Genomic DNA, 70,108 nt, shown 5'->3' with positions numbered 1-70,108 from the left:
GGGTATTCGACAAAATGTGTGAGATAAATCTGAGCGTTCGGACTACGATCATGTGTGACTATGCCCAAAGTAGTTCCGCCGAGAAAGCGAACTACACGTTGTTCCACACCATGGTTTTGGAAGGATTTGAACCTGAGGGAGTTGTTCTAGCATCAATTTTGTCGATGTTTGCACATACAATGTGCTGGTCATTGAGGGAATAGATTCATGCGTACATAGAAGTCATGTTGATTTTTTGAGTACATTTTTAATTATAGGGATTTTCTTTTATTTTTTATTTCACGTGTATTGACAATGTGACTATTCACAAAAACAAGTTAATTATTAGTTGGCTAATTATTTTTATGAAACAAAAATAAAAATAATAGATATTAATTATTTTGTAATTGACCTTAGAATTGACCTTAGAGAGAGACATTTTTAAAAAATGGCTCAAACAATGGCCAAAAAATATATTTATCCAAAGATATTCTTTCTCATATTTAATTATTAACCGATTTTGAAGTGGTTAGATGGTTTTATTGTTTAATAGAAAAAGAAGAATGTGTCTAGTTGTTAAAGGGTTACAAAGTTTGATCGGACAAGTTAATTCGTTTTATAAATTAATATTGTAAAGTTAACATTAATATTTAATTTATAGCAAAAATATGCACTGTTAAATTTTTACTATTATTATCCGATAAAAGATGATATAGCATGATTTTTTTCTCATTAGGTTGAAAATGTTGCTTATATGAGGCTGCATTGGGCCCTAGCCCGGTGCAAGCTTCAATTTTCTTTTTTATACTTATGTATTAAGCCTAAATTGAATTAGTCTACCTTGAAACGATGAAAAAAAAATTATTGTGCTTATAAAGTGTGCAATGTGAGTGAAAAATTAAACTAAATATTTCTTACAATTATCCTACACTTTTTATACCTGGCTCCTTCAATCATTATTGTGGCATCCCTAACATCGTCCATCCAAGTATTTATTCTTCAATTTACTTCACTCTTAAATTTTGAATCCGCTCTTGATTGCATGCCACTTAGGGATCGACATCGTATAAACATCAAGATTTAAATAACATTATTAAAATATATTGAGCATGTAAAGTTATGTTTGGTAAACTTTTACATATTGGTTTGTGTTTTTTAAGACTTTGAGACGAATTTCACTTGAAATGAGTCTAATTATTATTTGGTATTGATTATGACTTTATTTTAGTGAAATTACGTTTTTAGAATGATTATTATCATTGTCTGCCTTTTTTACTAGGTTACCTTTAAATTATGGCATTGCGTCGCCGACAACTCCCTTCGAAAAAAAAAGTGAGGCTGGCAACTGATAAATTTATATTTTTTACTATTTATATTGAGTCAGATTTCTTTGTAAAATTTATAATAATAGTATCATATTTCCTAGAAAAGACATTTATTATATCGAATAGATTTCTCAATTGTCATTATAATTATCAAATAAAATTTGAATTGATTATTATATTAATATTTTTACTATTTATATTGTATTTATAATTGGCCATGACTTGGTCCATTATTAGAAGTGTATTATTAGTTCTCTCTCTAAAAAAAAAAGTGTTTAGTAGCTTCAACTTTGTGAGTAATCAACGTATTCTGCCTGTAAGTTGACGACATAAATTCGCTTAAAAATAATCAAAAAGAAGGAATTCCCAACTCCACATTAATCTTGAATATGGCTGCAACACAATACACAGAAACAGAAAAACAATCTGCACTTGTCTATTCACATAAACAAAAAGTTTGGAGCTTTTTTTCTATGGGATTTCTTGAGCCTTGCTGGCGAGCCGGAGCATGGTGTTGGCCTTCCTCCGTCCCCTCTCCGTTCCGTTTCTGGAAACATCAACCACATATTCATACACACCAAACTGCAAAGCAGCAAGAATCATGTTACTATTATTGGATCCCAGCTCCAGCAGCACCGCCAGCGCGCACTTCCTTATTCTTGGGCGTCCCATCTCGGAGCAGGTTCACTAGAGTCTCTATAAACGGCAGCTGCCCGAGCTCCCGCCGCCCCTCCGTGCTCGACGCCAGCACCAACAGCATCGACAGCGTCTCGTTCATCATCTCCAGCTTCTTGTCCTCGAGTATTCTCAGCAGCGGCGGCACAATGCCGGCTTCCACGGCCATGGCCCTGTTTGCAGGGTTGAGGCAGAGGTTGAACAGCGCCGTCACCGCGTCTTTTTTACCTCTGATTGTCCCCACTCTTAGAAGCTTCACCAATGGCGGAATCCCATTTAGTGACCCTATCTTGGCCTTGTTCTCGTCGAGCATCGAGAGGCTGAAGAGCGCAGCAGCCGAGTTTTCTTTAGCTCCGATTGTTCCTTTATCCAGTATCTCAACTATGGCCGGGATGGCTTCCTCGGCGGAGATGAGCTGCTTGTTAGACTCGTCGATGGAGAGGTTGAAGAGGGCCGTCACGGCGTGTTCTTGGATTCTTGAATCTGGATAGGATAGGAGCTGCACGAGGCGCTGTATCCCTCCGGCGTTGGCGATCAAGGTTCTGGTTTCCGAGCACTCTTTGGACAGGAAACGGATCTGCTCCACCGCGTCTCTCTGCTCCTCCAGCTTGCTCGAGGAGAGGCTCTTCACGAGGGACAGGATCTTGGCATCATTTGTGGCGTGTGCGGCCGCCTCTGCGCTCTTGGAGGCCTCCTTCGGGAGCTGGTAGTTGTTCTTCTCGCACCATTGCAGGATCAAGTTCTTGAGGGCGAAGTTTGGCGCCAGCAGTAGGTGCTCCAGCGTCTGCCCCGTCTTGGGGCAAGTCCGGTGGTTCGAGTCCAGCCATTTCTGGATGCTGCTCCTCTCGTACGTCTGCAGCGTCATCGATCAAAACCAGCAACAAGCTATGCAAATGCAATGAAATAGTATGTATCAATGTACCTGCCCTGTTGCAACAATGACAGGATCTGTCATGATCTCGAGTGTGATCGGGCACAAGAACTCGTTAGGGATGGAAAACGAGGGGGCTATGGTGAGGCTTTTTGCATCTGCTGCTGCTTCATCCACCTCCTCCACTTGATTCTCCTCGAAGCCTGCGAATCTCTTCAGCTTGTCTAGGAGTTTGAGGAGTTGCTGCTGGCACTCGGTGCTTAAGCCCCATCTCCCCTTCAAGAGTTTCTGAATGCTTTGGGTCTCTTCTTCGAGTTCCTCAGCCGTGAACAAGGAGAGCTTGACCGCGAGCCTCTCTATGCTCGCGATCTCAGCGTTTCTGTCGTTTGTGGATAGCGCCACCATCAGGTCCATCGTCAGCTCCATGTCTTGCGTGTCTGTTCTCTTCTTCGCTCGTCTCAATTGCACGCGCTGCAACTCGATCTGCAATTGTTTTTACACCAAATTAACCTCATATTCAACCATGAAATTTCCTAATTTGGAAGGAGTTTGAATGTGACACATTCGATTAATCAATTCTGTGCAGCGAAATTTGCCTAATTTGAGTTAAACGACTACGAAATTTTCTGAAAATTTGGATGAAAAATGTGTGTCGGCTACCTGCTCTTTATCTTCTTCAGATATCCCAAGCTCCTCATATGGCATTCCTTCGACTGCTGCGCTTATAGTCTCGTACACATTATGAAATCGCGCCATCATACTCTCACTTTCCAACGCCTGAGATTCGAGAATTTATAAGCATACATTCATATTTGGGGGAAACCAAAAAACAGAGGCAACAGGAAATTAGGGATTGCAGAATGGGAGAATGACGGACCAGGTAAATCTTGCTGCCATCGTGGCAAAATTTCAAGAGCTTCTTAGCAGATCGGAACGCCTTGTTGAGCTTCTTCAAGCACGCGATCCCGGCCAAGGGGATGTCTGCGTGTTCGGCGTCTCTGATCTCTTCGAGAAGCGGCAGGAACAGCTTCAGCCGCCGCACCAGATTCGTGCCCTCCTTCCTCTGAGTCCGCCGGAACTCGCCGATTTTCTTCACGGATTCGACGATGGCGATCGAATCCTCCACCAAATTCTCGTCCGACGCCGACCTCCCTCTCTCCATGCCCTCCACGCCTCTCCGTCTCCTAATTCATCACCTTTCCAACGCAGAAATCGGGGTTTAACCAAAAATTGTATCCGTCTGGATTTCTTCTTCGATTTTTTCAAAAAACTTCTTAAATTTAAAACTTTTTTTGGTTTTGGCGATTTGAGACGATGAATTTTGGGGATGATTGAGGATTGGGAGGCGAGGAGAAACCCTTATTACAGAATGTTATGAAATTTTATGTGTAATTCTCCGGGATTGAAGGAGTGATGAAGGAGATGGTATCACAAATTTTTCGCGGTGGAAATGGATATTTGAAACTTTACAGTTTATTTTCGGTAAAGTTTCAAATTTATTTTTATAATCATAAATTTTAGGTAATATAGTTGGGATATTAATTTGCTCAATTTATCCGTTCAATTTCTATACTACTCCCTCCGTCCACGAAAGAACTTCCTATATTTCCTTTTTGGGATGTCCACAAAAGAACTTTCTACCTATTTTTGGAATATACCTCATCACTTATAATAACTCTTACTTTCACTTTTTCACAACTCTCAATATTAATTATACTCCCTCGAAATGAGTACCCATATTTCCTTTTTCGTCCGTCCACGAAATGAGTACCTATTTTCCTTTTTGGCTAGTGTACCCCACAAAACTCTTTAATTAATACTCCCTCCGTCCCGACTTTTGGTATCCAGTTGAGAACGGCACGAGTTTTAATAAAGTGATTGATGTGTTGTGAGTGGAATAAGGGTCTCACATTTTATGTGAGAGTTAAAATAATTAAAATGGAGTAAGGGCCCCACCTACTTTTACTAAAAAATAGAAGTGGATACCAAAATGTGGGACGGCCAAAAAAGGAAAGTTGGATACTAAAAGCTGAAACGGGGGGAGTACACTCGAAAAGGTGGGACCCTTATTCTATTCACACTACACTCAATACATTTCTTAAAACCCGTGCCGTCCACAAATGAGTACTCTTTTCGTGGACGGAGGGAGTACTACTTTTTCATCACTCCCAATACACTCAACAACTTTTTCTCCACTTTTAATACACTCAATAATATTTTTCTTAAAATGCGTGCCACTACCTCCTAGGAAGTTCTTTCGTGGAAGAAGTGAGTATTTAATAATAAGTCGCCACCACTCGATGAAAGAGAAGATAAAAATTAGTACTATTTTTTTGACGAAAAGAATATAAAAATATAAATACCAATCAAATGCTTGAACTAAATTTTAAGTTTTAAATATATACTATGAAATATCAATTAAATATCTCTAGCCTGAAGTATGTCTTAAACTATTAATAATACTAATATCAAAAGGCTTGTTTTTGTTTTTTTTTTTTTGTTTTTCTTTTCAAGAGGGGCTAATCGAAGGCTTTAACAATTAAGTTTGGAGGTGACTAAAATAATCGAAATCAAATAATTGAACCGATCTAAACCAAAATATTAAAATATGGTTCGAGTTTTCGACTTGGTTCGATTTTATTATTTTTTAAAAGAATTTGGTTTTTCAGGTCGGTAAAAACCGAACAAAATCAAAATCGAATTATATTTATATAGTAATATATAATTCTAATATTTATTTATTTATTTATATATGCATATGATATATAATTTTGATATTAAAATATGTATATATATATTTTTGATATTAAATACTCCCTCTGTTCCAATATTCAAGTCTCGTATTTCTTTTTAAGTCGTCCCATGTAACTAGTCTCCTTTTCCTTTTTAGCATTAATTAGGATACAATTAATGTATTTAATTAAGTTTTACATTTAAATCTAATACAAACCCTAAAACCTACCCACCACCCACCGATCTGCCACTCTCTCCCCCTTCTCTTCACTCTCAAATTTGCGTCGCCTTCCTCAAGGGAAAAACCCTATCTGCGAATTCTTCACTTCGTCGTCCTTCTCCAATTTTCACTCCACCGTGATGAAGCCTTCCTTCAGTTGGAAGGAGTACCTGAGCGACGAGATTATTCTCGACACCGAAGATGATTGCTCGTTGTGGGGTGATCCGCCGCCGGTGTACTTTCCTTTCTCCAAGTCGGAGACGTTGCTGGCGTCGCCCGAGGAGTATGGTCTAGGCGCGTCAGAGAGCGAAGAGCTCGGAGAGTACGTGGCAGATCGGAGTCCAGCCACTCCATTCCGACCTCCGATCTACCGACGCCTTTGCGCCGCAAGGATGAAAACATACGTTTGTTCTCATTTACCTCTGTGTTTAACTAAATCCTCTGAAATCGAGAGAGATATTGACCTTCTTTGTTAAGAATCTTGGGGAAATCAAAGGAACCAAACGAGTGGTGGCACACTGCATCCGAAGCCCACTTTCACCTGCTCGCCATTTTGTGTCCAATTATGTTTCGGGTGAGATCTTCCATGTTTTACTATGTTGTTTAAATTGAACTGACTAATGGTGTAATTGAGGATTTAGTGGCTGCATGCAAGAGTACTAGGGTTTGATGGTTAATTTTTTTATCTGAAATCATATAAACATGCTCATCATGCCTAATCTGATTTTATGTCTATGATTGTTATGAGGCGGAGATGTATGCAATTTTGCTGTTTGTGATTTGTGTGTTAGTGTGCTTACATTGTGATGTGTAGTTGGCTGCCATCTTCATTAATGTGGGATGTGTAGTTGGTTGTCATCTTGGTGTTTTATGGTTGTGTGCTGCCATTTTTGTTAAGCTTGTTGCTCAGTGTTATCCATTTGGGGTGTGTAGTTGGCTGTCATCTTGGTGTTTCATGGTTGTGTGCTGCCTTTTTTGTTAAGCTTGTTGCTCAGTTTGCTTGATTTGGGGTGTGTAGTTGGCTGCCATCTCCATTTGGGGTGTGTAGTTGGCTTTAATCAAGCAACATCATGGCATTGAAAAGTTCTTCAATGCCATCCACATTTGCCTCATTAATGCCTAATCTGTCCATTATGTCTTCAAGTCCTTCAACTGCACCTTTCTCTTTCAAATATCTTATGCATTCTGTGACAAGTTCAAGGGGGACTTCCAAACTTAATGGAAGTAAATCTTGTCTCATCAATGATCATTTCTTCACATGTGGTAGCTTGTAACAATTCTGCCCTTTAACCTTCATGATCTCCAGCATGCAACCTTGTAAGCTTAAAAAAACACAATTTAAAGTCATTGGAGATAGTTCTTTATAAGCTTTATGCACTGTATTTACTAAATCATCAACATCACTGCATGCAATTTCTGTTTGTAAGCTTTGGATGGCCCTAAAAAATCCAAGGTCATTGATATTGGTGCTGGGTGTGTTTGGAGGTTGATTCACAATGTTGATATTGAAACCATCACGTGTGGCAGCCTCTCTAAACTCCAAGTCATCATTGTTAATGTGTGGTCTTGCATTATCTTGTTGAATAAATACATCTTTGCTTGCAAAAGAGGGTCACTTGGTTATGATGGTAGGGACAATATGCCACATTACAATGCATACGCATGAATTTTTTTGGAAAAAACAATAAAATCACTACAATGCATACATAAATCTGCCTCAACAATACCTTATTGATGAAAAGGTCTCTAATCACTGGTTTGCTAACACTTTCTATGGACTTTTGCTCTAGAGTCCCAGCCACCCTCTTTTTACTTGATCTTTTTGCTGCCACCATCTTTCTATGGGCTTTTACTTGATATTTTTACTTGATCAGACCTTGATCTATCCACCGACCTACGGTGCTCTTGCTGCAATTTATGCCACTAGCTAGTCTTCTTATGGTGGACCTCTTTTGTTAACTCTAAACTTGCAATTAGCTCAAGGTCTATTTGAACTCTTTTTCTCCTTGGTCTTGATATCTTCTTACTTGTTGAGTTTATACCCTGACCTTCTCTTTGTTGTTGTTTTGCCTCAGCCCAAATTCGCGAAACACACATCCGGACTTCTCCTCCATAGCTTTCATTTTCCCTCTTGGTGGCTTCCCATTTTTGCTTTCAAGAAGAAGGAATTGAAGCATAGAAGACCTCTCATCTGTAGTTAAATATTTTCTTCTCATGTTTTTTTTTTAATTCTCTTTTGGTCACTGACTATGTAAGAATTGTGAGCAAACAATAGCTCCCTTTAAATAGTTGTAGTATGTACGAATTCTGATGTGTTTTTAAAAATTTTGGAATGGAAACAAAATTTTGGAGCCATTTTAACTATCTGCCGCCCTTTTTTTATGAGGCACTCTTCCGTGCAACCGGTTTCTGAATGACACTACTTCAACATACAAATGACACTTCTTCAAGTGTCATTTGTATGTTGAAATAGTGTCATTCTGAAATCAGTTGCACGGTCATTTTCCGAATGAAGTATTGTAATTCTGGAAACCAGTTGCACAGTGCAATCGGTTACACAGAAGTATTTGTGTATATTTATTTCATGTTCTGTTGTCCAAAAAATTTGGGCTAAGTGTAATTATTTGGGTGAGATCTGCCGCCCAATATCATTTTGGAGGAATTAAAGCGTTAGGCAGATTCTATTTTTATGTTAGAATGTATTGTATTAGTTAATTTAATTAGTTAATAAAATAACATTAAATAAAGCACTAATTATGTGGTCCCTATTACTTTTACATCTATTTTAACTCTCCTAAATACTCGTGCCCAAAAACAATGAGACTTGATTATTGGGACGGAAGGAGTACAAGTTAATTTTGCTTTTTCTTATTTTTCAATTTTTTTTTGTTATCTTGATTTTTTCGAATTATTTCAGTTTGGCTCATTTTAATTCTAAAAATTTGGTTAATTTGATTTGGTTTACTCGGTTAATTCAATTCAATTTGGTTTCTTTTTTAAAATCAAATATAAATTTAATTTGGTTTGATTTTAATAAAAAATCGATGAATGCTCACCCCACGAGTACTCGATGGTGTACTCGATGGTGTACACGATGGTGTCATCGAGTACTCGATGGTATACTCGATGGTGCCATCGAGTACACCATCGAGTACAAAAAAGTCAAAGGGTGTTATAGTCTTTTAAACTTAAAATGGCTATATAACTTATCTATTATAAACTAGGGCTATAAAACTTATGTTTTTATGAAAGAGGGCTATAATAAGATTTCCCTCTTCTCCCAATATGACTTGGATGATTTTATGTATTTTTTTTTTGGGCTTAAACTGATAGTAAAAAAATTATAAATTGTCTTAATTATAATTACAGGATAAATGAGAAGCTCGTAGAAGAAACCAATATTGGAACTCAGGTTGATCAAACTGAAAAATCATTACGAAAGAAGGCAAAGTCAGACATAAAGAAGACAAAGATCAAACTTGAGAGACACCTAAATAAACTTGAAGGCTCATATTCAAATCTGACCATCAAGATTGTAATTTAGACTAAGTACTATTTTTCTTACAAGGCATTTTTTTCCATTAAGTTTTTGCCTATAGATTTTAACAAGACTTGAGTTAAGTTATCTTGTTAATGAGCCTTGGTGCTAGGTTTAGTTTGTAGCCTATAAATAGGAGTTTTATATTCAAATCTTGAAAATGTTGATTATTCCTTACTTAAAATAGAAACTATTTTTCCCTTTATTCACTTAAATTCAAATTCTCTCCTGAATTTTATCCATTTTACAAATTCAATATTATGGTTAAAACTGATTACAACACCATGAATTCTCAATCCCAAATGTAAGAAAGCTTTTGAGCAAGTTTCGACGTGGAAGTGTTTTTTTTTTTTTTTAAGTAAAATAAAATCTAAACAAAATAATGAGGGGTTGGATCTAAAAGTTAACAGTGATGAGCCGAAAAATAAACACTTGGATAAACGATAATATCAATGCTACGATGGTGATTGAATGAACTGCGAAGACGAAGGGTAGGAGAATTGTGCTTAGGTATTTAATTTGATCTTTTTGCCCGTGGCACACATACACTTCATAGATAACATCATAACACATCTTTAATTTAATTTTCTAATCATTTTGAGTTGGGCTAGTTTTAAATTGAACTTATTATAATAATACATAAATGTAAGAAAAAATATGGGTTTACAATGGGCTGGAGCCTAATAAAGCTATAATATAGACCCACCCCTCAAAATGACATAATTTGATCGATTAGCATTAAACAAAACAAACAAAAAATACATGTCACCATTCAATGATGGCGTAAATTATATTATGTCTTTTCTTTTTGTTACAAACTTAATAGTTTAATTAGGTTTTTGATTGATATTATTGATAATTTAATTAAACATATTTTGAAACACAGATTATAGTTAAGCCAAAAAATATAATCTATGTTTGAATATTTATAATAATGTGATATATTATCTAGCTTTGAAATAAATTAAACAAAGATAATTAAGTAATTAGTATAGATTTTTGAGATACACATTGATACTCAAAGATATTTTGTCTTCAAATTTAGAATACCTCAAAATTTTCAGACATTAAAAAGCTATAGCATGGTTTTATATGTCAGTATATATATGGTGTGGAAAAAAAAGCCCCTGTCATTATTTATATACGAGGCCACTAATTCAATTGTTCCATAAAGAGAAAATCAATTCAGTCTAATTTGGAAAACATAATACATTACTTATGTACCAATGTGTTAGAATTGAAAATACTCATATTCTAAATTGAAAATTGACTGAAATTCGACTCTTTGACCCTAATAAAAAAAAAATTGACTGAAATTTTAGGTTTGATGTAATTTCCCAATATTATATTTTAAGATTTATGATACGTGATTTGAGTTTTACGAGTTCGAACTTCAATTTTTTGTCGTACAGTTTATTTTGAGATGAAACACTGCTTTAATTATATTATATACAGCCTCCAAAATTACTATATATGCTATAAATGTTTACCTATTAACTTATACACTTTTAAACAACTTGTTTTAGATTTAGGAGACTTAAATCGCACTTCACATTCAAATTATTGCGCGTATGGGATGAAAATCTCATATCAACGCTAAACAAAGTGTTGACTCATTACAAAAAACTTTAAGTAACTATTCGTTGAAGATAAAAAAAAAAAAAAAAGGTTAAAAAGGACAAGAGAGAATAAAGTCAATCTCATGTCGACCAGGCCACTTCTTTTCTCATTTCATCTTCTTCTTCTTTTATTTTTTACGTTTTCTTTTAAAATAAAAAATCTGGCTTCCAAAGTATAAAATTATACCAAAAAATAATTTTGTAAGATGAAAAAGGATCTCTCTCTCTCTATATATATATATAGTATTATATTCGATAAAATACACGATTCTTTTTCTTAATATTCATATAACATTACTTTGTAATCCACTAGCCACACCACACACTTGGAAAAAAACATATATGTAAAAATTTGAGTTGATTGCAATTATCAACGAACACTAATCACTCATTTAATCGTATTTTATTGGTTAGAAAAACTCATTCTAAAATCATGTACTAGTTCTGACGTGTAAAAACTATTATATATATAGCATCTTTCCAAAAAATCATGTATAATTAATTACTTGAATAATGTAGTTGCAGGATTGCATAAATTAATTGCATAATGAAGGCCAGATAGCCTTAAGTTTATGGGTTGAAAGATAGAGACACTATTAGGAACTAAATTAATAACGTGAAATTGTAATTTTAATACTTAAAACCATAAATTCATAGAATAACAAATACTATTAAATTACCTTAATAAGTGCAAACTAAATAACTAAAAAATCCAATGTCCAACTAATTTTTAAACCATTTCAAATACGATTTATTATAGTCAAATACTTGTAATTCTAAAAAAATTATAGTCAAATACTTTTCCACATATATAGGGAGTATTTAATTTAAATTTTCTATCCATATACAACATCCGTAACTACAATTACAAGAAATAACGAAGAAGGAAAGTGGACTGATCAATCAAAATGCAAGTAAGTTAATTATTGACTGTGGAATTATTGAGAAAAATAGAGTATTTAATGAGGAAATTTTGAAAAAAATCACATGCCATAATTGGTTGAATCGAAGTAACAAAACAAAGTATGAAAATAACCGTTAGCCCAAACACGGAACAACTTTCATCGTACAACCAATTTCGTTCACTAGCCGTTGTTTTCAAATATATTCTAGAGAGAGAGAGGGAAGAGAGGAGAGAGAAAACAGACACGCACCCGCTGTTTACGTTCTCTTCAAAACCCTCTTCTGGAATTCAATCGAAACAACATTCAAGAAAGCAAAGATTCTCTCTCTGTGTCAGAGAGAGGGAGATTTAAGTGGTGCGTAATAATACTCCATTAATTGATTTTTGAGATGGGATTTTCTTTTTAGCCTCTCACTCTTTTTCTTTCTCTGGGATTTCTTGTGTTGAATTTTGTTCTTGGATTTTCTTGACCAAATCAAACCTCTTCTTTTTATTCTTCTATTTTTTCTGATTTTGTGATCTGGGATTTATCCCTCCCTTGCTCTTGAATGTGATTATCTTTTCACTCCCATTTTTTTTCGGTTGATTCATTTCTTTTTTTAAACAAAAAAAAAATAGTTTGAAGAAGACACAAGATGGGCGGACCAAGTGAGAATTTTCATGGCGTGATCAGACATTCAAACATTCATGGTGAGTTGAAATTAGAAAAAAGATTTCATTTTTTCACTTCCTGAACACTCGGCCTTGTTTTGATTCTTTCTTGGTTTTCTCTCGATAAGAATCCTGTGACATTTCTTGAAATTCTAATTGATTCGATTGTTTAATTATTCTACAATATCTAACTAAGAACTTGCCTCTCTCTTTATCTCAGGGCAAAATAGGAAGGCGTTGAGCACAATCGACAGCAATGTTATAGGAATTCACAGAAGGGGCGTTTTGACAGAGTACAGAACCCATAAAGCCTTGATTTTTATTTATAAATATTTTACTTGAATGGTTACTTTTAGTCTTCATGTTAATATGTGAAGTCCCATTTTGCTTGCTTGTTCATATTCTTGATCTTGTTTAGGAAAAATGCTGCCTTTCAGAAGAATCCCATGGCTCCACTTCATCGTCCAGTTACTAGGTTTGCATATCCCATCTCTAGATTCCTTGTGAAAATTCTAAGCTCTTTTCTTGATTTTGGAAAGTCACATTGCATTACTACATTTTCTTACTAATATTTATGATGATTTCTTGATGCACTTGTAGGAAGTTTGCTGCACAGTTGGCTGTCAAAGAGAAGCAGGTATATATCTTATAGGAGAAGATCATCACATTTTAGACATAAATTTGTGTTGATTTTACCTAAGAAATGGCTATCTCGATGCAGGAACAAAGAGCCGCGTCTCAATCATCAGACTGCGTTATCATGGATGCAGAAGACCATGATGTGCCTATGTTTGTGCAACATACAGAAGCTATGCTGGTGGAAATTGATCGCATGGTATTCAATTCTTGCTGTTTTGCTACTTGCCAAATATTTTGCCATATCTGTATCTGTTGAATGCAAATTTGTGCTGTGAATTTGCCTAGGATGCCGAAGTTGAGATGGAAGACCTTGACTCCGATGAGCCAATCGTGGATATAGACGCGTGTGATGAGAAGAATCCACTTGCAGTTACTGAGTATATTGATGATATATATGCACATTACAAAAAGACAGAGGTTAAAACCTTTCTCTAATAGCTTCAGATGATATGAGTCTTAGTTTTTAGATGCCTTTTAGTTCAACTTTTATATCTTACTTGTTTTGGGAATATTTATGAGAATGCTGAATTAATTACTACTTACATTGTGAAGCAATACCTTACTTTTGTTTGATAATAGATTAAGTGCAAAAGAGGGTCTGCCTAATTCACCTTGAGAGTCGATTTTTTCGTGTTCATATCAGTTTGTTTGAACTTCATATATCTTGCTGCAGAGCTCAAGCTGTGTGCCATCAAACTACATGGCTGGGCAGCTTGATATCAACGATAGAATGAGGGGCATTCTCATTGACTGGCTGATTGAGGTAACCGCACCAGAATGTCCTCATTGTGAGCTGAAAATCGAGCAGCTTCTGACATTGTATGTGTTGTTGCACAGGTGCATTACAAGTTCGAGCTGATGGATGAGACGTTGTACCTAACTGTCAATCTCATCGACAGATTCTTGGCAGTCCAGCGTGTTGAGAGGAAGAGATTGCAGCTTGTCGGAGTCACTGCCATGCTCCTAGCCTGCAAGTACGAGGAAGTGTCTGTTCCCGTTGTGGAAGACCTTGTCTTGATCTCGGACAAGGCTTACTCGAGAAAGGAAGTGCTTGACATGGTAACCTACGGAACATTTCTAACTCGATGTGACTGATGAGAATGACTATAGAAAGAAATCTTTGTTAATTTCAATTGGTTTGTTTGTTTCTGCAGGAGAAGTTGATGATCAACACCTTACAGTTCAATCTGTCGCTTCCAACACCTTACGTGTTCATGAGGCGGTTCCTGAAAGCTGCTCAATCCGACAAGAAGGTTTGCAGAGATATCTAGATTTTCTTGCAAACAAAACACTTACAACAAATGATGATGAAATTGTTTGTTTCATTTCCCTAGTTGGAGCTGGTATCCTTGTTCATACTCGAGCTCTCCCTCGTTCAATATGAGATGCTCCGTTTCCCACCATCCCTGCTCGCGGCTGCTGCAGTCTTCACGGCCCAATGCACCCTTACACGATGTGAGATGTGGAGTAGGACTTGTGGGAGGCATACTAGCTACAACAAAGATGAGCTCATGTTAGTAGGCATACGTATATATGAGTTGAAATTGAGCAAAGAGATCAATCAAACACATCCCATTCATTCACTGATTTTTTTGGAAACTTTGCAGGGAATGTGCAAGGTTGATGGTGAGTCTCCATGAGAATGCAGGGAACGGGAAGCTTACCGGTGTGTTCAAGAAGTACTCGACTTCCAAATACGGCCACACTGCTAAAATGGCTCCTGCTGTCTTTCTCAAAGATGCAGCAGAATCATGATACAGAAAGGGGAATATATATACAGAAGAATAAGATGATGATGATGATGGTTCACAAATAAGCCTTCTCGGCTACAAGATTTGATTTTAGTTGTTTTTTTCTTCCATCAGGTTCTTTGTGATGGTAGACATTTCAATTCATGATTTGCAGCAACTTTAGTGGCTGATTCATTGTGTTTCCTACTATTGGCTGGATATATTTCATTGAATGAATATGATTGTTGATTCATTATGTGTTTGTTAATATGTTCCTTCATTAATCGCCTCTAAAGAAACATTTTCACCCAATGCTGAATAATGAAGAAGGTGTACTTGGCTTTAATTTATAAGCTCTTGTGAAGTGCTTGACAAAATAAAAAGGGTTAATTGCATGTAAATACATTAATTTGGGCCAAAATTCATTTTTGAGGCATATTTAGAAAAGTTCAGTAAAATATACAAACTTTATTGATTGCTCAATTTTTACTCCGATTTTATTTTCCCTAAGTTAAGAAATGACGTGGCATCTACGTGGTTCATCGAAAATGATGTGGCGTCTACGTGACATCTACATAGCATCTATATGACATCTTCGTGGTCCATCGGAGTCAAAATTGGACAACTGTAAAGTCAAAAATGGATTTTGGCCAAAGTTAGTGTAGATGGATTTTGGCTCATCGGAGTCAAAATTGGACAACTAATTTATATGCAATTATCCCAAATAAAATTAAAATTAAAATTTATAGATCAATTATAAAAAGCTTCGACAACTTATAAGCTCATCTAACTCAAAAATAAACTTATAAATTAACAATAATTAATTTACGAAAATAAAACATATTACTCCATCCGTCTCACAAAAACATGAACAAAGAGAAATGCACGGATTTTAAGAAATGTTAGTTGAGAGTTAAAGTAAGTGAAAAATGGGTCCCACTTTAAAAGATGTTGTGAGAGTAATGAATTAATTAAGGAAAAGTAGTGGTGGGCCATGATGTACTAAAATGGAAATGTTCATGTTTTTGTGAGACACCCCAAAATGGAAAAACGTTCATGTTTTTGTGAGACGAAGGGAGTATGTGTTTGGATTAAATTTAACTACTTATTTATTCTATTTGATTATGAATGTGCTTATATGATTTATATAATATTATTATTAATAAAAAAATTTAAAAAATATATACTCCCTCCGTACATGAAAGAACTTTCTAGGAGGGAGTAACACAGGTTTTAAGAAAAAATATTATTGACTGTATTGAGAGTGGTGAAAATGTGTTATAATTAATATTGAGAGTTGTGAAAAGTGAAAAGTAAGAGTAATTGTAAATGATGGGGTATAGTCCAAAAATAGGTAGGAAATTTTTTGTGAACGTCCCAAAAAGGAAAGATAGGAAATTCTTTTATGGACAGAGGGAGTATATTTTTAACGTTTTTATATTTTGATTTTTTCAAAATGGATGTATTTTCGTCCCTGTATCATATCATATTCGTATTTGTGCTTCTTTGCTTTTATACTTCAATCTTACAAATTTCCTTCATTTATCAAAAAAATCACTATGGTTCACGTTCAATTCAATCAATGATCATTTTTACATGGTGGGACCTTTTATCTACTACTAGTAAACACATATTAAAACGGTGACGTCTTATAAGAAAATTGCTTCGTAAAGCGACAAATTTAGTTTAATTGCGTAGCTTTATATTAAATGATTGAATAATTCCAAAATCGAAGGGCTTGAGATATGAGACAGGCACACTTCAAACTGATGTGGCGGATTGCGATGTCCAAATATTATCATAACTACACAACAACCCATCAAAATCATCATTTTTGTTTGCTCGAAAAGAAAAACCAATTTTGTTGAATTAGTCCATTTTTATTTCTATAAAAATGTAATTGACATAAGAGTAGACTCCTTTTTCTGTTATGTAAGTCTTCAAAAGGATATTATGTTGGATTCTGGGCCCTCGCATCAAAAATACATATATTCTGTTTGCCTTTTTATATTTTATTTCGTGTATTTATTTTTCGTTTGATCTTTCTTTTAATAGGAATTCTTTCGTTTTAACTTTTAAAAACTACGTTGCAAAAATAAAATAAAAAATAAAATAAAAATAAAAACTAAAAGAATTACAAATGTTTCGGTGGATTCTACTTATACGGACAACCGCAATTAGTATTAACAAATAATTAAATTAATCAACAATTATCATATTTTAATATATTAATTGATTAATAAAATAAAAGAATCTTATCGTACTTACATACGCACGAGAGCGAGGGCTACAAAACCTCATATAGTACTCACTTTATAGAACTATTTTGTTGAAAAAAATTAAACATTTTCACCCATTATTATACTAATATAGAACTCACTTTATAGAACTATTTTGTTGAATAATTGCATATAAATAACACAATTTTTTTTTTTATCAAAATATGATTTTCTATATAAATAAAAAATTATATTGTTAAATACACGAATTATTAATTGTTTTAATTTTCGCTTAATTGTCAAGTACTACCAAATTAATAATAAAAGTGGATGTCTTGAATTGTCTACATAACTTCAATATTCAATGTACGAATTATTAATTGTTAATTTTCGCATAATTGTCAATTACTACCAAATTAATAATAAAAGTGGATGTCTTGAATTGTCTACATAACTTCAACTTCAATATCTAATGTACCGTGACAGTCCAAAACCAAACTATATATTCAATTGTTTATTTTTAAATTATATTTTCTAAAGTTCATATTTTGTGAAGAATTTAAATTTCAAATTTTGTGAAGTTCATATTTTTAGTCGCGCCCCTAGTTAGATTTATGACTTTGAATTATAAGTTATACCTTAGAATCAAAAATTTATATTCTCATATATTCTTTTAACAAAAATTTGGGCCTAAATAATACTATTTGCAGGCTATTCTTGGGCTTTATTTATTTATTATTGTCATTGACTCATTGGAGAAGAGTTAAGTAAGAAGCTGATGATTTTCATGTAAATTATGAATATTAATTTTAATTGATTTTTTTTTGATGAAATTACATTATAAATAATACAAATCACACACACTCCATCTAGTGGTTATTGTGGCCGAGAGTAAATTTTAATTGATTTTTAAATCTGAGATGAGATAGATGTGTGTTCCTTGTCGTCACCCACATTTCAGCCACTTATTTTTGAGTAGCATTTATTCTTGTCCATTAAGTAACTCAAATTATTATATATCAAAGATTTTTCTTCACTGTTGCATTATAAAAACGATAATCTGCAAAAATTCCCAGTTATTCAGTCACAACCGCCATACTTCTCCCATATCCCCATTTTTATATATATCAGATTCATTCACCTATCTATATATTATTTCATTTTTTCTACATCTATAATTTGCGAACTTGAACTTATCCAGCAAGAAAATCAAGTTATTTCCTTTCACTGCAGAGGTAAAACTCTATCTGTCTGATTTCAATACAGTAAATAGTTCTATTTTTTTCCTTTATACAGAGAAACACCACCAACAATACTCTTTAAAGATTATCCAAACACCCAACAGTTTCTACTAAAGAAATACCTTGACTAAATACGCCAAAATCGAACCCCTTGCTCAATTATTTTTCTAATTCATTGCAATTGAAAAGAAATTGAAAGCAATAAGAAGTAGAAATTCCTTTTAATTTGAGAATTTAGGAGCTGAACAAGGGGGTAGACGAAGGGAAGAAAAGGAGATTACGACGGCTGTTCAGTGGCGGTCGGCGACAAGTGGAGAAAGATAGGAATAGGGTGACGCCGTGGTTGGCCGCGGCGGAAATCTCAGGGCGAGAGGGAGAGGGAGAGGGAGAAGAAGAGGAGAGGGATTCTGATATTCTGTACGTATTATAGGAGAGAGGTTTGAGCTTTAATTCCTTTATTAGGCTATGATTTATCATTTTATTTGTGTACTGCGTTCACCTTAATTCCTAATTTCATGGCTTTTGTTAGGAATTACCGCTAATCCCATAAATGCGGTATTAGTGATTCTCTCCTCTTCCCTTGGTATTATGCAATCCTAATTTTAAGGAATGAATTTTAATTTATTTTTTTGACTAAACTATTCCTATTTATTTATTATTATGGAAAATTAAACATCAAAAAAACTTAGATTATACCATGGACGGTATAGAGTTCCTCAGAAAAAAGGATTTGCTATTGAGCCTGCAACGTTCCCTTCAGCAAAAGGTAAATTTGTTTCTGTATAAATTTGCACAAGGTTTTGCGGTTAAGAATTGCTTCAGCTAATTATGGTGCCTGCGATTTCATCTTGACCATTAACTAAGATATATCTCTTTCTTGATACAATGCTTTAACTATTCACCTTGAACATCTGCAGATTGACTTATTCATTGCACAGCCATTTTATTACTCAATGATGATATTGATTTGATATTGTTTTTGAAAGAAAAAAAAATTGGATTTATGAAAAAAAAAATTATTACATTCCATTATCATTACCAGCCATAAGAATGGAATTAATTAAGGATTTCTCATTCCATTCCTTAAAAATATAAGTCATAGGAATTCCATTACTTAAGTTCATTCCATTCCTGTGTACCGGCCGTCCCCTAAGGGATTTAAATCATGAAGGGATTGACTTTAAATTAGGTAATGTAGATATATTTTTTTTCTAAAATCTCATTAATCAAACTTGCAAAAATTCTTGATATCTGATCAAATAAAATATGAAAGATGATTATTATATTTAAAGAATAAATTCTTAATTTTTTTAAATTATTTTAAAAATACAATTAGACCTTACATTTTATTATTTTGAATTTTTGTGATTAGTTGTGGCCCGACTAGGACATGGATTTTTATTGAATTATTCAAGTCAGTATCAAGTTCAAGTTTCAGGTGTGAGATTTATTTAAATACATGATGTGGTTAATTGTTGCCCATTTTAATATTATGTGTTTACCATATGTGAATTAAAGTATATCGTTAGGGGCCCGCTCAATGGGTCCAGGACTTCACCGTCCTTGGTATGACACAATGCGATTTCATGTTACAGTTAAGGTTGCAATTTATTCGCCAGGGCCCTGCTCAATGGGTCCAGGACATTAAAGTCCTTGGTATGCCACCGTGCGAATTTCAGTTATAAACAGTACAATACAATGCATATGTGTTGACCATTTTATTAGCGTGGACAATGATTGCATGATATCCCACACTAAATATACTTTGTATGTTTATTTCATATTTAACATTTCAAGTTATTGGTGTTAGCCCGAAATCCGGTGGATTGGCTCGATTGACATCCCTACCTAAAAGCAAAAAATGGATGAAAGTTTGTGTATATATGACAAGTATCCATTTTTTTGAGGTGGTATTGGGTACAACTGAGTGTACTGTACAATCGGGTTGACCCGCATCCAGACCCTGTCCCGCATTCTAATCCAAACCTGCATTCTGACCCAAATCGTGTAGATGTCTATTCGATTATACAATGACATCACATATAACTGACACTATTCTGTTATACAAATAACATTGCGTATAAATGACACTATAACATTGTAAATAACATTGTGCATAATTGACTCTACTAAAAAAAATGACATTTCTTGAAATTGACACTATAAAATTATAGTAATATTTTAAATGACACTTAAGATAATGTTACAGTGTCATTTATATAATCGAATGGTGTCAATTATAGGCAGTGTCATTTGTATAATCGAATAGTGTCATTTACACGATTTGGATTAGAATGCGGGTCAGGGTCTGGATACGGGTCAAATCGATTTTACGGTACACTCGATTATACCCAAGTTCTTGTGTGCTTTTTTTTTTTAATATGTAAATTTATAATCTGACGTACTTGGTAGAATTTATAACCAAATTCCAAATTCTTCATGAGTTCTTGTGTCGATGTAGTAAAATTGCTTGCATAATGCCAATTACGATGATATATACTGCAACTGCAACTCGTGGATTGACATATTGGTGGTTTATGTGAATTTGTTGACAATCAAAAGGTTTCCAAAAGCTTAAAACAAATGGTTGCACAATAACATAATGTTGTATTCTATACGGTTCATCAGTGTTGTGAAGCTTATTTCTTCCGAATTCAATGATTTTGGCTGCTTTCTTATGTGACCCCAGCTAGTTTCTTGCTCTGTTTTGGAGCTTGTTTTTCTTTTATTTCCTTCCATATTTGGAATCTTATTGATATTTGGATGTTTAGATAGTTTTTCACTTGGATAAGACGCAGTTGCAGATTTATGAAATACGAAATATAAAGGAATTATTGTGCTTATGGCTCCCTTTTTCTTGATGGACATTGTCTGGGATTTTCAAGATTAGTTTGGATCGTGACCATCGATAACTTTTAGATGTCAAAATATCCCTAATTTTCAAGGTAGATTGTGAATTTGATTCTAGCATAAGATGTTTAAGCAATTTTAGACCACTGTTTCATTCGCAGATTTATGAAATAAGAAATATAAAGGAATTATTGTGCTTATGGCTCCCTTTTTCTTGATGGGCATTGTTTGGGATTTTCAAGATTAGTTTGGATCGTGACCATCGATAACTTTTAGATGTCAAAATATCGATAACTTTTAGATGTCAAAATATCCCTAATTTTAGAGGTAGATTGTGAATTTGATTCTAGCATAAGATGTTTAAGCAATTTTATACCACTGTTTCATTTTCTTGCTATTATGCCATTTTTTTGGTGTATATGATGCTTTATTCTGTAAAATTTGATACATTTGCTAATTCAATGTATAGATAATAGAACTAGTACTTGAATATGGTGACCCTTTTTTCTTGATGTATTTAGACGTGGTTGATTTGCAGAAGAAGCGTAGAGTGAAATTATGGAAAAGAAGCAGAAGAAGTTCCTTACTGTGGCACCGTTTGAGTGTGCTTGGCACGACAACTTGAGGTTCAAGGAAGCAGGTAGGGGCTGTGTTGCGTTTGATGCCTTCGCACACAATGATGTCACGGTCGTCTTCCGGGAAAAAACGGGCAGCCAGCATTACCATTACAAAAGGGATAATAGTCCGCATTACACAGTGATTATAGGTAGCCACAGAAATAAAAGGTTGAATATCGAGGTCGATGGGAAGACAGTTGTGGATGTCGCTGGTGTCGATCTTTATTGTTCATCGGCGTTTCAGAGTTATTGGATCAGCATTTACGATGGCCTCATAAGCATTGGTAAAGGTAGGTACCCTTTCCAAAATCTCGTCTTCCAGTGGTTGGATTCGAACCCCAATTGCAGCGTTCAGTATGTCGGGCTTAGCAGTTGGGACAGGCATGTAGGGTATCGGAATATTAATGTCATGCCTCTTAAGCAGAACCATATATCCTTATGGAAGCATGTGGATTTTCGCGAATATGATGGCACGGAAGATGCCGATGAGGAGTTGGAAGAGGACATTGGCGATTATGAAAATTGGGGGCTTGAAAATTTTCTGGAGAGTTGGGAGCTATCGGATGTCTTCTTTATAGTTGGGCAAGAGGAAAGGGCCGTTCCAGCGCATAAGGTCATATTGGCTGCTTCAGGGAGTTTTAGTTTGAGTACGAGGGAAGAAGATATTATCCATCTCCAAGATGTTTGCTATGCTACACTCCACGCACTTCTTGAGTACATCTACACGGGCAACACCAAGGTGAGTTGCGTTTTATAATTTATCAATGAATTTTTCAGCCAGAATAAATCATAACATATTATTGTCCTGATGCAGGTTCCGGAATCATGTCTCAGTTCTTTGAGAGCTCTGAGCTTACGGTTTGAAGTAAGTGCATTGGCGAAGCAGTGTGATGAATTGACGGAGCGGTTCAAACTGAATAAGAAGCTGTTTGACTCGGGAAAAAGCGTAGAAATATCATATCCACCAATCTCCCGGCTCAATTGCCCCGCGGTGTTTCTGAACAAAATACCCGTTGATATCAAACGGCTCAATAGCTTTCTGTTGACCAGTGAGTACAGCGATGTAGATATCTATGTTGAAGGCCATGGTCTAGTCGCACAATCACATCGAATCATTCTTGGCTTGTGGAGCGCCCCTTTTACAAAGGTAGGGCGATATCTGGATCGTGGTTTCCTGATCCTAGCAACACAACATTTGTATTTATATTCATTTTTTGTGCACATGCAGATGTTCACAAATGGAATGAACGAAAGTGTTTCGTCGAAGATTTGCTTGAAGGACATCTGCTTCGATGCATTCATGATTATGCTCCAATTTATGTACAGTGGAGAGATCAACGGGTACGACACCATGCACACTGACACTGACATGTTGCTACTACAGCTTCTTTTGTTAGCAGATCAGTTCGGGGTTTTGCTTCTTCATCAGGAGTGTTGCAAAAGGCTTTTAGAGCACCTCTCCGAGGTAATACGATAACCTTAGCCCTATTATGTTTCTGCCTATCTCGTATTTTAATTTCTTACGAAGTAAAGCCCTTAAATGGGGCGCGCAGAAACTGAGAAAATGGTGGAGTAGTGGGCTTGTGAACACAAACAGAGAATTTACGGCAACTAAATACGAATATTGATGTCTCTCATCTATATATTACATGCAGGCATGGAGTTCTAGTGGAAGAAGATCATTCTACGAGTTTTTGTATTATGCCAAGTTTAATGGACGAGGAAGCGGACAATTTTGGCAGAGTGTTTTAGGTTATTGTTCGCGTGGCTAACTTTCGAACTTTGTTGCAGGACTCAGTGTGCCATGTCCTGCTAGTCATTTCATCCGTTCCTTCATGTAAAGTTATTGAAGAAACATGTGAGAGGACATTCTCGCTGCATTTTGATTATTGTACAACCGCCAGCATCGACTTTGTCATGTTAGACGAAGCAACATTCGGGAACATTCTTCAGGTGAATCTCATCTCTATTGCATCTAGGGTTATCCAAGATTAGATACGCATTACTATGTATTTGTCTGCAATTAGTTAAATAGTAATAGAGATGTTTTATGTGGATTTTGATGTATCTTCCCAATTAGAGTATGATTTTCGAACACGTGAAAAGTATGGAGACATAGTGATTTGCCTCTTTGATGTGGTATTGGTGACGCTATATCTCATGCCAAAATTCTTGCAGCATCCGGATTTGACCGTAACCTCCGAGGAACGAGTGCTGAATGCAATCTTACTTTGGTGTTGCGAAGCAGATGAGTTGTTCGGCTGGGAGAGCGTAGATGAGATGCTGCTCAACTTAACACCTGAGCTCATTTTTGGTGAGAGACTTAATTTCCTAGAAGTGTTTCTAGATTTCGTGCGCTTCCCTTTGCTTCCGTATTCACTCCTTCAAAAGGCATGTCCTAAACCTCTCTCTCTGTTTTTCGGACTTTTAACAAACCCTATGAGAAAGAACGACTAATTGTCAAACCTATTGTGGTTTTCAGTTGGTGAGAAGTAACCTTAGCATGCGCATTCCTAGATTCGGTGAACTGGTAAACTCTGATAGTCCCTTGCCTGAATTCATTTTCAAGTAGCCACTTTTATGTAACTCTTTTTGTCGACAGGTGAAAGAGGCCGTTACATTTTTGGAGTTTGGATCATCTGGCCACGATAAAGACCTGATGTAAGTTCCCTTTGTCCCCTCTCCCTCCGGTAAGATTAGGTTTTGATAGTCCATTGCCTGATGCTAATACTGTTCGACTTTTACAGTAAATTCCAGCACAGAAGATCGAGTTTTAAGGAACTACAATATATATGCAACGGAGATAGCAACGGGGTACTGTATTTTGCTGGCACGTCATATGGAGAGCATCGGTGGATGAATCCTGTTCTATCAAAGGTGAGCGTGTAACCTTTCTTCTGTCGACCTCTTGCCAGGGTGGGATGTGTATTCATTATCATCGTGTAACTTGTATATGTTGCAGAGAGTAACAATCACCGCGAGCAGTCCACTTTCGAGATTCACCGATCCTAAGGTCTTGGTCTCGAGGAGTTACCAAGTGAGAAGTTTTTTTTTTTTTTTGTGAGACAGTCTCGTGAGTCGAGATCCATAAGTGTAGGTATTGTCTTACGAATCTCGACTCGTGAGACGGTCTGACACAATCTTTTTGTGTTTCTTGGTTTAGAACCAAAGTTAAACGAACTTGACTCACGATAGGGAACATCCTTCGCCGGCCCCCGGATGGAAGACGGGAGAAACACCGCCTGGTGGATGGTCGACCTCGGCCACAGCCATCAGGTACGTCCGCACACACAATGTTGATTCTCACTCGATGATCATCGGCGTTTACTTTTATTGATAGATTTGATTGACAATATATATGACTAACCTAGATACTGAAGAATTACATGATCGAATACGTGTGCGATGGATTAGTCTATATTATTTTTATCTATCTTAGCTATCACCACCGAAAGCAAAACCCTAATTCGCTCATTTCCTCAGTTGATGTGCAACCATTACACACTGAGGCAGGATGGTTCAAGGGCTTTCATTAGGAACTGGAGTTTCCAGGTACGGATTTCTTCAACCTAAATCGATTGATCGATTGAGCTCGACGCGTTCGGACGAGACTAACGGATACGAACGGCATGTTGCAGGGTTCCATGGACGGGAGCAGTTGGACAAACTTGCGGGTGCACGAGAACGATGAGACGATGTGCAAGCCCGGTCAGTTTGCGTCCTGGCCCGTTTTTGGCCCGAACGCGCTTCTTCCCTTCCGATTTTTCCGAGTGGTTTTGACCGCTCCGACGACTGACGCCGGCAACCCTTGGATCCTCTGCATCTGCTTCTTGGAGTTTTACGGTTACTTTCGTTAAACCACTTTTCTGTATTTTGGTAGAGCTTGTTTTGCAATAATGTCAGTTTCCTTTCCTCTATGCATTATGAAGCGTGTAATATTTTATTTTATATATATCACATATAAACAAAATTTTAACAAATACTCCCTCCGTCCCAATAATGAAGACACACTTTCCTTAATGGGCTGTCCCAATAATGAAGACACATTTCTATATGTGGAAATAATTAGGGCTTACCAAATTATAATTAACTTTAACACCTAAAATCCTAAATCATCTCCATATTCGTCTCCCTCCCTCACATACAGGCGCCACTCTCTCTGTCTCTCTCTGCCTTCTCCGGCCGACGGCCCCGCGCTGTCGCGCCGCGACCGCCTCTATCTGACCCCTCTCTCTTTCCCTCTCAGTTCTCCTTCATCTCTCTCGCTCTAGACATCTATGTTTGTCGCCGCCGCCTTCTCCCTTCCGCCACCTTCTCCGGTCGAACAACTGCCACCCATCCCCCTCTCTTCTTCGGCGGATCTGGGGGATAGGGTATGCAGGCGCGACGCATCTGGTTCTAGTGGCTAGGGTTTGTAGGGCGGCGGATCTGGGGGACTAGGGGCTAAGGTTTGCTGGCGCGGTGGATTTCTGAAGAGAAGGAGCAGAGGCGTCCGATTTTGGGCGAGAATCCTCCATGGCCGCCGCCCATCTCCTCGCCCCAATTCTGCCACTGCATCCCCTCCTCCGCCACCGTCCGTGGCCGGCGACACCGCTATTACAACCACCATCACCTTCACCTCACTTCAGCATCACCGCCACCGTCTGTTTCATGCTTATGAAGACATTGATTTTGGGGATTATTTCTGATTTGGAGGTATCAATTGGGGGTTCCAAATTTGTTGATTTTTTTCTGATTTGGGGTATGATTTTGGGGATTATGATCGGAGGGAGCAGGGGCGAAGGGAATGGGGGTGACCGGGGACAACGGCGATGGCTCGTCGGATCAAAGAGTGGTGGTCGGCGGCGACAGTGGTGGTTGCTGAATTTCTGAATTTTTAAAATTAAAAAATCAATTTGAAATGGAAAATAAAAGTAAATAAATTCAATAAACAAAAGTTAATCAACTACACTAATAATGTGGGCCACAACACTTTATCACCTAAATTATATCTCCTTAATCTCTGTGCCCAAATGAAGTGTGTCTTCATTATTGGGACGGAGGGAGTATTGGACTATATTTTTTGCCTTTTTAAGTACTGATTTGGAAACTAGTCCTTTTTCATTTATCATATTATGAAGGATTACTTGCTATTTGCTAATGAACTTTAATCCGAATTTTGATCTTTGACACGTATTATAAATTGTTGTAATAATGTGACTTTTTAAATTTGTAACAAAATAAACATCCAAATTTTTATTTTTTTAATAAATTAACAATATTAAATAAAGAAATTTAAAGACCGCATCACATGGAGCATTAACTCCTTACCGTTTGGCCCACACACATCATTCCAAATTTTACAACAACGTGGTGTGAATTAGAAAGGGACTGTACGGTAGTGTAAATTAACTCACCCACGCACCTCAATAACATTGTAGCTCCTTTTATTTAATTGTTCGTGTTTCCCTAATCTAATAGTAATAGTCAAAATTGAAATTTTAATGAAACGTGATTAAATTTATTGGTATATGTACTCATTACTCAATAGAATTGAGGCGAAAAAAGAGTAACTGCCTATCTCTATATATATATATGTAGGTTCAAACTTCCAAAGCCACCCTATATACCTCATCCTATATATAGTTTTTTATTGCATAAACATGTTTATAAGATAAAAGCATAAAAGTTGCTCAGGTAAACCCAAAAATTTCATGCCAGATCATCCAATAACTTAAAGACTAGTGTACCTCTCGTGTTATAAGTGGCGAATATAATTTTAGACTCGCGCAATATTGAGTTGGGTATTAGATTCAACGGCAAATTTATGAAAAAGTGAAGAAAATTGAGCTAAGAGCTAAGAACAAAGAAATTGAATGTGCAAAAAATGTGGAAAAAAAGATAGCATTTGTTTATTTGATGTCCTCTTATGAAAGGACTTGTTTACATTTAATCTTAGGGGGTCTATTTATAGTCTATTATTGAGATACAATACTAAGGCCCATTTAGTCTCGTTTTGAGACCCAAATAATAATATTTGATTAGTGCAAATCGTTGGTTGTCACATATTTAAAATCTGCATTTCTGTAGCCAGAATATAAATCTTTCGCTTCCCATTTTATTCCGATTCCTCTTTAGCCTCAGATCTGCGGCTTTATCTTCATGTTTCGTATTTTCGCTGAAGTTAGATCTTAATATATTTAAGTGCCCAATTTCATCCTCATCAGGTAAGTTGTGCATATATATGCTTTATAATACTAATATAAATTAATAAAATTAAAATTTTATCCCAAATTTATTATTTACAAAATGATCTAATATTTTAATATAACCTAAGTAATTCATATAAAAAATATAACCTGAGCTGAAAAAATAACTAAAAAATAAGTTACTATATTAAAATTTCAAATTGTCATAACCTTAAATTCACATCCATTTTCTATATATTATATGAAATTAAACACATTCTTATGTTTGAGACGCATACTGCACATATTATCTATGATGAAATCACACAAAAATAGTAAAAATTTTATTTTGTGTAAATAACAAAAAGGGAATAAATTTAAAAATTTATAAATTTCACATCTTTAAAAAAATTCATGTTGCCAATAAATTTCCTATTGATATTTTTTAATTAAAATAAACAAAAATACACAATTGAAAATTAAAATATTAGCATTAGGAAAAAAGAAAAATATAAAAAGTCTCAAATACAGATTTTAGTTTTTTTTAATATCATTACTTAAAAATATAAATAATTTAATATATTAAACTTTAAATTATTTAATATAACAAAATTAGTGCAATAGAATATTTCAATTATTTAATGTTTATATTTATTTAATTATTTATTAGGCAATCATTTAGTATTGTTATTTATTTCATTTCGGTTACAGATGGATAATAATTCTTGGCGGTTTATTAATTTATGAGGCAATCATTCAATATTGTTAATTAATTCTTCGCAATTTATTACTTCTTAGAGATGGAGAACAGTACTTGGGAATTTATTAATTCTTAAAGTTGGAGTAATTGTTTTTGTTTAGAGATAGTGGTTTTACAGCAAACTAATTGTCGGCTAATTAATTTATAGGAGATTGTGATTACAATTTTTTTCTTAATTTTTAATTATATCCTTCTAATTGAATTTAATTACATTTACTTCTAGATATGTGGGTCAAGACTTTCCTAACACTGTGTACCAATAATATTTAGAAACAATGTAGTTAAATGGCCATAATGAAGATTGAAAATCAATTTTTGGCCCCTAATCTTAAAACATCAAAATATGACCATTAATTAGGTGGTATGCCTAATTTGTCCTTTTTACTCGGTCGTTGGGGTGATTGCTCGGCCGCTGGAAGCTTATGGGTGAGTTGCACGCTCGCGGGGAAAAGCCAGCGCCCGCTGCGCTTATGGCACTTATGGCACTAATAGTGCTATACGCATCATTTTATTACTTGATTTTATTTTGGATTTCCGTTGGCACTTATGGCACTAATAGTGCCATAAGTGCCAAAAAGACCATTTTAAACACTTCCCCGTAGGATTTAGATGTTCGATTTAGGAGCCGTGGAGGAAGAAAGGGACGGGGGAAGAAGAAGAAAAAGAGAAAAGGAAAGAAGAAAGGCACAGATGGGGAAGAAGAAGAAAACAGAAAAAGAGGGGTGTGGGGCGGTGGGTAGGTTAGGTTTTCATGATATTTTGTTTTATTTTTTGATTTTTGATTTTTTAAATTTTAAAATCTTAAAATAGAAGTGTAGAGGCATATTTGTTTTTTTTTTTTCAATTCCTTAAATTTTTTACCTAATGTTTAATTATTTTAATATTTTTATTTTAATTATTGTAATATTTAATTTTAATTTCAATTAAAATTTCAAATTTTAAAATAGAAATGGGATTAAATGAAAACACAAAATCTTGTGTACACCCGGGTGTATATCCTACCCAAATCCCCTTACCCGAACCCGCTTATATAAAAAAAATCCTAAAATCAGTTCATCTCCTCTCTTTTCACACACGCGAACCAAATCTGCCATTCTCTCTCAAAGCTTCGTCGCCGCGGCTCCTTCTCCGGCGAAGGGCCGCTGTCCGACTATCCTCCATCTCCTTCGCTAACCCTTCTCTCTCCTCTCCTCTCAGATCGATGGCGAGGCGCCGCCAGAGAGCAGTCGCCGACCGCCACCGTCCCGTCTCTCTCTCTACGTTCGTGTATCTGCGTATGAAGGTCTTGTCCCTCAATTTGGGATTCATTGATGTCAATTTCTGCTAAATTTTGAAATGAATGAGCCGTGTAATTACTGTACATAGCAGGTGTTTGATATATTGGGTCAATGGTTTTTTACTTGAAGATTTGAGCTTGAGGCTCTGGACTCTACAGGAATGGAGGACCTTGTGAGGCTCTGATCAAGGCTTCCGACATGGCGCTGCTCTTCGATTTCTCCTTGTCCCTACACCAACAGCGGTGATGAGTTACATGGCTTCGCCCACCAGCCGACCCTCGTCACTGCTCTTCTTGAACAACTTACACTTCCCTTTAACTCCTTTGCTGCCTAGCGATCACCAGCTACCTTTCTCTCTCTCTAACCCACACAACCTAATCATACTTGTTGAGCAAATTCATGTGACATCTCGTGGATGATTAATTAAGAGTTTAGAATTGGGCAAAATGAAAATTAATGACCAACTTTACATTAGTGGATTATTTATAATAAGTTAATAGTATTATTTGTACAACTATATAATGTTAGTGTTGTTTATATAATATGATATAGTTTTTTATATAACATGATAATGTCATTTTACCAAGTTAATACTGCTATTTTTATAACAAGTATATAGTATCATTTATATAACATGATAGTGTTAGTGTTATTTGTAAAACTATATAGTTTTATTTTTATAACAAGTATATAGTGTTATTTATGATAGTGTTAGTGTCATTTCGATATAGTACCCCATCCGATAAACCAACCAAAACTACTCACTCTTCCATCGCCAAAACCTCTATTTTAATCACCAAAATTCACACTTTTTTTAATATTGAATTTTAGTAAGTATTACTACTCCATATGTAAATAAAATAAAAAATGGAGTAAAATAAAGAGTCCATACTTTATTACTAGTATTGACGAATTTTAAAAAATCAATATTTTTTTTAATACAATGAGAATAAAATATTATTTAATTTCATAATATAAGTATTTAATTGTATTCTAAAAAAAATACAAAATGAATAGGAATTCCCAAAGGCAAACATACTAGTATTAATTAAGAAATAAATATAATTTTCATAAATAATTACGAATGACACTATATGAAAATGACATTAACACTATCATATCATATTATATAAATAATACTATCGTATTCTACAAATAACCCTATATAGAAATGACATTAACACTATTATAAAGAACTCTTTTCTGTTATGCAAATGACACTAACTTTATATAGTTCTACAAATGACACTGTATAAAAATGACACTAACACTATTATAAATGACATTATTATCTTATATAAATAACACCAACACTATTATATTTTACAAATAGCACTATATAAATGACACTATCATGTTATAAAAATAACACTATATAAATGACACTATCATTTCAAAATGTTAAAGTGTCATTTTGAAATGTTAAAGTGTCATTTGAAATGTTAAAGTTTCATTCGTAATGACGTAGTGTCATTTCAAAATCTTAAAGGTATCATTTCAAATCTCATAGTGTCATTTTGAAATGTTAAAGTGTCGTTACTAATCTTATATTGTTGTTCGAAATCTTAAAGTGTCATTACAAATGTTTTAGTGTCATTTGAAATATTATAGTGTCATTTCAAATCATGTAGTGTCATTCAAAATCTCATAGTGTCATTCGAAACGTTATAGTGTCATTCGAAAAGTTATAGTGTCATTCGAAATCATGTAGTTATATTAGAAATATTATAGTGTCGTTTGAAATCTCATAGTGTCATTTGAAACGTCATAATGTCATTCGAAATGTTTTAGTGTCGTTCCAAATCTCGTAGTGTCATTTGAAATACTAAAGTGTCATTTGAAATATTAAGTGTCATTTAAAATATTGTAGTGTCATTTGAAATGTTAAAGTGTCATTTGTATATCGGAATAATGTCATTTGAAATGTTATAGTGTCATTTGAAATCTTGTAGTGTCATTCGAAATGTTAAAGTGTCATTTGAAATGTTATAGTGTCATTTGAAATCTTGTAATGTCTTTTGAAATCTTAAAGTTTCATTTCAAAATGTCGTAGTGACATTTGAAATGTCATAGTGTTATTTTAAATGTCATAGTGTCATTCAAAATCATCTAGTGTCATTCGAAATGTTATAGTGTCTTTTGAAATCTTGAAGTGTCTTTTGAAATCTTACAGTGTCTTTTGAAATCCTTTAGTGTCATTTGAAATCGTGTCATTTGAAATCTTGTAGTGTCATTCGAAATGTTAAAGTGTCATTTGAAATGTTATAGTGTCATTTGAAATCTTGTAATGTCTTTTGAAATCTTAAAGTTTCATTTCAAAATGTCGTAGTGACATTTGAAATGTCATAGTGTTATTTTAAATGTCATAGTGTCATTCAAAATCATCTAGTGTCATTCGAAATGTTATAGTGTCTTTTGAAATCTTGAAGTGTCTTTTGAAATCTTACAGTGTCTTTTGAAATCCTTTAGTGTCATTTGAAATCTTAAAGTTTCATTTGAAATGTCAAAGTGTCATTTGAATTCTTGAAGTGTCATTTGAAATCTTAAAGTTTCATTTGAAATGTAATAGTGTCATTTCAAATCTTGTAGTGTCATTTCAAAATGTCATAGTGCCATTTCAAAATGTTATAGTGTCATTCGAAATGTCATTTGAAATGTCATAGTTAATTTCATTCAAATTCTTAAAGTGTCATTCGAAATTTTATAGTGTCATTCGAAATCTTCTAGTTTCTTTTGAAATCTTGTAGTATCATTTCAAAATGTGATAGTGTTATTTGAAATATTATAGCGTCATTTGAAATATTGTAGTTTCATTTGAAATCTTAAAGTTTCATTTGAAATGTCATAGTGTCATTCAACTTTTTGTAGTGTCCTTTGAAATATTGTAGTGTCATTTCAAATCTTAAAGTTTCATTTCGAAATGTCATAGTGACATTTGAATTGTTGTAGTGTCATTTGAAATCTTAAAGTTTCATTTGATATGTCATAGTTTCATTTGGAATCTTAAACTCGTACAGTGGCATTATTACAATGTAAGAGTGTCAATTAAAATATTTTTAATTTACAGGGTCATTTACATATTTAAATAGTGTCGATCAACAATGGAAGTTAAAACTACAAGAATTGGAATGAAACTATATCATTTATATAATGAAACAATGCAAGTTAAAACTACAAGAATTAGAATGAAACTATATCATTTATATAATGAAACGATGCAAGTTAAAACTATAAGAATTGGAATGAAACTATATCATTTATATAATGAAACAATGCAAGTTAAAACTACAAGAATTAGAATGAAACTATATCATTTATATAATGAAACGATGCAAGTTAAAACTACAAGAATTGAAATGAAACTATATCATTTATATAATATATAAATGAAACAATGCAAGTTAAGACTACAAGAATTGGAATGAAACTTAATGTAAGTTAAAACTACAAGAATTGGAATAAAACTATATCATTTATATAATGAAACAATGCAAGTTAAAACTACAAGAATTGGAATGAAACTTAATGCAAGTGTCATTTAAATATAAATGTAGTATGATTTATTAATACATATAGTGTTATATAATAAGAAAAATAGTGTCATTTATATATATTAAAAATGTTATTTAAATATAAATATAGTATCATTTATTAATGTATGTATTGTTATTTACTAAAAAAATAATATTATTTATAAATATATCAAAAATTTAGAATACTAAGAAGAAGAAAAAAAGACAAAGAAGAAAACGAAAAAAAGAAGGAAAAGAACAAGAAAAGAGAAGAAGAAAAAAGAAGAAAAAGGCGAGAAAAAAAGAAGAAAATGCACAAAAATAGAAAATCGAAAAAAAGAACGAAAAAAGAACGATTTAAAAGAGAATGAAAAAAGAAGAAAATATGAAAAAACCCAAAAAAAAACACTAGCAATGGGAATTGAACCACAATCAATGAGTTATTACATGCACTTAACCAACTGTACCAACCAACATATACTAATTTTAAGTATTTGTATAAAATGTATATATTTGTGGGTTCAGATCTGGGTCATGGGCGACCCGATTGTACCGTACACCTGGGTGCATCCAAGACTACCTCAAATGAAAATGAGGATTTAAGCAGCACTTCCTTAAGCATTTTTGCATCGAAGAGAAGAGGTGCTAATTAAGATGGGACCATCATTTAAGCACTTCTTAAGCACCTCCCATTAGAGATGTTATAAATCAAGTATATTATTCACCGCTCACCTTAAAAATTCCGCCGGCACTTTCCGACAGTTGCAATTTACATAAACTCATAGAGGTATTTCAGGTAAATAATAATAATAAAAAAAGCTTATATACAAGGTCCGAAGTATTTCATTTTTACGACTACAAGAGTTGCATGCATGTAAGCAAATAGTATATATTTGTACCTTTAAATAGAAAAAAAAAGCTATATAGGAGTATAAAGTAGTACTAATATTTAATTTTGACGACTCAAGAGTTAGTATATATTTATACCTTTAAATAAATAATAATAAATAAGCTATATATACAAGGTCAAAAGTATTTAATTTTGATGGCTACAAGAGTCGCAGAGTCGGTATATATTTAATTTAAGGGTTAAGGTACAAATCTACCTCTGAAGTGAACATTCCTTGAGCATACCACTTCCATTCTCGATCTTGGCCCAAATACATCTCTAGAGTTCATAAAAATGATGCATTTAAACCCAGCGAGTTAACGCCGTTATCTCTCCATTAACTTCTTTTTTAATTTAAATTATAGATTTCACCCATTAAAACTTTTTTGGCCAGCCTTCACCAGAACCCCGCTCTTCACCGCCATAAAAAAAAACACTTGGCTGCAGCTCCGGTCTCAACTCCTCCAGCTTTATCTCCTGTTGTGACCGCTCCATAGGCACCGGTGCTAATGAGCTCACCCCCAGTGCCGACACCGACAACTTCCCCCCTCTGTTGTGTCATCGTCGTCGTCTCCCGGGTAAATTAAATTGAGCATTTTGCCGTTGAGGGACGCGCCGGAGTAGAGGGACACGCCGGAGAATTTTTTGTCGTCACTGAGGATGATGTTGGCGGGGAAATCGCGGTCGATTGTGCCGGCGCCAACGATGGTGAGTCATGGCGCGAGGTTAGTCACCCACATCCCGTTGGGGCTATCGTTTCCAGTTGAGGAGGAGACGAAAATCCCCCTCCAAACGGCGGTGTATGCACCGTCGCCGATTGAGATCGAAATCACGTCGACGCCACATAGAAATAAAAAAAAAAAGAATTTAAGTTAACTTGCGTTTTTACCCTCCATTCTCGATCTTGGCCCAAATACACTCCCAGAGTCCATAAAAATGGTGCATTTAAACCCAACAAGTTAACGGGGCCGTTAACTTGCTGGGTTTAAATGCACTCTTTTTATGGACTCTGGGAGTATATTTGGGCCAATGTCGAGAATGAGGGATATACGCTTTAGAGGTGTCTAATTTAGGGGTGGATTTGTACATTAACCCTTAATTTAAATAGAAGAAAAAAGCTAGTACATATTTGTACCTTTAGATAGAAGAAAAAAAAAAGCTATAAATGCAAGGTCCAAAGTGTTTAATTTAATACTATGTTTTTTTGATAAATTACTAGTACCAGAATTGCGTGTAGCAGCTTAATACCTTATCTATGAGTGAAAATGACATTCTCCGACTTAATGTCCGAACATATAATTATAATAAATATTCAATATCAGTATCTTTGAGTAGAATTTGTAATAAATCATTTTCCTTATCTTGAGGGTCAACTCAACACTATGGCCAACGGTACAATCAAATGTTCAGCAAATTATGTTCCACTTTCTCCCATTAGTTTTCTGGAGAGATCAGCGATTGTTTACAGAGACAGAATTTCTCTTGTTTATGGAGATTTGGAGTTCACTTGGAAGCAGACGCATGAGAGGTGTCGCCGCCTCGCCTCCGCCCTCAGCCGCCGCGGCATTTCCCGCGGCGATGTTGTGAGTTTTCTCAATTCAACTTCAATTTGTGTGTGTGGTGTGTGTTTATTTAGATTCTTCAGTTTCATTTTTTGCAACTATTCCCAATTAATAGGGCAATTTTTGGACCATTGTTGTTTGATTAAGCTCTTGTAATTGGTTTCGTTCACGGAGATCAGACACCGTGAATTCAAATTACTAACTTTTATCTAAATTCATAGCAACAATCTAATGCTAAAGTGATGGTCTTTGCCATTTGATTGTGCACAAAACTGTATAACCTGCTGCATCTATGTTGAATATTGCCTAGCTTGTTCATAGAAATTAATATAAAATGATTAATCATAGCAAAATTATGGAGATTTTGTTATATGCCCATTTCTTGAAGCTGTATTCCTTGAAGGAATCAACTATACCACATAGTTTTATAGTAATAGTTATAGTGTGATTAGGTTGCTGCCTTGGCTCCAAACATTCCAGCAATGTATGAGCTACATTTTGCTGTTCCAATGGCTGGAGCAATCCTTTCCACGCTCAACATACGCCATGATTCCGCGATGGTGGCCGTGTTGCTCACACATTCGGAAGCCAAGCTCATATTTGTCGACTACCAGTTTCTTGACGTTGCCAAGGGCGCGTTCAAGATCTTGTCCGAGAAGGGCATCCCGTTGCCTTCTCTAATCTTGATCCCAGAGCCTTATGATTCAGTTTCTGGAGCTAAGGCAATGGCGGAAGTGACAGAATATGAGTCTTTACTATCATCAGGAGAGAATGAGTTTGCGGTAGTAAGGCCGAATGATGAGTGGGACCCTATCTCTCTGAACTACACCTCAGGCACAACGTCGAGCCCTAAAGGTGTTGTTTTTAGTCACAGAGGAGCCTATCTGAATTCCATGGCTGCGATTCTGCTTAATGAGATGCAATCCATGCCCGTCTATCTATGGACCGTGCCCATGTTCCATTGCAACGGCTGGTGCCTGACTTGGGGTGTGGCTGCACAAGGTGGAACCAATATATGCCTTAGGAATGTCACAGCGAAGGGGATATTCGACAGTATAGCCACTCATCGAGTCACACACATGGGCGGTGCTCCTACGGTCTTGAACATGATAATCAACGTGGCAGCTAGTGAGAGGAGGCCTCTTCCAGGAAGGGTAACGGTAATGACGGGTGCTGCACCACCGCCTCCTCAGGTGCTCTTCGAGATGGAGGAACAAGGATTCAACATCACTCACGCGTATGGCCTCACAGAAACCTACGGACCCGGGACAGTCTGCACTTGGAAGCCGGAGTGGGATTCCTTACCTCTTGAAGCCCGAGCAAAACTCAAGGCGCGTCAAGGATTGCAGCATCTCGGCTTGGAGGAGCTCGATATCAAGGATCCTGTCACTATGCAGAGTGTGCCTCGAGATGGGAAGACAATGGGTGAGGTGATGTTTAGAGGAAACACCGTGATGAATGGTTACTTGAACAACGTTGAAGCAACCCAAGAGGCTTTCCGAGGAGGATGGTTTCATAGTGGAGACTTGGGCGTGATGCATTCCGATGGCTACATAGAGCTGAAAGATCGGTCCAAGGATATAATCATCTCCGGAGGGGAGAATATAAGCACGATAGAGGTGGAGTCGGTGATCTTCAGCCATCCGGCCGTTCTTGAAGCTGCTGTCGTGGGAAGGCCGGATGAGCATTGGGGCGAGACGCCTTGTGCATTCGTGAAACTCAAGGAGGGTTATGCTGTCACCGCGCAGGACATCATCAACTACTGCCGCGACAGGTTGCCTCATTACATGGCACCGCGGACTCTAGTCTTCGAGGAGTTGCCGAAGACCTCGACCGGAAAGACGCAGAAATTCTTGCTCAGGGCAAAAGCCAAAGCTATGGGTAGCCTTTCCCAAAAGAGCAAGATGTAACAACATTGGTAAGCTTCCTTGTATGTTGGCATGGTTGTTGCTGAAAATCCATCTTCTTCAATCATGTTTGTCTGAAAAGAAAACCATGTTGGTCCGTAAACTCTCTTCTTCAAGTATGAATAATGAATACAAAATTGCATATTTATGAGATGGAATTTGAGAGCAGGTTTGGTTGTGAATCTCTATTTGAGGAAATTGTAGTTTTTTTTCATAACATGAGGTGTAAGTTGTAAGATCTCAATTAAGATTTGTTAATCTCCAACTAAAATTTATTAATCACAATTATGATTTAATTTGAATCTGCCGACATGATCATATATATCTTAATTGTACCTGACCACCTATATAAGACCTTCCCTTATTAGTGTGCCCATATTCGTTGTCTGTCACATGCGTGTACAATTAATTACTGTGAAATTGTAATTGACTAGGCTTCATTCAAAGTAGGCGACGTCACTTCTAAAGTTTAGAACGCCAATTTCACAGAAAAAGTTAAAATATTTATTGGACTATAGTAACCAACAGATGTAGTACAATTGTGTTGGGTCCAAATAAGAGATAAAAGTACTCCATCCGTCCCATGAAGCATCACTCATTTCTTTTCGGCATGGAAATTAAAAAATTGATATTTTGTGTGTTAAATGTGATAGGTGAAAAAGTGAAAAGGTGAATAAATGGTAATTTTTTTGCTATTTTTAGAAACAGGTCAAGCTTTGTGGGACAACCCAAAAAGAAAATTGGGTCATGCTTCATGGGACGAAGGGAGTAGAAAATAGAAAATAAAAAACACTCTGGTTGTAGCTGATATTAGAAGGGGTTTTTTTTATAAGATTATAATTATAATTGGTCTTATTATGCATTTTAGTGGGAAAGATATGACAACAGCCACTGTAGTATAGTAACAAGATTTTGAAAGTTACAATTCACGCATATTCATACTCAAATAACTGATTTTATGATTGGAGAAATAATGTTTTTTCAATTAACCTAGCTTCGTATTTAATATAGTAATGAGAATCTGCAATCAAATTTGCATTCATTTGTTCCTAAACATAATTATCGTGATTTATTTGTGAACACTCACAATATATTTTTTACATGGTGTTTGAGAATCTTAATTCATCTTAACATCAAGTCATCAACAACAAGAAAATAAATAAATTAGGAGGCACTCTCTCGTGCAACTGATTTTTGAATCACACTACTTCAACATAAAAATAATACTTAAAGATCTTCAAGTGTCATTTGTATGTTGAAGTAGTGTAATTCGGAAATGTTCAAGTGTCATTTTTTAAATGAAGTAGTGTCATTCTGGAAATCAATTGCATGGTGCAACCGGTTACATAAAAGTATTTGTGATAAATTAATGTCAGTAATTTTTTTTAACGATTCACTTCTCTTTTTTTGTTTACAAACATTACAAATGAGTGAGTTTATTCAAAACGTAGCTTTGCTGGCTTCTCTCGTTGCTTATAGCTATTTACATTCACCTTAGATACCATCTCGTACAATCTATTACGTTTACTATAATTTCATACTCCCTCCGTCCCATTATTTATGGGACAAAACTTTTCGGCACGGAGATTAAGAAAAGTAGAATTAAGAGAATTAGATGTTTAATGTTATTTCAATTAACACACACGCACTCACACACTCACATACACTCTCTCTCGGCCTCCCCTGTCCTCACTGCCGCCTCCTTCGTCCTCCAGTTCCGCCGGGCTCGCGGTGAAGAGACACCATCGCCGCCGCCTCCGTCGTCGGCCAACTCGATTCACCAGCAAACAGAAATCGAAACCAAAATCAACTGTCTCCTCTCAAATCCACAAATCCACAAGTCAAAAAAATCAAATACCAAAATCCCCAAACCAAAAAATCCCCAAATCGACAAAAATCAAGAGGTGGCAAGCCCTCGCGCCGCCGCGACCTCGTCGATGAAGGCAAAAATCAAGAACAAAAAGTTTGTTCATCACCAATCAACCTATTGAGATAATAATCAGAAACAAAAAGTTAGTTCATCACCAATTTGTTAGACTCGATTCACCAGCAAAAAGCGAAACAAAAATCAAAACAAAATTGAACCCAAATTTTAAAGACAAAGGAGATCTGCCGAAATCCACAAACGAAATCTGAAAAAAAAATCAAATCTGAAAAATCCCAAAACCGCGCCGCTGAACGGCGCAAAGCCGACGGGCGTGGGAGCGGAGAAAGCAGAAGGCGCTGGAGAAAGGAATGGGGCCAAAGATGTCGGCTACTGGTAGCAGCGAGCAAGCTTCTTCTTGTCGGCGACGCCCCCTCCTTCGCAAGCTTGAAGCTTTCTCGGCCGCAGTCATTTCTCCGCCGCGGGCTTCTTCTCCGGAGGCGGCGGCGTGAAGCTGGCGGAAGATAAGAGACGATGAGAGAGAGCGGAAGATGAGAGACGAAGAGAGAGAGAACTAAAGTTGAAATGATTATAATTAGGGAGAAATGTAATTAGGCAGTAATTAGCGAATATATTAATGCTTAAATGTCCCCTGATTTTTTCCAAAAAAGGAAATGTGCCATGTAGGTTGGGACAGCCCAAAAAGGAATACGTGTCATGAATAATGGAACGGAGGGAGTATCATTTTCTTTTTACAAGATTGCATTTCGTATCATTTGAAATATAGTTTGAGAAAAAGATAAAAGAATCGATCGAAAATTCCAGCGGATAGAATGTCGAACTATCAATCTTACCTTTATTCAATTTTTCAAAACTACATTAATTTGGCAGACTTTCATATTATTCTCTTCATAATAATTAAAAGTAAAAAAGAGTAAATTTTTCCATTTATTGGCCATAAGTTTTTATAGAAATATTTATTCAACGATTCATCGATCTCTTTTTTTTTTTTCACTCAATTCTACGAGGCGAGGCGAGGCAGAGAGAGTATACGTTGTACTACAAATTACACATCACATGCAACCACGTTTTTAACTGCCTTCATCATCAACTCAATAGTGTGTTCGAGGATCTGAAGGAGGCGCAAGAATCACGCAAAAACTCCCATTTTCAGTCCGTTATACGCTCTCCAAGGCACGTTTCTGATGCCACCTTGCTTCATCAATGTGTGTTCACTCGCCTTCTCACTGTCGCGTGTTTGATGTTTTAGTCATATTCAGTTGGGCCATTCATGATTACGTGTGCTTTGGATCTGCACATTCTGGTGAGTAATCAATGGCGGAGTTGGGGAATTGAATGCGATCTTGCCGAATTTGGCGGTTTCGTGATTTTCAGATCTGTTTCTGTTTGTTCAATCTTGGGATTTTGGAACTTGGTGCTGTTAGGGAATTTCATTACCCCATATCTGGAAAAAAATGTTAATGGATTAAAATGTGTGATCTTTTAGTACTCAATTACTGTGCTATTAGTTTGGTAAATTAATTAGGATCCCTAAATTTAGCGGGTTTAAGTATCTTGGAGTAATCCAATGCGTTCAAGTCTGCAGCTTTTGGGGGGTTTTAGGCTTTTTTCTATCATCATTTTGTATTTGAGAATGCAATCAAGTAACCTTGCCCGAAATTGAATTATTTACCGTTGAGAATTTGCTTGTGCCATAATGCTTTTCATCAGCTCACACTCATGTTGTTGCGAGGTACTGAGGAATTTGGCTATTGTTGATCTGATATTTGGGCGCTTTTGCAGGAGATGTGATATTTTCGTCCTAGCTTTATGCCCTAGCCGGGTTATAATTTCTCCCCCGGAGAGTTGTAATAGGAATTAGAAGGTGGCAGAAATGGCAGTAGCAAGCAAGGCTGATAAGAAGGCTGCCGTGGATGCAGCTGCATGGATGTTCAATGTGATCACTTCAGTTGGGATTATCATTGTCAATAAAGCCTTGATGGCTACTTATGGCTTCAGTTTTGGTAAGTATGTGATGCCAATTTGAAAGCTTATTTAATACTGATTTGAACAGAATTCGCACTTTTTAATTTTTGACACTGGATCAGCTATTAATAATGTCCAAAGTTGAACTAGTTCTCGGCATGGTCTGGAATTTTGATTATACCAGTTGTTTAATGATGGATGAGATTCACCCAATTTCGCAGCTGTGGTTTCTTCTTTTAGGTTGTGTTAGTCTGATAGGTTAGGGTTTCAAATCATTGAGGTCACATCTTGAGCTATTCTCTTTATCACTATGGAGGATTCCTAATGTACTTATTTGAAATGCTTCCCCATACCTTCATCTCGAATAGATCTATTAGTTTTTGGAAATAACTATAGGCATCCTGTTTAGCTTATTGCTTGCTTATGTCCTATCTAGATCACTACGGGGACTGTGATCTGAAAATAGGACCAAATTCAAATTCAAAACCTCAAGAGGATACTCATGCCAAAAATGTTGGCGAAAGCAGTTATAAATGACGAATGTGATATTGAGCTGTAAGATATGAGAGGGCCAAGTAAGAAGAATTATCTTTGTATGTATAACCTAAAAGTTAATCAAGATGTTTGCTAGTTCGCCTTTTTACGGTGGCCATTTATTGCACCAGGAAACATAATATATGGCTAGTAACAGTTGTGAATCCAGATACAAAGTAAAAGTAGCATTTTAACACATTTAGCAGATAGCAGTTGAAACTGACTTTTGAAGTTCAGAAAATTGTGAGAAACTCAAATAAAACTTATGGTGATTATGTCTGGTTTTCTATGATGGAGCTCATTCTCTGTTTTTTCTTGCCTTTTGTTTTCAGTTTTCTTTTCGCGACTCTGTGTATGAGTAGTATTTCTTCCATATTGACATGATGTATCTGCTTTCTCGTTACTACTACACTTGCAGCTACAACTTTAACTGGGATGCATTTTGCTACGACCACATTGATGACGGTTGTTCTTAGGTGGCTGGGTTACATCCAAGCTTCTCATCTACCCTATTCAGAGCTTCTGAAATTTATTTTCTTTGCAAATTTCTCTATTGTCGGGATGAATGTCAGTTTAATGTGGAATTCCGTGGGATTCTACCAGGTAATTTATTGACAAGAACTTCCTGCAATGTTACCATTACAATTGTATATATGGTATCCTGCAACATTAAGACTTGTTATCTTCTCAGATTGCAAAGCTCAGTATGATACCAGTATCGTGCTTATTGGAAATAGTGTTTGACAAGATTCGATATTCAAGGGACACAAAGCTGAGTATCTTAGTTGTTCTCCTTGGAGTTGCAGTCTGCACTGTGACTGACGTGAGTGTTAATGGAAAAGGGTTTATTGCTGCTTTTATTGCAGTCTGGAGTACGTCTTTGCAGCAATATGTAAGTTTTCTACAATAACAAAAACTACATTCTACAGCCTGCATGTATTTTATGTGGATATTTCTGTATTAATTGAAAGTTTTCAGTTAAAATGCAAAATGTGCCAAAGTTGGTGCACTGTTTTGCAATTAATCAGAAAAAATACAAAAGAAGAATAGAGACAAAAAGGAATGCTTTGATTTATGGAGAATTTCTAACTGATTTGCTTTAAAAGGAACTCTCTCTCTCTCTCTCTCTCTCTCTCTGATGTGTTTATTTGGTCTACAATCCTAAAGAAAAGTACATAATCTTGGATATCCATTTGCAGTATGTTCACTTCCTTCAGAGAAAGTACTCCCTAAGCTCGTTCAATCTTCTGGGGCACACGGCGCCAGCTCAGGCTGCATCTCTGTTACTGATAGGCCCCTTTCTAGATTATTGGTTGACAAACAAAAGGATCGATGGCTTTGACTTTGATATACCATCCGTGGTAAGTGCATCGTGTTATCCTCATATATGTTCTACATTCATCGTGGCCCTTATCTGTTATCCTAAACATTCATTGATAATCAGCACCGAAGGAGCATTCTTGAATACCTGCATATGCTTCAAAATTCTATATTTTGTTCAAACAACATCTGCAGTGGAAGACTAAAGTATCGAATCTATGCTGTTTGTAACATTATCATCACATAATGTCTCAAATAGATAGATGCCCTCTAGATTAACTATCTTTATCTTTGGCTGTGCAGGCATTCATAGTCGCCTCGTGTATTATAGCTGTGGGCACGAATCTGAGTCAGTTCATCTGCATAGGCAGATTCACCGCCGTTTCATTCCAAGTCCTCGGCCACATGAAGACGATCCTCGTGCTGGTTCTGGGATTCTTATTCTTTGGTAGAGAGGGTCTTAGTATGCAAGTCGTGATAGGCATGATCATTGCCGTGATTGGGATGATCTGGTACGGCAACGCCTCGTCGAAACCCGGGGGTAAAGAGCGGCGCAGCCACTCGGCTTCCAGAAACAGTCAGCATAAGGGATCCTCGGAATCTTCCGAGGCTGACGACAAGGTTTGAGCAATTGGAGCTTAGCATAATTAAGGGTAGCTGATACCGATGTTTGTTTAGTGACTTGACTCGCTAGATCAGTAGTCTCATCTTAATTCTGTAATTCTTTTCATTTTTTTTATAACTCAACTCACCTTGATGATATATAGTCTACAGTAACAAGTTGATTTGAAGCTTGTCTTTCGTCGTGGTTTTTCGTTTTTTAACAATAACGTTTACACATTTGAGAAGAGAAAAGGGTAATGGAATAATTCAAGTGCAACAGCCTAATTCCTTTGCAGCGGCTTGGATGAAGTTTACCGGCAAGCCCGCGGCGAGGCGGGCACGCACTTCCGATTTCAAGCACTCATGTACATCATCTTTCAAGGCAGCTGAGCTCGAAGCAACGTGCACAACTGCGCGGAGCACTGAAGTGCTGAGAGCGCGGACATGAGCCCTCGGGTGAGAAACACAACGAGCAGTTGCAGCAAGCCGGCACTGCACATTATATACTATGTTTATCAGAATCACTCGTACAAACCGGATCCTCATCAGCTACACCTACCTTCAACATGTCCGCCATGCCCTCCGCCACTGCCACTCCGCACTCCCCCAATCCCGCCACGGCCTCAATCGCTCTAGCTGTTGCTTCCAGCAACTGCTCATTTTCAAGAGTGGCCTATTTATGTGTTTGAAAACAAAGGAAAAGACATATATACATTAAGCTAGGTACCTCAAGTTGAGGCAAAGTGCATGCTTCATCGACAATGATCCCGTCAGTCGCTCGGAGGAGGAGCTCCGGCGAACGAGCCACCATCATCAATGACTCTGAATTCTCATGGCTGTTGATCAACTCAGCAATCACTTTCACTACTCTCTCATTGATTCGCCGCGCCTTTTCTCCAATCCAAGGCTTCAATTCACTACTTGCCTGAATACCAACAAAATGCAAATGGATCATTATTCATTATCACTTCTCATCAGTTACCTTCAATGAAACAATCCCCACCACACCTGAACAACTACAGCCATTGCAGCTTTTGCCGGCGATGCTGAAACTACGTTGGAGAGAGCATCCACCACCTGCATAATTCAATCAATTCATATTCTTATCAATCTGTACAATGTGTCATTCAACTCTATCACAGACTGATCATAGGCACCTTCCTCCACCCTTGATGCGCGGACGAGCTCTCAGCTCTCAGCTGGATCTCAGGAGACGCAATCAACGCGTGCCAGAGCAAAGAAACCACCAAGAAACACACCTCTTGTTTCTCCACCAGGACAGATCTAACAACCTGTATACGCCCCTCCAAAGCCTCGCAATCTTCAAATAACAACGTCTTGCGTTTTTTCAGCAACCGAGCCTCCAGCGGCCTTGCTTTGTCAGCTATGGATGCAACAGTTTTACAGTGGGCATCAATTAGGTTAATGAGGGAAGATGCCCGGGAACGGACCTCCTTGTCCCACTTGCGCTTCGTCATGAGCAAGAGAGCCCGTGTGAAAGCCTTGGAACGTCTGAGTAGATCGTGAACGTGAGCTGCAACCATCACACTGGCCACTATTTCATTTGATGTGCCAATGGAAGATAGCTCCGGCGACACGAGTGCTTCCAGAACTGCTAGCATTCGCCTCGTGCGATCAACTGACCTACATTTCACTCTGGCGTTGTCTAACCGGTTTGAGATAAGAGAGTGTGTATGCAGTTCACACGAAAGAGCACATATAGCAGCAATGACATAAGAATCAAATGCTGCTGCTATAGGCTTCTGTTTACTTGCCAAATTCCTTTTACCTCCTTCTAAAACGTCGCCTTCCTCAGCTCCACATCGCTTGCTGCCATCAAGCTGCGCCTCATGGCTCGTGCTGACTGTCAACACGACAGAAAGAAGGCGGGAGGCGAGCTCAACGGAAGCACACGGCCCCAAAAACAGAGAATGGACTATTGTGCGAAGCTCAGCAACAGCTTGATTCTTGGATGCATTTCTTGTTTTCTGAATATCTTCTTTACATGACTCAACCGGAAATATTCTACAAAGAATTGCTTCGACAGTAGCCACAAATATCTTCATCAGACAGCTCTCGGACGGACTTCCACAAGGTAGATGCTCGAGCACTTTGAGAAGGGGAATGTACAAGTTCCATGATAGTATAGGCGGCTGCAGAGACGTTGCAACCACGACTTCGGGGAGATCCGTGGAGGAGGAAGTTATTGGGATCAAACCATAGGCAGCTTCCCAAATCATGCATATTCTCCGCTCCACCTCAAGGTCGAGGGCGCAGAGCATCGAAGCAATCTCTTGTGCAGTAGCTTCTGCTAGTTTGGAACTTTCTTGATGATCGGATTGAACCACAACGCCATCATCACCTTGTCTCGGTGGAGGAAAGAGTAGAGCCGGTTGGGAAAGTATCCGAAACAGCAAGGCAGCTGCAACGTCCGCTGCAGTTCCACCTTGCACGGACATTGCAATTCCGATTGCACGCAGGAAATACAGACACATCCAAGTTCTTGGAAGCTATAACGTATTACCAAACCGTGTAACTCTCAATTAGTAAAAAGTATAAGTAATTTGACATAGCTACCTTCATGCCTGAGGCATAGCTGTCTGCTGCTCTGAGGAGTTCCACTAGCTGCACAGCAGCCTCGAGTGCATAAGGAGCCCAGGATGGTGGAGCCTCGAGCAGCCCGAGAAGCAGCCTCTGGCACATGCTTGGACTTGAATTTGCATAGTATCTAAACGACGAGCGCAACCATACAAAACGACTGAATCTATTTTTAAACTTGGTATACAGAACCAGTTTCACTAGACTGGGGATTTACCGATGAAAGAGGCGTGTATAGGGCTCGAGAGGTGGTAGGCCGGCCACGGGATGCTCCTCCTTAGGTGGAGGGAGCAAAACTGCTTGGACAGCAGCTTCTGTCAACGTAGCAGACGCGTAACGAGCAACTTCCTCATCACATACGCTGAGTACAACTGCAGCACCGTTGACCACAGCCCACATTGGCATTGATGTCACGAGCACAGGATGCTTCCCTGATCCCATCACAAGAAAAAAACATAATCTTTGCACAAACCTTAACACAGACGCAAGAGAATCTTTGATCATATCTAATGTAGTGGTATATATATGTACACACTTTTGAGATGTCTCGATCACTAACCAGTCGAAGGCGGTTTGATCAGTTCTGTAGCTGCATAAGTTCCCCCAACACCTCCACACCTACAATACATAGTATAGTCTCTAATGTGATACAAATTAACTTGTGATTGAATGATATTATGCTATGCCTATGCCTATATATAGTTGTTGTGCTTACCAGCGAAAGAAATCACTTCGAATAGCAAGAGGTGCTTGGAGCAACGTATCAGTGATCCAAGGTGACAACGGCCTCAGACACGAAGAAGACACCGATGATCTCCTGTAAATTGGCCGGTTGTAATGAGTCAAGATTCGTAATATCTCCCCACACGCGATGACCAGCTGCTCGGAATACACCTGTGCTGAAACCAAATTAAGAGGTAGAAAATTGCAAAGAAAGATGACTAAACTAAACTAAACTACCTTGCTCTCCGGGCAGACAAGGGAGATGAAAGAAGAAAATGGAGGATTTCTCCTATCGTATTCAAGCTGACCATCGATAATGCATGAAACGATGGGAAAGATAACAGCACGGCCGTGCTCTGGGTGGTGAAGAACAAAGGTTGCTGGACAATTTAAGTGAAGCAAACACACCAACTCATTTCATTTGGCAGGAATATTTTAATGAAATATGCATGATAGTATATATTATATCAACAAGTACCCAAAACATCATCAAATAGTGTATTCTCATTAGATGGATACCGGCCTCGGATCAGCTACAAAACACAAGCAAGAAAAGTGATCAGACTAATATTTTTTTTCTAAAATTAATTTCGAGTTGCATGGGTATTAGAAGAAGGGGAAATACCTCCTCTAAATCATGGGGAAATTGTTCTGAGATGAACTGGCTGAACAACTCTACATAACCAGTAACTTGAGCCTATCATGACATGGAGAGAATATAGAGACATTATTATACAAGCAAAATTTCAAGATTATATAGTGAATTTCCATAATGTACCACTCTTATCATTTATCAAGAATCAGAAAATCATAAATTAATGGCCAACATAATATATAATTGAATGAGCTCATACTAGAAAACTAATCTATAATGGAAAACATACATGGCGTTTCTCTGCATCTTGTGGAGGCGGCGAGAACAACGAAGAAAACTGCAGACTGTGGATCCACCTCTCATTTGAAGTTGCCATATATCAACCTCTTTATCTAAGCAAATCAAGAGCAATAACAAAATGCATCAATCCCCATTTCACCTCTCAAGAATCAAAACTGATTATCAAATATCTAAGGAACACGATTCTATAGGAAGCAAACTTCCCCACACAGTCATCATGGTTTTCTGCGCCTGCAAAGCAAAGGCATACAAAATAATTATCCAATTTGTATAACTTAATTAGTGTAGTTATAAAGTAATGCAGTATAAATTTGTGAACCAAATGCCAAAACTAACTTTTCTCAGTTATACAAAATTAATTTGACATTTTTTACATATAATAATACAGCACGAGCATCAAATATAATAGTGATTGGAACAATATTCAGAATTAGTTAAGAAAAAGAGAATCGTATACCTCATTTCAAGTTTTTGCCAACAGGAAGTATAGTAAAAGAATAATTTTTTCCAGAAAATCAGCTGGAGGCAGACAAATTTACAAGTATTTGGAAGGAAGAGAGAGAGGGAAAGCAAATGAGGTGTTAAAATTCATATGCAAACGTGGGAATATATGCAGCTTCTACCTCGTGCAAATTTCATAGCCCACGTGGCCAGTGGATGTTGAAAAAAAGGCTATATTTTTTAATTTTTGAATTTGAGATTTCTAAAAGGCAATTTACTTATAATTTAATTCAGTGATGAAAATTATTGTATAATAATTTACATAAAATATCGACAACTTAATTATTTTTAATGAATAATAATTAAAAGTCCCTTACGAAGGGCTTAAGCCCCCGCGGCGCCATGTAGATCCGTCATTGCATGCGGCTGTCTCCGTATCTATGTTAGTAGTGGCGAACACAAAGGAAGCTACACTTGAAATTATTTTATTATAAGAAGTGTTTATATTGAATGAGTTTAGGTATGCATTGGAATATAAAATAAGAATTATTTTTAATTATTGGATTGTAGATATCTACAGTAAACTCGTAACTTTATTGAATGAATTCGTGATCCAAAATTTAAATTTCATAAATGACAAAAATTTCATTTTTTTTTAATATATATATTCATGTTGAAAAATGAACCTAGCTATTTTATACTATAATTATGATTTATATATTAACCACTTTTGATGAGAAAAAATACATTATGTTTTATGAGACGTTCTAAAATAAATGAGATCGTATGCAAAATGAAATCTTAAATAAGGGTTACCCTAAAAAAAATCTTAAAGTATGGGTTTTGCCGTTTAGGTGTTGAAGTTGATAGTTTCCTAAAAGTAACATGATCTTCAAAGACAAATTTAGCATTTCTCCTTAGGTATTGAAGTAGATGGTTTCCTAAATAACACGTTTTGCATATGGTTTTTGAGAAGGTATTTTCCAAAATAAAAGATGACGCACGGATTTGAACTTAAAAAATTCACTCACACGTTCATGAAAGGATCTCCATTTAATTGGTGGACCAATCACCGAGAAATAATGACGTATAACTTAATAAAATATATATGTATATATAATATAGGAGTCCATTTTTCTAAAAGATAAGTAAATTTTAAAGATATTGTGATTGGCGAATTCCAAATATAAGATATTTAATCTTAAATATTAATTATTTGAACGTCATAATTATATCTAGTAGCATTTCTTATTATCACGATTCTTCAAAAATCATGTCCTAGCCTATTAGAACGTTTTATTATACTGTTGAAAGTTATATTAGTTAAAATGTACTTCATGTTTTAAAAGCCTAAGTAGTATAAGGATTGTTGGAAATAGAGAAACGTAAAAAGATCAGATGTTGTTTGAATCCAAGCATGTAATTTCCTTCTGTCTCATAACGACGAGAGTTTCAAGTTGTGAGACAATTTATGACGGAAGACCAACGCGTCCTCGTCCCCGTGTCGGTCTGGCCTAAAGACCAACTCAAAAATCAATTGCCAAGATCCAAGTTCACGATCGAGGATCGAGTGTCGGGAGCCACGGTCAGGGCCGGGCAGGCGGCGGTGGCACGTGTGGGCTTCGCAACCTATCAAGGCCGCGCATGCAGCGGCGATGCGCGTGTGCTTTGCAATTCATCACTTGTGCACACATGCTTTGTAACCCATCATCTGTGCACACAGTTTTATTACATGTACTGATGTAATAACATATATACTGAATTAATTATTCCTCACAAATTAATGTGGGATAAGCATTAATATCTCTTTAATGCTTATCACTTTCTCACAATTCTATATTTCAACTACCCAATTTTAATTAATTATTTTTCACTAATCAAAAATTGATTTTGAGTAAATAAATATACTACGATCATCTACTCAGAACGTAGATCGATCTTATGCCATTTAATTTCATTAAATTAAATGTTCCATGTACTAAAAAATTGGTCAACTATTAATCAACTCATAATCAATTTGTGACGGACTCTCCTTTAGAAAAAATGATAAACTCTTTTTAAGTACAAAATTAAATTAAAATAAGCAAAAATTGGTAGCGAAAAACCTAGATCTCAGCTAAGGTACTCTTGCTTCGTGTAGGACCACCCGACAAGCACAGGTGCAGCCCAACACTTTATTAAATATCTCAAGATATTTTAGTTATACTTATATTATTTCTTTTCTTTTCTTTCTTTTTTTAAAAAAGGACCTAACTAGGACTATCATATTTTAGAATTGTATAGGAAAATGATGTCAAACTTCACATTTAATCTTGTTTTCAATATAAAATTTATCAATTATTCGATTTTTATGTAAATAATTTATAAAGATAAGTAATTGATAAGTAGTAAATTTACCTACTTTCTGAATGTAATATGATAATAAAATTGTAATATTATTTGTAAAATTTAGAGAGAACTTGTTTCCAATTTAAGTTGAACGAGCACAACTTGGTCGAAACCAGAGATGCTTTGTTGCCCCTTTGAATGATTATTACTCCACAACACACTTCACTTTTCTATCAACATGTGTTTAATAAAATTAAAAAGTAGACATATCATGTGAATGACAATAGAATTGAATGTTTGTGGCCAAATTCGTCGACATCAAGATGTGTGTAAAATATCTGAACTTAATTAAATATCTAACTAATTAAATCCATTTATAACTATAATATTGTTCAAATATAGGTTGTTAGGAATGAAATTATATTTGAAAAGTTCGCTAAAATTATTTTTTAAATGTCCTCAATGATTAATTTAAAAATGTAAGATATGCATTTTTTTACCTACAAATTTTATCTCTCCTCTTAATTTTTTCCACCAAAATTTTCCTCTCTCTTATTTTTTCATTTCTATTTAATTCTTTTTCAAAAAATCATTAACTTTGATTCATGAAAAAAAATATTCAATATAAATATTAAATTAAAGATTACGAGAAAATCATTAATTCGATGTAAAAATTATAAGAATTAATAGTTTTTGGGCTCTTAAAATTTCAAACAACTATATTAAGTATTATATAGATTTATTTAATTATGTGTACGAATTGTCTATTTATTTATATACTAATCGTTCTTATATTTTTTTTTATTATTCGTATCTTTTCTGATTTTTAAATTAGTTTTAGGCTATTTAAATATGAAATTTTAATAATAATATAGGTTTTGAAATTTTAAGAGTCCAAAATTGTTATATTAAGTGACGGCTATTGATTTTGTTATATTGATGGTTTAATGTTATCTTCTCGAAATGAGATTGACTATAATCATTTGCTTTATAATCTATAAATTTAATTTTATAATTATATGTATTTAATTATTCTTGTACAATATTCATAAAATTTAATATTATACTCGTTAAGATTATACTAATATTACTATACACTATTTTAAGTCAAATACTAATATTTAAATTAACATAATTTTTTTATTATCAATTAATCTAACTCATAAATAATAACATTTTAATATTTTTATATAATTAAAAATTTTAAAATTAATAAATTATATCGTGATTCGTGCATCAGGTAAGAAGGCATAACAATGAGATGGGCAATTACTAATTGAGTTTTAATGGGCTAATATTGGGCTAAAATTATGTGCTAACTGGGCTCGGCAAATCCAACAAAACTGAACTAATCACACAAAATGGTTCCTAGTTTTTTCATAACGCTATTTTAATCATAATATCCCTGTATCTGATATAACAATGTCCCCCACCTAAAATAATACTCTTTCCATCTAAGCTTTGTTGAATATTTTGTGAGTGAAATAAAAGTATCACCTTTTATGCGAATGTTAAAATAATTAAAGTGAAGTAAGAGTCACCTATTTTTATTAAAAAAAAATAAAAATGAATACCAAAATATGAAACAAATCTATATAATATATAAAATAAGAGTTTTTCCCTCCATGTTTTCCCTCTCTTTTTCTCTGTCTTCTTCCACCATTTTTTCTTTTTAATTTTTTATAATTTAATTATTTTCTAAACATCAAATTTGATTCATGAAAAAAAAATCAATAATATGTATCTTAAATTTAATATAGTATAAAAATCATCAAAAATTAATTTAAAATGAATAGTTATGAAAATTTTTAAATATGTTATTTTCTGTCTCCTCATTATAGTTTTTTAGATTTACAATTATTATGTTATGAAAATATTTATTATGATTAATAATAATATATAATATAATATGCATAATACAAATTTTTATTATCGGATAATTTTTAAATTAATTTAATAACTATAATATCATTACACTTTGTATAAATTGAAAATTTACATTTTTAAATTCAGAATTTTATTGAGTAATTGATGTGAATTATTATATTTTATTCTTAAAACATATTTGTATTTATTATTATTATTATTATTATTATTATTATTATTATTATTATTATTAATTTATTTGTTTAAATTTATCGTTTAATTTCAATGTCTGTCGTGCATCGCACGAATAAGCGTATACTATTTAAATGAAAATATGAGTATTAAAAGTTGAGATGGTGAGAGTAATAAAATATGATTCCAACTTTTATTTATTTTATTTTATAATTTATAATCTCGAATTAAATACCTAATAAACTCGTGCTCTCATACTGTCAAAATAATAATAATAATAATAATAATAGTTGATGCAAAATTGTATCCCTAACTCTCAAGTTAAATTCCTAATGATCTTAATGACCATATTCTCTCGAAATCTAAAGAAAGAATAATAAGCTCGAGTTAAAAAAAAAAAAAAAAAAAAAAACAAGGTATAGCCCCATAAATTTAAAGAAAAAATAGATAAATAAATTGAAAATGAGGTATAAAATCATAGATAAAGTTAATATAATTGAAAAATTAAGACTTATCCCAATTAACAAAGCTGAAGCACCCAATAATTCGTGTATGTATATGAGTTGTAACTTTAAAAAAAAGTTTATTTAATAAAATCGAACTAATGTCATTTATTATGCTAATGATTAAAATCTATGCGATATGTATTCAAATTTATGATATGATTTATTCTCTTCGTCTATCAAATTTTATTTGTATTTTTGTTATTTCAATCCGTTTTAAAAAATATGTCTAATTCATTTTTAGCAATATACTCCACGGAGAACGTATATTTTTAAATCTAAAAAAATAATTATTGCATATATTTACACTAATTTTAGACACAATGCTATGTTTTTACTTTTTAAGAAACTTCAAATTAATGGTATGCTGTAGTAAATTAATGGTGAATTCACTCTTAACTTCAAATTTTCTTTATAATTTAATATATTGAAAATTCGATGGACGACCACCTTCTCCAATCGCCATTGAACGTTTCTTTCTGGATCTCCAGCGTTGAAGAAGAAAGACGAAGCAAAGGGATTTGCAGAAAAAGATGCATTAAATTAATATCAATTTAATTTTAGCATTTAAGAAAGTAAAAGTTGACCTTCAACATCGTCAAATGTCAAGCGCTGGCGCAGCAGCTCACATTTCTTCCGCCTTCAACAATCAATCGGCAGTCTTCCCCTCTAATCTCTCATATTTTTGCAGATTTGATCGCAATTCCATGAACAAAGAAACCTCCAAATGATATTCTCTCTCCTCTTTCTCTGTCTAAACCTCTCCTCTCTTTTCCGTTTCTCCTCTGGCAGAGGCGCCGCCATCCGGAGCTACAATCAATCAGGTATTGCTCTGTTGAGCTGAGCTAGAATTTTCAATTAATCAATTTTTAGGCATGGAGCTATTGATGCATCTGGAAATGGACGTTTCAGCAATTTTGGCTAAATTTACCCCATCTATTTTTTCGGGATGGGTACAGTGGATTAAATTTTGATTAATTAATCTTCGATTAATTTTAGAATCAATTTCCTTCTCATCGTCCAGCCTTGGAAAGTAATGAATATTTAGTCGTTGAATCCTCACTAACGAAATTTTCGATTTTTATTTTATTTTAATTTTAATTTCTTATATTTTGTCAGGTTATGATGACAAAATTTATGGGCATTCTGGGAGGCGGTTGTATTCAGACAACGACTTTCAGATGTCTGAGGAAGATTACAATGCGAGGCTGTAAGTTCTCTGGATTTTGCTTGCCTCCTCCTTATTTCTGCCTGCTTTAAGCTTCGCCAACTGGCGTTACCTGCGCTTTCGTGTCTCTCAGTGTGGGCTTACACTCATTCGCATTAGACTAGGATTAATTCGCTAACTTTGAGTTAAGTTTTGATGATGTTGTGTTTTTCAGTGAAAAGTTAGCACAAGGCTACATGAGTAATTCTGATCTTGAGAAGGCAATGCAGGAAGTTAACAGCCGTTGTCCTAACATCTCCAGAATTTACAGGTAAATTTTTAGACATTCTTGAATCCATTTTGTAGTCCACAATAATAAGAAAAAGAAAATAAGAAAAGGGTGTCTTAATGCTATTTTTGGTGACAAATCTTTATTTGCTATGAAAAGGTAACGAAATCTCAGGATTTTGTTATTGTTGTGTGTTAGTTTTTCGTTTTCTTTCTTTTGTTTGGGGTTTTGGAAATGATGTTATTGTACAATGGATGGATGACATAACCAAAAACTTAGATACTTCTCAGTGTTACACTTGTCATTATGAAATTTTTAGTCTAGTTACTTTTTACTTACTAGATTGGAACCAGTGCTGTGTTGGTTTCCTGAGAGGCTTTCATAGAAATTTGAACAAGTTTTACCTTAGCAATATGTACTGGTATTACGATTTTGTATATCGAGTACCCAATTACTGTTCTGGCAAATTCACAGATTAAAGTGGCCCTCATGCGGAGGAGCTATTGGTAAGAGAGGAGTTCCAGATGTCAGTAATAGAACTTGTGTTAGGGGGAAGAAAAACTAGCTATTTTCTTATACTTTGGAAGAAGTGATATATGAACCAAGTTCCAAAAGTAGCCCTCAGCTCACTCTATAAGGTTATTACTTCATTGTAATATATTGTTTCAAGGGCTCTGATGTACTCTGATTCTCTCTTGTGGGCTTGACGGAATTGACAATCAGCATTGGCAAGAGTGCACTTGGAGTTCCTTTGGTACTACTGCTTTTCCAGAAACCTGCATTTATCAGTTTGTTCTATCATTCTATGCAAAGTTGTAGGTTGTGAAATGTGAATACTTTACTTACTGTCTTTTTTCTGAATTTAGTTGGCTATGGAAATTTCTGACTCGCCTGGGAAAATTGATGCTGAGCCATCTTTCAAGGTAGTCTATTTCGCCACCATCTCACTTGTGGTTCAAATAACTATCCCGCTTAGGAAATACTTCTGCAAATTATGATGGACCCTAAACACATTTGTCTCATATTGCAGTTCGTTGGAAACGTGCACGGTAATGAACCTGTAGGCCGTGAACTTCTGTTGCTTCTAGCAAATTGGCTGTGCGATAATTATTTGAAGGACTCGTTGGTAATGCTTTCTTTTCACCTTTCTCTGTTATTTCTGTATATTGCATCACTTGACACTTTTCACAATGAAATAGGGGAGACAGTAACTAATGTTTCCGTTCTGTGTGGAAATCATGGTCGCTAGATTGCTTCCGGTGTTTACTCTTTGCTTACAGACTTACAGTTTATGTGTAGCAGCGGCTGTTCCTTTACCTCGTTCTCCTAGTGTCAATCTTTTACCTAGTTGAATTAAGATTTCAATGATTCTTGGGCATGCAAGTAAAAAAATTGTTGCTAAGTTTAATATTAGTCTGGTCCAATTGACAGGCAACCACAATTGTAGATGGTGTCCACCTTCATATACTTCCGTCCATGAACCCTGATGGTTATGCTCTAAGGAGGCGCGGAAATGCAAACCACATTGATCTGAATCGTGATTTTCCAGACCAGGTATTTTGCTGCATTATGTTATTCTTGAAATATATTCCTCAGCTCTCAAACTGGTTCAATGGAGTTGGATGAGATATACCTTTCAAGACGTACCTTCAAGCACTTTCTAGTTTGTTATTGTTTTCCTTTTTCATGTTTTTCTGAGGAACACTGCTACTTTGGCTTACTTAGTTGTGTTTTCAATTGTTGGAACTCATCATGACGAGCATAGACTGACATGATTGACATAGTTCTTTCCTATGAATGATGATATGGACTTGCGGCAACCTGAAACAAAAGCCATGTTGAATTGGATGGAAGATATACACTTTACAGCATCTGCCACTCTGCATGGGGTAATGTTCTCCTCTCTCATTTGAAAATTTGGGAATCCAGGAATCATGTCAAATTTAATGTTGCGTGGATTTAAAAGTTGAAAAAACATTACCCTTCTGGTGCTTATATGACTATTATGATTATATCCATGTTTTCAGTAAATAACGTACATGCACCTAATAGTTTGTCTTTCACAGGGAGCATTGGTTGCAAACTATCCATGGGATGGAACTGAAGATAAAAAGTGAGTTTTGTTTTGTACCACTGATTCCTTTTGAATTCGCATTCAACAAGGGTTCAGATGTTGCATCTGTGTATTTGAGTAATCTCTTATTATATCACCTTGGTGTATTTTCTGGTCGGGCCAATATCAATTGTACAGGCTGCCTCTGTTGCTTATTACTTGCACTCTTTGCTACTAGCTCTTCATGGACGGTTTCCATTTTTGTTAGCTTATCATGATTGAGAGATTTCAATATCTCTTTCAGATACTTTTCAACATAACTATTTTGAAATGATATCTGCAGGAGAGATTACTTTGGGTGCCCAGATGACAAGACTTTCAGATTTTTGGCCAGTTTATACAGTAGGTCCCACTACAATATGTCTCTGAGCAAGGAGTTCCCCGATGGAATTACAAATGGTGCCTTTTGGTATGCTAGTAAAGTATAGACAATGTAATTTATACTCTGTGAGGATCTTTAAGGTGTCGTACGCTCAAGGCAATTTTTAGTGCTAATATCCCATGTCCGGCATTCTTTTGCAGGTATCCAATTTATGGTGGCATGCAAGATTGGAATTATATTCATTCTGGATGCTTTGAACTCACTCTGGAGATTAGTGATGATAAATGGCCTGATGCTAGTGAGGTTATACCTCAGCTGTCTTCACATAATCATATATATAATTTAGTATTTTCTTATCTATCTCGTTCCTTGTCTATTACTGCAGCTTCCAACTATATGGGATTATAACAGAATGAGCATGCTAAACCTTGTTGGAAGTGTAATTAAGGTACAATCAGTCAACTGCCTTAAACTTTTTTATATATCCCAACACTTTTCTTCTTCCTGATTATTTATTTGTGGATTCTTCTTATAATACTGATTTAATAATCTTAATTATACAGACAGGAATACATGGACGAGTTTTTTCATCCGATGGAAAACCTTTGCCTGCATCAATAGCTATCCGGGGAATAAACTACACGGTATAAGCTCACATTATCTCTATTATATGCTACTTCGGCTACATCATCACTTGGTGGACATCCCTCCAATGAGAAAATGCCACATTTAACATGAAATCAAATTCCTAACAATGCATAACTCTGTGTTTAGTTCAATTAAATTGCCACCTAGATACTGAATATGACATGTCCATACACTCTTGCAGACTAATGGGGTATCTCCTTGATTATGATGGAAGCGGAAAAAAAGGAAAGCAAATAACTACCAATTAAATAAAATTGCGGCTCCAATTAGTGTTTATTTCTTTCAACTGTAGTAAAAGATACTCCATTGAGCACCTGATCCTATTCTCTCTTGTTTTTGTTTCCAATTTCAGTTTTCAGTTAGAAACTCATACTTACTGATTTCCGAGAATGCTATTTTATGATATGTGCATTGTTTGTTGTTTCTAATTCTTATGCTCTTGCAATAATGCTTTGTGATCCATTACCACAGATTGCTGCTGGCAAAAAGTTTGGTGAATACTACCGATTGCTAGCTCCTGGAGAAAAATATGAAGGTATCCGAGTTAAATATTAGCTTTTCCTTTCATATCACTACACAACTTATATGAATTATTTTAATTTCTTCACTGTTTGGAGCTGGATTCGATTTAATTTTGTCTGCTTTGATTCCAATACATGTCGAAGTTTAGGTCTGCTTTTATTTAGCTTGTTTACCTCATGTTTAACATCTGCTATGAAAGGCTTGAAATCCCCATTTAGCATGGAAAACTTTTGTTGCTATATATCAGTTGTGAACTTCACTGAGAAGTGATAGCATTGAGAAAATTCCGGAGCCAGTTTTTTCATCCGATTTAACTACTTTGAGACGACGTGATTCGTGAATGTGATTTCTGAATATTGCATCTAATATTGGAGTATACTCGTAGTTATTGCAAGCATGCCCGGGTACAGATTGAAGAGGGCTTGTGTTATACTTGGTGAAGGAGCAGCGACAGTAGATTTTGTTCTTGATCCAGACACGAGTAGCACGCTCAACGGCAGCAGTCGAGTTTTGGAGGATGCGGGTTGCTACTTCGACAGCAAGACTAGTCTTCAAGTCGTCGATTTTTTGCCTGCGACGCAGCTGGAAATTTCTCTGCTGTTGTTTGTAATGTTAGGATTTCTTTGCTTGCTAATGCAGAGGAGAGCAAGAAGGAATCAAAAACAGATGCCTGCTGTGCCCAGACGAGCAGCCGTCATCTGAGACATTATTTTCTATAATTTTACTGTTTGTTGTAAGTTTGTAACTCATTATTTATATATAAATATATATTTAGAGAGTTGAAAATGGAAGAAATCATTTTTATTTTATTTTTTTCTTGGTCTGGTCGATTTAAGACAATTCTCCAACAAGAATAACTATAATAGTTGATATGTTGGTAGAAAGCTTGAGACATACTATTAATTATGCCCTTCTGTTTAATGATTGATGTCGGACAATAAAGTAAGCTGATAGCTCTTGTGGCGAAGTTTAATTTTATGCGCGTATATTCTTTATTAATTTGTAGTAGGAATTTCGACATTGATTTACCAAAATGTTAATAAGCCATCCAATTTAAGTGTATAAATGTACCATTATTTCGAAGCTTTGGACTTTATGCACTCAAACAAATCTTTTTGGTTTATTATCCCAAATTTTTATTATTAGGTCTTGTTCCTATTCGGCTATTTTATTCCTTTTTTCTTTTTAATTGGGGAAAAAGAACGGTAAGGTTGAATTTTTTAAATTCCTCTATCTTTACAAAGACGAGGTTCATTGTTTAGACGTATTCGAAAAGATTTATGCGATTTCACTTATTTCCAAGAAATGGGGGAAAGTAGGAGAATTATGATGGAAATTAACAGCTTCCCCATTTCTGGCATCTCTCAATCATTCTGAAACAAATTCCTAGTATTTATACGTTGACAGTTTCGAAATCTCCATAGAATAAATGGGACAATACATAGCAAGCGAAAGCTTGCACGTAATAATAAATGAGATAAGTTATAATATTTCCATTTGACATTGATAGGCTTGGTGATGATAGATGCCTCCATGATCGGGATTGGAATGACAAATTTAGCTTCGAGGAAGCCAGTGGCCATGCATATCAGGACTTCCAACTAATGCTTGCAGGAAATCGTTTTACTAACTGATCCGTACTTCGTTGTCTAATTAATTAAAATTTTGATTATGCTAACAATTAGAATTTTGGCAAACCATATTGTTAACGTGGCTAGTCGAATAATTAATGTGAAATAATCGTTCTCGCGTGGTGATTAATTGATAGAAAACGATGCTATTTATTCGGCTAGCCTTGTGATTAATAAGTTTGATCGGAATTCTAATTAATAGCAAAATTAAATCGAATTAATAATTTGATAATTACCGCGCCAAATTTTGAAATTGGTAATATCCAACTCCTATATACACTAGACAAATAGTTTGCACATAAAAATATTTAAACTCTAAGCTATATCTGCTCTATTCAAAACATCCTAAATTAATTATGAGAAATATTTATGTAAATGATGAACTATTAATTTTGTTTCAAAAATCTCCTATATCCATTTTTAGCCCCAAATATTGATGTGGTTTATCGTAGCGCCATGTTGAAGTATAACTTACTTATTTTTTTTTTTAACAAATTACGTAGATTCCACGTCATTAAAATAATTAATTATTCCTTAAATATCACATTCTCTTATAGTCAGATGTATTTCTACTTTGTTGGGCTAATTGCATAACTACTTAAATTTTACAGAAACAATGCACCTAATTAAATTAAGTATATTACCTTATTTCATAAATTAAGTATATTACCTCAAAAAAATTTAAAATAGAGATATACATATCGAAAAAATCAAATATGACAACCTCCAACCTATAAACATTTTAGAGGAATTTAAACATGAGCATTTGGCCCAAAATACCCACTCAACCACTATATATCATTTTGAAGGAACAATTATCTTCATTCTTATTGTTCTATAAGTTTGAAAAATAATATAAAACGTACATTTAGTGACACCACATAAAATAATACTAGTATAAGTTTTGTTTTTGTAGATTAGATTCTAACCACTCCAAAAATGTTCGCACAAAGTGATTACACCAATCTAAAAACTATCTTAATCAAAATTTGGATTAGAGTTGAAAAATATAAATTTTATGTACTTTCATGTTATTGTTTCTGTGTGTGTCTGTGACAGAGAGAGAGAGAGGGAGCATGTGGATAGGTGATGTCTAACTATAAAAAAATAGCAAAAAGTACATTGGTGTCATGTAAAGATTGGGTTTTTCTGTTGATGTCCAATTTTCTATTTCATTATAATTATTAATTATTCGACGAATCTTGAAAAAGAATGAGTTTGTTTTGTTTCATTTCACTCATTTATTCATTCATCCAATTTCGGGTCAAACAACATGCACAAACCACCATACATACTCATCAAAATAGTCATCTTTGACCATTTTTTTCACACATATTAAAAAATATTTATATTCTTTAAAAAATATAATTTGTATACAATTATTTTATTTTGTACTTATCATTTTTACAAATATTAATAAGATTATTGTAGTAAAAGAAAGTTGACACAATTCAAATTAAAAAATGAACTAAATTTTAAAACATCCCAAAAAGAAATATAATGTAGATGACTAATTTTATGAGAAGAGGATGTGATAAAATTATTGTCTTTCCTTTCTCTTTTTCTTTCTAGTTATGTAGATGTTACTTTAATTACTACTAATTATCATAAACGAGGAGGCAATATGTGGACTTTTGAGTTTGGATGACCTTCGTTAATGTATCATGGCTCAAACTTTTTTTAAGAAATTATTAGGATTACAAAAGTATCTAAATATAATAAATAAATTACCCATATGGCCACGCACAGACAAGATCACTACATCACATAAATGTGGAAAAACTACTCGCATGCAGACGAGACCACTACACCACATAAAGGTGAAAAAATTACTCGTACGCAGATGAAATTGAATTCAAGACCTCTCACAAAATAAAGTTTTTGGTGCCTCAACTTTGTCACCGAAGCTAGGCCTCATTGGCCATGACTCAAACTTAATTTGCAAGTTTTTCCCATTCCTTTTTAAGGGAAAATCAAATAAGTATATCACTTTTATGATAATTAATTAAACTTAAAACATGACTTGTTTTTATAACTCAAACGTTCAATGCAAGAAATGATTGGTAGGTAATGATTCTGAATATTTTTTTTGTATCTTTAAAATTATTGTCTCATGCCATTGTTGCTGGAAATTGAAAGTCATGAGTTCAATAATTAAGTGATCAAAGGCCTTTTAATTTAACCCATCAAATCGACTGATGACTTAATTTATTTTTGTTAACAACATCAATATCACCTAATCGGTAACTATTATTATTATTATTATTATTATTATTATTATTATTATTATTATTATTATTATTATTATCTCTAGAAACATCCTTTTTGTTTCAAAATATTGTGATATATAAAACAAAATCAATGACGTGGTAACAGTAATTTCCACGCTAGCTCTTAAAGTCATTTATCATACAAGAGACATATATCACATCTATCAATTATTAAATAAGTGCTTCTATGTATACATGCCACGTGAAAGTTAAATGAACCCAGCAACTATTGAGATCGATAAATTTGTGAATATGCATAGACCTTATCCTTTAAAATTTTTGACATGCACTTTACATCAATCATGTACACCCCTGAGTTGTATCCTCAAGTAATTAATTAAAGGACCACAAAATTAGTGATCGAGTTATTATTAGTACGTATTTGATATGTTGACTTATTACAAATTTAAATTATTTCACAGTGTGATAAAAACAAATCAATATCATATTTTTATTCAAATATTTTATTTACATGAAAAATATAGCATATATATTGTAGTGGGCAAAATTTGTCAATTTGGCTCAAGTCCAATTAATCTTCCAAGCTGGACCAATGAGCTAAACAGCCCAGTCAATCCAGCCCGACAAACTTCAAGTCCAACTTGTCTCAATAGTCCGGTTGGATAATTCGCACTTGGCCCAAACCCATCAAGTTAGCTCGCCAATCTGGCACGACCCTAAAAGGCCCGGTCAGTCAAACATATTGGTCCATCTAGCCTAAAAAGCTATAGTTCAACTTGAATCGATAACCAGGCTGGAGGTATCACATCCGGCCCAAGGGTTACCGCCCACCTTGTTGACGAAGTCACATGACCTAGCCATCAACTCTAAAAAATATCTTTAGCCAAGCTGACACAGTCAAAGGATGAATCTTCATGATCCCGTCCAAATCGCAACAGCTTGGAAGTGGAAAGCGTGGACGGATAAGGTCAGCTTGTAAAACCCTAGCGGCTGGCTGCCCTTTATATAGACAGACTGACTAGGTTACAAGGGGACACGAAAAAATCTTACTTGCTATCGACTCCTTGAATTCTCTCTACTCCGCCGCCTAGCCAACTTGGCCTATCTCCGCCTCCCATATTCCATTATCACAACACACTGTCACAGTTTCCACCCTCCGACGCCGCTTACAGCCTGGAATAACCGCACACTCCAGCCTGCCTTTCTCTCTTATTTCAATTTGCTTATCATCCTATTTTGCTATTCCGCTACTGACTTGAGCGTCGGAGGCTCTACGGTCGACACCCCCACCCGGTGCTCAACCTAGGGCTCTTACGTGTTCTTGTGTTGACAGGTTGCTAGTGCCCAATCTATCCGGACGTGCAGACGTCAACTTCAATTGTAGATTTTAGCCTCTACAATTTGGCGCCCACCGTGGGGCCCTAGCAATCAAGCGAATCAACGCACTTTCCTTAGATCTCTACGAGCATCAATCATGTCTGACGGTTGTGACAAATCTGAAACTCCTTATGCACCCCACGTGGCTACTCAGGCTGACCAAGCCGCCCGGATCGCCACCAAGACGGAACTACATCACTCTTGATCCCGTCAAAGGGTATGTAGGCAACTCTACGGAGCACAATCTGGCCCAAGCACTACATTTGGTTTGATCCTTGCCAGATGTAGGTAGAAAACTCTCCGGAGTGCAACCACCAACCTCAAATCGACGTGTCTCAGCCTGTCCCGCGACGTTAGCACCTTGCGAGATACAAGTCGCCAATGATCACTCCTCTACACGGACAAGATCAGCCTGTATCATTAAGGAAAGAAACATCATCACAACATGAAATTTAAGACCATTGGTCTCTAGTCATCCAGTTGAACGAACCACCCAGCTTGGAGCAATCAACGAGATAGTCAAAAAGTTTGTAAATATTTATCTTTTTTAAAGATAGAATTAGCCACTTGTTCAAATGTCCACATGGTACTAGCCACAGTTGGTCGAAGTCAGTACGACCCAAATATAATGAATTCCAGCTTGCTTCAATTTCAAATACTTGACTTGGACAATTTAGAGCCAACAACTTTACGATTTCATATTTTGCTTCAAAAAATAATCCCAAGCCGGCATGCTGCATGAAAGCATTAAATCAGCTAACACACCAAGATGGGACACAATTCGCCCAAGTCAAAATCACAAGTTGGCCAACGTCAGTCGATTCTAACTTGTATAGCCAAAAGAAAATCAAAATCCAGCCTGGCCTTGCCCAAAAAACAAATAAACTCTCCAACATCCGGTCCAGGCTGGTGCAACAAAATGAAGATGAGAATAACAAGCTGCATCTATTCATCTCTTCGATATATTGGTGTTCTTTCAAATATACAAGCTACATTGCGTCAATCCATATGACATTGAAACCATGATTTCAATAAGGCGCATGTATGCTCTAAACGGATTCACACGTAAAATGGTTATACAAGATTTCAACAAACCACATTGATTTATAGAAGAAGGCAAATATCACAAATGGTCGACAGTTTCAACTCTCCAAGAGTTTTTTAAATAAAAAGATAGAAGTTGCTCAAACAGGACCCAATGGTCTAAAGTCCAAGCTGAATATAAAGCACGCATACGCCGACACGAGAGGGCGGCCAAATAGTCAAGTCTCAAACAATGCAATACAAGAAAAATAACAAGTTGTCTTTTCCCCGTCTCAAGGAGTCACTCCCCCGTCTAAGGATGGTCGTCTCCAGTTGTCATCCCGACAAAGTTGCTAGCAAGTTGCGCCTCCTACCCCTCCTTGCCAGCCTTCCACTAATTAAATTCATCGATGTACTGTTGGACATCCCAAGTCTTGGGGGGCTGATTATCGAGATACGCTAAGGCCATCTCACCCCGAACTCGAACCTCCGTCTCACAGCTTGTATAAAAAATTTGTTGCTCCAACACAATAACCTTAGCTTCGAGATCCTTGCAGTCCGCTGCAGCTCGCTCCAACCGACGAGCATCTTCCAACTTGGCAGACTCCAACTTCTTGAGAATCTTATTGGCCTCATCACGTGCCTTCTTGACAGCTGCCATCTTGTCTCGCCAACTAGCTCGTTCAGCCCTCAACTCATCAAAGCTCCGCCACTATCGCAAGAGTTTTTTCCTTAAGGAATGCAGCTTTCTGCATACTCTACAACAAACACAATCATACCACGCCCGGCCCGGGACATATTTCTTGTCACGACATTCATAGTATTCACACAGCTTGTGTCATCACCCGACGATCTATAATTTTCACTACTCGACCCACTCAACACAAAAGATGCAGACATGTCCAGAAATTCCTAAACGAATAAATTGCTAAGTAACAAACAGTGCAACAAAACAAACACATAAGAATTAAGCATCATCATATCATAAACGACACGCAGCCATTGAGCTATTCCTCAAACACTCGAGCATCAAGCTATATCAGCAAAGCATGCACAAGCATTAATGCTTAACACCAAAATAATGACAAGCAATTGAACACCATATGTTACAAATTATGTGAATTTTCACAAATTATTTCCAACAAAGTCTCAGATGGGCAGAATTCTTCAAGCAAGTTGCATATAAGTATACTTGGCACTACTGACAAAGTTCATTACCCCCAAGATCAGATGGAAGAAAGGCATTACTGCCTATAAACACCAACAAATATGATACGCAATAATAACTTTTCTTATCAATATCTTCACAAGCACAAATAACACAAGTTCATATGTATATCATATTCCCATCTTTCAATACAGATTCTATATCGCCATCTTAAAATCCTACCCTACATACGAACATGACCTCGAAAAACATGGCATCTCGAAACGACCAAGAGATAAATTCATTTGCTGTGCATAATTCACAGAATAATAACACTTCTGCACAATTTCGCTTCTCAACAGATGAAGAGACTGGAATTGCTTTACGTTGCTATACTGTACTGTATTACAACCAAAAAGGGAAAATACCTGTAACTCTACTCTCAACATAGCCAATTCAGCCGCTACACAACTGTCAATGTAATTTTTTACAGACATCATAATTTCCAAAAGACTAAACACTAAAGAAAAACGAAAATCAGTAAAAATGTGCTTAGCCGCCGCTGCTGCTGAATTTCCGACTAAAAGCCGCCGGAGTCGACTCTCCCCCTCCCCTTATTGGCTGGGGACGCAGCACACACAGACACACAAACGGCATCACCGCCTTCAGAATCTGGCAGCCGCAAATCCGCCCAGCCAACCACCGAGCACCTCTCAAGCGGCAGCACTGCCCTCTGTATAATGTAACCCTCCAAATCACCTATTTCCAGTTTCCGGCGAAAAGCCACTGAATTGGACTTCCCAACTCGTCCCCCTCATCTCACAAATCAACGGCCGCCTCTCCATCCACCAACAACAACAATCAAAGCTGCAAGAACTCCCCACTCAAATCTATCCCAAATTACAAAAACTCCAAAAGAGAAAAGGAATTATAGAACGATTTACCTCAGAAAGCTACCAGATGCGACTTCTCCAACTCGTCTCTCTCATCTCATAAAACAGCAGCGGTCGCCGGAGACACCACGTCGCCGCCGCGCATCTCGCCTCGGGCTGCCACCGTCCGTTCAGGGCAACAACTAGAAGAACCGACGCTGCTCCCTCTGTCCTCTGGCGGCCAAGAGCCATCTTCCTCTATCAATCTCCTCTTCTCCCTCACACAAATCACAGATCCGGCCCCGAAAAACACAAATCTCTCTCTCAATCGCAGTCACCGCCGTCGCCTATTGAACGGCGGCGTCACCCAAATCCCCAAATTGAAATCGACGTTGCGTCCTCTCATCTTCTCTTCTCCCTCGCACACGCGCACGGCCGAACCGCTACCTCTCTCTTCAGCCGGAACCCACTGCGGTGGCTCCTCCTCCGACGAAGCAACATCCGACCACCATTCGCCTAACGACCCCAGCGCCTAAGCCACGCCTGAAAAAACCTAGGCACCAACTGCCGTTCGGCGGTCTGAGCCGCTTCTGCCCGACGGGAAGAAAGAGGCGAGAGAGTGGAACAAGAAAAAGAAAATGAGATGGGAGAGAGAAAGATACTCCCCTTTTCTTCTTCATTTGGATCAGACGGGGAAACCAATAACACCCCTTTCTTCAATTTCTTGACCAGGCTTAGGGGTGTAAATGAGCCGAGTCGAGTCGAGTATTGCCATGCTCAGACTCGAGCTCAACTATTTTGATGAAGCTCGAGCTCGAGCTCGACTCGGCCGAGCTTGATTTTTTTGAGCTCAAGCTCGACTCGATGTCATATTTGTGAGCTCGAGCTCGACTCGGTTAAGCTCGATTGTGGAGTCTTGCTCGAGTTTGAGCTCGAGCTCGAGCTCATTTAAGCTCGTTGAGCTCGAGCTCGTTCAAACTCGGTGAACTCGAGCTCGTTTGGGCCATTTTGTAGGTTTTAAATATATTTAATTTTGGGCTAATATATAATATATTATATACTAATTACTTGAGCTCGATTAGGTTCGCGAGCCTAACGAGTCGAGTATCACGAAACTCGAACTCGGGCTCGGTACCAACTCGAGTAGCTCGAGCTCGAGCTCGACTCGACTAACATCGAGTCGATTTCGAGTAATCTTCGAGCCGATCCCGAGTAGCTCGCGAGCTAGCTCGACTCACTTCCAGGCTGGAAAGCAATTGATTTAAGGAATCGATAGTGCAATTCGACTTAATATGTTGCATTACAGGCTGGATCATTTAGTTATTTCGACAATTAGACCCAGGCTGGAGTTTAATCAATTTGAAAATTGGAATCAACATACTACAGACAGGCTGGAGGAATTAATTCGAAAATCAAGCCAGACTGAAATACTCCACAATTTCGATAAACGGGCCAGACTGGAATACTTAGAAAATTTGCCTCTTGCAAGTTTTAACTCTCAGAAATTGAACCAGACTGAAATACTCCACTATTCCGATAGATGAGCCAGGCTGGATGGATACCTATGTTTTGTCAAAAATCAGGCTGGATATACTTTAATATTAATTCTATTTTCCTTCTTCAATTGTCGAACCAGATTGGAGATTAGGCAAGATTGAAAATCAATAGTACAAAATAATCCAACATCCAGAAAATTCGAATCAGGCTGGGATAAATAGAAGATTCATCCCAGGCTGGAAATGAGTTAATTTGAAGAATCAATTCTATTACTGGGTTCAATATGTTACATACAAGTTGGAGCAGTGAAATATTTCAACAAATAAGCCAGGTTGGAGTAAAACATGAAAAGGTTCGAAACTCCAAGCTGGAAGCAGCTTAGTATTTCGACACACCGGCCAGGCTGGAGCAATTAAAAATTTGCCTATTTTAAAATTTCAAGCCAAGAAATACTTAACTATTGAAAATTAAGGTTCGAAACTCCAAACTGGAAGCAGCCGAGTATTTTGACAAACCAGCCAGGCTGGAGCAATTAAAGGCTGGAGCAATTAAAAATTTGCCTATTTCAAAATTCCAATCCGAAAGCTACTTACCTATTTCAAATTTCCAAGCTGCAAAATTTGGACAGAATAGGATTTACACCACCAACTGTCTATAATTTCAAATAATAATAATAAGGGTAAATAAACCCCAAGCTCTACATATTGTATTCCTTTTCTTAACTCCAAGCCGGTAAAACACCAAAATCCATGTTGGCAAACAGATTCAGTCTGTATCGAATGTCATGCAATCCCGAATAGATTCACGTCATCAACATAACGATTTTCAGGCTGGCAAGCGATCGGCTTTATATGTAGTCAATCGGTTCCAACAACCGAGATGGCCCGATATATTAAAAAGTCCACCTATACAGGATGACTATAGTCAATTAACTCTCCAATTAGAAAATTCTAATTGTAGAGTGGGGGGCTAACTGTAGTGGGCAAAATTCATCAGTTTGGCTCAAGTCCAATTAATCTTCCAAGCTGGACCAATGAGCTAAACAGCCCGGTCAATCCAGCCCGACAAACTTCAAGTCCAACTTGTCTCAATAGTCCGGTTGGATAATTCGCACTTGGCCCAAACCCACAAGTTAGCTCGCCAATCTGGCACGACCCTAAAAGGCCCAGTCAGTCAAACATATTGGTCCATCTAGCCTAAAAAGCTATAGTTCAACTTGAATCGATAACCAGGCTGGAGGTATCACATCCGGCCCAAGGGTTACCGCCCACCTTGTTGACGAAGTCACATGACCTAGCCATCAACTCTAAAAAATATCTTTAGCCAAGCTGACACAGTCAAAGGATGAATCTTCATGATCCCGTCCAAATCGCAACAGCTTGGAAGTGGAAAGCGTGGACGGATAAGGTCAGCTTGTAAAACCCTAGCGGCTAGCTGCCCTTTATATAGACAGACTGACTAGGTTACAAGGGGACACGAAAAAATCTTACTTGCTATCGACTCCTTGAATTCTCTCTACTCCGCCGCCTAGCCAACTTGGCCTATCTCCGC

At 36.1% G+C, this 70,108-nt stretch overlaps 6 protein-coding genes, 1 long non-coding RNA gene and 1 pseudogene across 16 annotated transcripts; 5 read left to right on the top strand and 3 right to left on the bottom strand.

Moving 5' to 3' along the window:
• Window positions 1–1,650: 1,650 nt before the first annotated feature.
• Window positions 1,651–4,277, bottom strand: LOC130994954 (U-box domain-containing protein 15-like; annotated as a pseudogene).
• A 7,739-nt stretch (window positions 4,278–12,016) lies between these two features.
• Window positions 12,017–15,137, top strand: LOC130994971 (cyclin-B2-3-like). The gene is made up of 12 exons (XM_057920191.1): window positions 12,017–12,219; window positions 12,483–12,554; window positions 12,736–12,808; window positions 12,934–12,990; window positions 13,116–13,152; window positions 13,237–13,350; window positions 13,440–13,571; window positions 13,828–13,917; window positions 13,992–14,213; window positions 14,309–14,407; window positions 14,489–14,667; window positions 14,762–15,137. The coding sequence occupies exons 2-12, from the start codon at window positions 12,500–12,502 to the stop codon at window positions 14,907–14,909; spliced, it is 1,206 nt and encodes a 401-aa protein (XP_057776174.1). The 5' UTR covers window positions 12,017–12,219; window positions 12,483–12,499; the 3' UTR covers window positions 14,910–15,137.
• LOC130995001 (uncharacterized) lies at window positions 13,666–14,997 on the bottom strand. The gene is made up of 2 exons (XR_009091988.1): window positions 14,819–14,997; window positions 13,666–14,646 (listed from the first exon to the last, which is right to left on the bottom strand). It is a non-coding gene; the product is annotated as an uncharacterized LOC130995001 (long non-coding RNA).
• Window positions 15,138–18,105: 2,968 nt separating the features above from the next.
• Window positions 18,106–25,791, top strand: LOC130994929 (BTB/POZ domain-containing protein At2g30600). Of its 8 annotated transcripts, XM_057920135.1 has the most exons (15): window positions 18,106–18,338; window positions 18,583–18,781; window positions 19,940–20,000; window positions 21,733–22,550; window positions 22,626–22,958; window positions 23,040–23,276; window positions 23,603–23,764; window positions 23,990–24,202; window positions 24,294–24,341; window positions 24,414–24,472; window positions 24,559–24,688; window positions 24,774–24,848; window positions 25,007–25,087; window positions 25,295–25,363; window positions 25,450–25,791. In XM_057920135.1, exons 4-15 carry the CDS (start codon window positions 21,753–21,755, stop codon window positions 25,666–25,668), a joined length of 2,424 nt encoding a protein of 807 aa, XP_057776118.1. In that variant the 5' UTR covers window positions 18,106–18,338; window positions 18,583–18,781; window positions 19,940–20,000; window positions 21,733–21,752; the 3' UTR covers window positions 25,669–25,791. The 8 variants fall into 8 exon arrangements, 7 of the variants coding, with proteins under 7 accessions (XP_057776118.1, XP_057776080.1, XP_057776107.1 ...); XM_057920097.1 differs by lacking the exon at window positions 19,940–20,000; XM_057920124.1 differs by lacking the exon at window positions 19,940–20,000 and having other exon boundaries at window positions 18,131–18,338; window positions 18,583–18,761.
• Window positions 25,792–35,660: 9,869 nt separating this feature from the next.
• LOC130994962 (butanoate--CoA ligase AAE1) lies at window positions 35,661–38,043 on the top strand. The gene is made up of 2 exons (XM_057920180.1): window positions 35,661–35,999; window positions 36,431–38,043. The coding sequence occupies exons 1-2, from the start codon at window positions 35,799–35,801 to the stop codon at window positions 37,886–37,888; spliced, it is 1,659 nt and encodes a 552-aa protein (XP_057776163.1). The 5' UTR covers window positions 35,661–35,798; the 3' UTR covers window positions 37,889–38,043.
• A 2,462-nt stretch (window positions 38,044–40,505) lies between these two features.
• Window positions 40,506–44,380, top strand: LOC130994988 (UDP-rhamnose/UDP-galactose transporter 6-like). Its single transcript, XM_057920196.1, has 5 exons — window positions 40,506–41,773; window positions 42,688–42,872; window positions 42,961–43,161; window positions 43,469–43,630; window positions 43,893–44,380. The coding sequence occupies exons 1-5, from the start codon at window positions 41,644–41,646 to the stop codon at window positions 44,214–44,216; spliced, it is 1,002 nt and encodes a 333-aa protein (XP_057776179.1). The 5' UTR covers window positions 40,506–41,643; the 3' UTR covers window positions 44,217–44,380.
• LOC130994921 (protein GIGANTEA-like) lies at window positions 44,371–48,994 on the bottom strand. Of its 3 annotated transcripts, none has more exons than XM_057920064.1 (14): window positions 48,866–48,994; window positions 48,398–48,639; window positions 48,139–48,210; window positions 47,992–48,046; window positions 47,751–47,893; window positions 47,506–47,684; window positions 47,350–47,408; window positions 47,008–47,221; window positions 46,770–46,920; window positions 45,350–46,702; window positions 45,201–45,269; window positions 44,920–45,117; window positions 44,752–44,844; window positions 44,371–44,684 (listed from the first exon to the last, which is right to left on the bottom strand). In XM_057920064.1, the coding sequence occupies exons 2-14, from the start codon at window positions 48,482–48,484 to the stop codon at window positions 44,460–44,462; spliced, it is 2,898 nt and encodes a 965-aa protein (XP_057776047.1). In that variant the 5' UTR covers window positions 48,485–48,639; window positions 48,866–48,994; the 3' UTR covers window positions 44,371–44,459. The 3 variants fall into 3 exon arrangements, with proteins under 3 accessions (XP_057776047.1, XP_057776065.1, XP_057776057.1); XM_057920082.1 differs by having other exon boundaries at window positions 47,506–47,669; XM_057920074.1 differs by having other exon boundaries at window positions 48,398–48,500; window positions 48,866–48,898.
• Window positions 48,995–53,856: 4,862 nt separating this feature from the next.
• On the top strand, window positions 53,857–59,588 carry LOC130994912 (carboxypeptidase SOL1). Its single transcript, XM_057920051.1, has 15 exons — window positions 53,857–54,562; window positions 54,858–54,948; window positions 55,121–55,216; window positions 55,898–55,928; window positions 56,041–56,097; window positions 56,205–56,300; window positions 56,606–56,728; window positions 56,959–57,063; window positions 57,241–57,287; window positions 57,571–57,696; window positions 57,810–57,912; window positions 57,995–58,057; window positions 58,173–58,253; window positions 58,729–58,792; window positions 59,165–59,588. The coding sequence occupies exons 1-15, from the start codon at window positions 54,466–54,468 to the stop codon at window positions 59,479–59,481; spliced, it is 1,497 nt and encodes a 498-aa protein (XP_057776034.1). The 5' UTR covers window positions 53,857–54,465; the 3' UTR covers window positions 59,482–59,588.
• The last annotated feature ends 10,520 nt before the right edge of the window (window positions 59,589–70,108 follow it).

The sequence above is a fragment of the Salvia miltiorrhiza genome, chromosome 1 (genome assembly GCF_028751815.1).
Source record: "Salvia miltiorrhiza cultivar Shanhuang (shh) chromosome 1, IMPLAD_Smil_shh, whole genome shotgun sequence".
NCBI classification, from domain to species: Eukaryota; Viridiplantae; Streptophyta; class Magnoliopsida; order Lamiales; family Lamiaceae; genus Salvia; species Salvia miltiorrhiza.
Note: the sequence above shows the minus strand (reverse complement) of the source record. Positions and strands in the feature narration are given on the sequence as shown.

What these genes read in the sequence shown, in the direction of transcription:
- LOC130994962 (XM_057920180.1), top strand. Translation starts at nt 35,799, where the DNA reads ATGGCCAACGGTACAATCAAATGTTCAGCAAATTATGTTCCACTTTCT. An exon ending in GCATTTCCCGCGGCGATGTT is followed by an intron (nt 36,000 to 36,430) that starts GTGAGTTTTCTC and finishes TAGTGTGATTAG; the next exon opens with GTTGCTGCCTTGGCTCCAAA.
- LOC130994929 (XM_057920097.1), top strand. Translation starts at nt 21,753, where the DNA reads ATGGAAAAGAAGCAGAAGAAGTTCCTTACTGTGGCACCGTTTGAGTGT. An exon ending in TGAATCCTGTTCTATCAAAG is followed by an intron (nt 24,689 to 24,773) that starts GTGAGCGTGTAA and finishes TATATGTTGCAG; the next exon opens with AGAGTAACAATCACCGCGAG. An exon ending in ACCTCGGCCACAGCCATCAG is followed by an intron (nt 25,088 to 25,294) that starts GTACGTCCGCAC and finishes TCATTTCCTCAG; the next exon opens with TTGATGTGCAACCATTACAC.
- LOC130994971 (XM_057920191.1), top strand. Translation starts at nt 12,500, where the DNA reads ATGGGCGGACCAAGTGAGAATTTTCATGGCGTGATCAGACATTCAAAC. An exon ending in AGAAGGGGCGTTTTGACAGA is followed by an intron (nt 12,809 to 12,933) that starts GTACAGAACCCA and finishes GATCTTGTTTAG; the next exon opens with GAAAAATGCTGCCTTTCAGA. An exon ending in CTTCATCGTCCAGTTACTAG is followed by an intron (nt 12,991 to 13,115) that starts GTTTGCATATCC and finishes ATGCACTTGTAG; the next exon opens with GAAGTTTGCTGCACAGTTGG.
- LOC130994912 (XM_057920051.1), top strand. Translation starts at nt 54,466, where the DNA reads ATGATATTCTCTCTCCTCTTTCTCTGTCTAAACCTCTCCTCTCTTTTC. An exon ending in ATCGTGATTTTCCAGACCAG is followed by an intron (nt 56,729 to 56,958) that starts GTATTTTGCTGC and finishes TGATTGACATAG; the next exon opens with TTCTTTCCTATGAATGATGA. An exon ending in TCCGGGGAATAAACTACACG is followed by an intron (nt 58,254 to 58,728) that starts GTATAAGCTCAC and finishes CCATTACCACAG; the next exon opens with ATTGCTGCTGGCAAAAAGTT.
- LOC130994921 (XM_057920064.1), bottom strand. Translation starts at nt 48,484, where the DNA reads ATGGCAACTTCAAATGAGAGGTGGATCCACAGTCTGCAGTTTTCTTCG. An exon ending in GATCAAACCGCCTTCGACTG is followed by an intron (nt 47,222 to 47,349) that starts GTTAGTGATCGA and finishes TGATGGGATCAG; the next exon opens with GGAAGCATCCTGTGCTCGTG. An exon ending in CAATGGCTGTAGTTGTTCAG is followed by an intron (nt 45,118 to 45,200) that starts GTGTGGTGGGGA and finishes GTTGGTATTCAG; the next exon opens with GCAAGTAGTGAATTGAAGCC.
- LOC130994988 (XM_057920196.1), top strand. Translation starts at nt 41,644, where the DNA reads ATGGCAGTAGCAAGCAAGGCTGATAAGAAGGCTGCCGTGGATGCAGCT. An exon ending in ATTCCGTGGGATTCTACCAG is followed by an intron (nt 42,873 to 42,960) that starts GTAATTTATTGA and finishes TTATCTTCTCAG; the next exon opens with ATTGCAAAGCTCAGTATGAT. An exon ending in GTACGTCTTTGCAGCAATAT is followed by an intron (nt 43,162 to 43,468) that starts GTAAGTTTTCTA and finishes ATCCATTTGCAG; the next exon opens with TATGTTCACTTCCTTCAGAG.